Raw genomic sequence first — 68789 nt, forward strand, 5'->3', positions numbered from 1 at the left:
CCTATGGGATTGAGCCTGTAACCAGGTATGCACCCTAACAGGGAATTAACTTGGTGACCTCTTGATTCATAGGTCAACACCCAATCACTGAGCGACACCAGCAGGGCTCTTTGCATTTTTCTTTATCATTCCCTGTATATGTGTGTATACTATATAGTTAGGGTGGGGTAAAAATAAGTTTACAGTTGTGAGTACATAAAACACAGTTCATTCTTGTATTATTTATTAACTAGAGGGGGTGGTCCCTCAGCCCCACCTGCACCCTCCGCTATCCAGGACCCTTGATGTCTCACTCATGTGTTGGATTTGGAGAGTATTTTGTATTTCTATTATTATATCCAGCACAATCTCGAGAAAATATCAGAATGAATGAAGGCAACCCTCTGGAACAAAAAAAAAAAAACAACACAAAAAACAGAATGATTAAAAACAGAACAAGGTGCCTCGTTAGTGCAGTACGTAGCGCGTCAGTCTCATAAAAACAGAACAATTGCTTCACATGTGCATTGAACTTACATTGAATTTGGACTTCACTGTGCATAGAATATAAGGCTACTCTTTTGTTTGATTCTCTCAACAATAAACAAGTCTCTTAAGATGTTAAAATTATTAAGTTTTGATATTAAAACAGAATGAAATAATGCTCTTCAATGGCTAAATTAATAACAATGAATAAGCAAACACCCATAGCAATAAGAGAAAGAACTTTACATACATGACTTATTCTCAAATGCATTATGCTAAGTGAAGAAAGTCAGACTTACAGGTTATATACTGCACGACTCCATTCATGTGACATTCTGGAAAAGGGAAAAGAATGTGGCGATGGAGCACAGGTGCGTGGTTGACAGGTTTAGGGTAAGGAAGGGGTTGGCTACAAAGGGATAGCACGAGGGAATTGGGGAGGGTGGTGGTGATTGAAGTTTTCTGTCTGTATCAATTATGGCGGTGGACATGGGCCTTGATCCATTTGTCAATGCTCGTAGGCCTGCATATCAAAAGTCGAATTTATTTTTGAAATAAATGTTTTTCTGAAAACTTAGAATGGTATCTAATCCTTCAGGCGTGGTATCTAATCCTTCAGGCGTGGTATCTAATCCTTCAGGCGTGCAGGAGTACTTCTCTACCCTCCCTCCCATCCACTCCCACTCAACCCTGGAGAGTGGCATGAACTTGAAAAGCAAAAGAAAATGCTCAGATATCTCTACATTTTGACTATGTATATTTTTTCATAGTGTGTGCAGGAACCTCAGGACACCCCTGCCCAGATATGATGACTCTACTGTGCAAACAATATGTGTCAAGACCTTTTCTCTGTCCTAAAGCTTCACTGAATAGTTCTAGTCCTTTTAACCAAGGAAGTTCTAATATGAGAATGGGTTAAAAAAAAAAGTCTAAAATATTAAGTTAAAGGTAGGGAAGACCTATGACTCTGTAATTGCTACAATAATTAAATATTATTGCCAAAGTTTAATGAGGAACATTGCTTTTTCTTTCCAGGAGGTAAAGTGTTTGCAAGATTCCTCAGCCTGTGGCCTGGTTGTTTATTCTTACACCATATATTTGCTCCAGATTAAGAAAAAAAATAAAGCAATTATGCCTTAATTAGCTTGCATAATTTGTGAAGAAAGAGCAGCAGAGAGATTCTCTTGCTTATTTTGTATGATGAGTGCAAATAAGATTAGCAAGAGTAGAATTGAAAAGTAAAGTTTTAATGGAATGGCACCAAATGTTCATTGCTCTTTAAGTATTTTCATTCTAGAATATCTAAATATGAGTTGGGTCATCAACAGAGCTTTGCTGAAGACCCTGGTAATAACCAAGTTAGCATCTGCTACTAAAATGCTAATCACGAAGTATGTAGGAAAGAACTTGGCCTTGCCCAATGAGAGGACTGGCTATTGGCGTCTACTTCTGGAAGGTAATCTATGCCATAGTTAAGAGGTATCTTTTATGGTGGGGCCTAGTCACACTACATTTTAGGGCGGGGCCAATCACAATCATGTGACTTCAAGTGGGTGCTTTGGGTCAAGCTGAATCAGTCAACCTGGAGACATTTCACCCACATGGGCAACCAATCAATCAACCCGTCAGTCATGCCTACGTAGTGAAGCCCTCTCAGGCCACGGAGGTTCAGGTGAGCTTTCTTTACTGGCAATAACCTGTGCATAGTATCATACGCTGATGCTGGGAGGGCAGCATGTCCCCACTCAACAGGAGAGTGAGGACAGTGGAGTGTTCACATTTGGAACCCTCCCAGACTCTGCTCTTCCTTTGGCTGATGTTAGTCTGTGTGCTTTCCCTGCAATGCATCATAGGCATGCATATAAGGGAGGGTGGTTTGAGGAGCCCCTGAACTTGCAATTAGTCTAGACTTAAGTGGTCTTGTAGAGGACTGTGACTATGCGTTCAAACTTTGCAGCTAATATCAGGTACTAAATTAACAATCTCATCCCCAAATTCACTCTTTTGAAAAGTCCTTGCTCATGTCCTAGAGCAGTGTTTTTCAACCTTTTTTGGGCAAAGGCACACTTGTTTCATGAAAAAAATCACGAGGCACACCACCATTAAAAAATGTTAAAAAATTTAACTCTGTGCCTATATTGACTATATATAAAGTAATTCTCTTGAATAGGAATCAAATAAACACAAAGAAAGTATTTTATAATTACTTTATTATGAAATATTAAGTAAACAAAATAGTGAAAAATTATAAAATTCTTGTCTTGTCTGCACCTACGGCACACCAGGCAACATCTCGCGGCACACTAGTGTGCCGCGGAACAGCGGTTGAAAAACGCTGTCCTAGAGGCATATGAAAACATGCTCAAAGTCACTAATCATCTGAGAGATGCAAATTAAAAGGACAATGCATTCCATCACACCCCTGTCAGAATGACTATCATCAACAGATCAACAAATGGCAAGGATGAGAAGGAAAAAGGAACTCTTGTGCACTGCTGATAGGAATGCAGACTGGTGCAGCCACTGAGGAGAACAGTATGGAGTTTCCTCAAAAAATTGAAAATGGGATTCCCATTTGACCCAGTAATCCCACTTCTGGGAATATATCCCAGGAAATCAGAAACCCCAATCAGAAAGGATATATGCACCGCTATGTTCATAGCAGCACAATTTACAATAGCTAAGATTTGGAAACAGCCTAAGTGCCCATCACCAGATGAGTGGATTAGAAAACGGTGGTTTGGCTCTATGGATAGAGCCTGTGGACTGAAGGGTCCTAGGTTCGATTCCTGTCAAGGGCATGTACCTTGGTGTACTCTTGCTGTGGCTCTCTCTGTCGGAGCAGTGACTATCCAGTCAGCAAAATTCAGGATAGCCCCCCAAGAGCAGGTTCCAATCCCCATGGAAATCACCAGGTTTGTGGAAAGGGGTTGCTACCATTTATGAAAGATGTTGCCATGTGCCACTCCTGTTTAAGAACTGCACGAAAGCCATGGGCACCACCCCAAGAGCAGGGCATATCATTGCAAAATGTGGCCAACAATGGCAAGCTGGCAGACTTCTTGACTTCAGGGGTCCAGGAGCCTCTGATGGGGAGTCCTGCCCTGGAGTAGTGGTCTTAGTGGTCTCAAAACTACTTAAATAATTAGCCCTTTCAAACACAGAAGATGTTTCCCAAACCTAGGGATACTTACTAATCTATAATGAAAGTGTAATATGCTAATTAGACTAGACAGCCGAATGACCTGGACATCCTTCCGTTCGACCTTGTGGACGAAGCCGGGGCTGTGAGGGCCGAGCCCCTTGCACAAATTTCATGCATTGGGCCTCTAGTAAATTATATACATGGACTACTCTCCTAATGCATTACGTGCTTAATAAAACACTCAAAAATTAAAATCTATAAAGGACGAGATGAAAACAAACATTAAAAGGTAAAACATTCCCCTCCCCCCCCAAAAAAAAATGCTCACACACATGCCCTAGATGCACACACCCCACTTTGAAGCTTTTCCCCAGGGTCTGGGTCCAGTGGCCTCTCTCTGCCAGACTTCTCACCGAGTCAAGTTCATGAATGGTTAAACAAAGAAATGGAAAAGAGGAAAATGGAGAGAGATGGAAAAGCGGCAAGTCCTATAGTAGAAAGAAAAATGCTAACACCCCACCCCCACCTCCCTAGATAAAAATAACTCCCAACATTGTGTGGCTGGGAAGCTGCACCTGTCCCACCTCCAAGGAAAAATGAATACCCTAGTGGCAAGTTCTCAGTAGAAGAGCCCCCTGCAAGAGCTTTGACCATTCACACATAAAAGAACCAGATTTCCAAAAAAGAACCACTCTGCCTTTATGAACCATGGCAGATTATAAACCACACCGCACGTTATCAACCAAGCTGCGCTGTGTCACAGACCTGAGTGCGGAAGAGCTTTGAAAAGTTGCAAGTTCTAGAAACAGAAGACCTCGCCATTCAAATCCCTCTCTTCCTCAGCTCGAGAAGTCGGTTAGCCCGGCTGGTTCTTAGAGCCCTCAGCCCTTAAATGGGAATATAACATGTGCATGTTACATGGCCTATTTGTAGATTAAAACTCAAACCTGGCATTGATGGAGGCAAAGGTGTTCTGCAAATTATAAAACGCTTTGTAAATGACAGGAAATAAACACCTTTGTCCTCGGGCCATAAAAACAAAAGCCAAATTCACAAAGCAACTTACATGTGCCCCTCCAGAAAAATCCGTGTGTAACTTCCAATTTTAAACTCCTCTGCTCCAGTTCCCAGCGCCTCAGCCATTCCCAGCTAACCCTGTTGTAAGTGGCCTATGTACATGCCCCCCTTCCCCCCTCGTGGACCTGGCAGAGGCCATGCAAGTGTACGTTGTCTAGGCGACACATCTGCATCGGCAGGGCAAGGGAACAATGGCTGACCTGTGGGGGCCTGGAGGCCATGGCCTCACGGGGCCTGGAGCGGCCTGCACCTGACTCCATGGAGAAGCCTTCAGGCCTTCTGTTCACTAGAAATACCCCCAGAATGGCCGAGCAACCATCTCAGTAGCCCATCCAAGAAGTGTCACCGGATAAATTCCGAGAGCTTTGGGACTCTACACCCCAGTCTGAATCCCCTTGCGTCCGGGAAGCCCAGGCCCGAGGTGTCCTTCCCAGATGAAGTCATTGAAGATGACTTACACAAACATCTTTAAAGCTTCAAAGTTTATTGCTGTACATTTCCGCATAGCATTTACTATGGAAATACTAATAGTGCAAATATTTATTTTGGACTTGGTAGCATTTGAGAGATCACAAAGCTTTTTAATCTTTTGTAATCATTTATGACGATCTAGGTTAGCCAACTTATTTTTAGAATTCAAAACAAGTGATGTTCTATTCAAAGGGAGTACATAATGCTTTTTAAATCTCCGTTCTAGAACAAAGGAAGCCTCCAGGGGCACGCCTTTCCTTGATGGCATACACATCTCGCAATATTTTTCCAACTGCAAGACTCTTCGTTCATTCACAAACCCAATCAACAAGCATTTACCGACAAACTGTTAGCTGCTAGGCTCTGGGGACATTAGGATGAAAAGATGCAACCTCTGCTTTCACAGTGCTTACAATCTCCAAGTAGAAACAGACATGCAAAAAAATGTATAATACAAAACAGTAAAGCGCTCCCCTGGAGGTATTTACAAAGTGCTGTGGGAACTTGGAAGAGGGGGAAAGTCAGGGACAGCTTCACCGAGGAGGTAGCCACTGAGCTGAGACGGGACTAATGGTCGGGAACTAGCCATGCGTGCAGGCAGGCAGACAGAATGACAGGTGCCAAGACACAGAGGCCGCAGGGGACCTTGGAAGGGGCAGGCTATGCAGTGATTCTTGAGCTGAAGATGCGATGGAGAGAGGGCAGGAGGAGCGAGGCCAATGGGCGGGACTCAGATCATGTAGAGCCTGTGGACCAGTCTTCCATTTATTCAGGAAAGGCCATCGGTGAGAGCTGTGTGCCAGGCCGGGCTAAGCTACGCGCTGGGGTTAGAACAGGAACAAGACGGCACAGCCTTGCTCTCGTGGAGCTTACATTCTAGCAGAGAGACAGGTAAGAAGCCAACAAATGAACCAAACCCAGATTTAGAAGACTTCATCGAAGGAAGTACACAGAGTGCCGAGGCAAAAAATAAGCATTTGAGGGTTGGGGTGTTGGGAGGATAAGAGTCATCTTGGAAGTGACAAAAATGACACCCAAGGGATCACACTAACGTGCTGGCAGAGGAGCACTCCCTGAGCACCAGCGCTGTGCCCAACGCCCACTAACAGGACCCTCAGCACGGCTCTGAGGTAGGAGTTATTCCTGGGCCATCGATGAGGAGCATGCTCAAATTCAGTCCCTTGACCAGTCACACCCATGGCAAACCAGGGTTCAAGCACAGGTTCTCTTTAACTCCATGTGCTCACTCTGACAAATTATTCTGAACTATACCTCCAGGTATAGGGAGGGACTTTGAGATGGGAAATGATAGTCACATTTGCTTTCGGGACCATTTCTGATGGCTCTATGGAGGAGAAAAAGGAAGGGTGGGGAGGGAAGTGGGCAGGTAAAAAATAAAATGAAGTTTTTTAAAGGAATGCACTGAAAGCCCAGAGGAGAGGAGAGGTTGCATGAAGGCAGTGGCCGCGAGGATGGAGACGCAAACGTGCGGCAGCTTTCTGGGCTCTGCCTCGGCAACTGGACCAGATGATGTGCCTTTTCGTGAGGGAGGGAATGCAAGGCCATGACAGGTTTGTGAGGATGAGACAAGAAGTTTGATTTCGGTTGTGTCATCCTGTGGGGATACTGGACTAAGGAGCTGGGCCCCAGTGGGACAGCATGCAATGGCTTTCACACCTGCTCTCCACCTGAGCAAAGTCTATAGGAACGAGAAAGTTCTGTACGTGTGTACATTGCAGTGCTGCTTTTACAAAAGCTGTTTTTGAAAACACGTACATCTTGGTCAGACTGCTTTGTAAAAAGAGCATACGATCACCAAGATCAAAGTGCCCAAGACTGATTGCAACGAAGAACCATGGGCATAGGAAAGGCTAAAAAAGCCTCCAGGTGTCCTTCTAACTATTCTGACCAGTTCCTAAAAGGAAATCACCGTGAACATCACACTGACCCCATGGGGAGTGTCGGCCAGGGCAGCCCCTTTGCCAAGTCTCCCCAGCGTTTGCCGGTGTCCCTGCTCATCCACTAGCAGGGCTGCTCCAGGACCTTGGGGCCGCTGGCCCAGGGACCAATGCTAAATGCAAATCAGGAATTCCAAGAAAAGCTGCTGATGTAATCTGGCATGAGGTCCAGAGAAACAGCAGCCCAAACCTAGCCAGTGTGTACTATGGACTATTTTCCCTTCCCTTTCCTTCCTCGGGGACTGAAGGTCATGGCAGCAACTGGACAAGTGACACTTACACGGAAGTGGTCACATCCTTGACACATCATTTCTGGGTCTAATTTTAAAAGAACTCAGAGCTAAGGAGTACAGAAACCCATCCTATAGAATGGCATTATTTTTACTCTATTTCTCCAAATGTGCTTATGTTTGCTTATAACCATGGCCTCCTTTCCTTAGCATCAGACTAAACTTAATTGTTTTGATTTGTAAAATTCAATAACAAATGCTGATTTTAATAATTAGATATCAAGGAATTTAAGTGGCAATGAAGTGACACTTTTGAGTCTGAACAGGAAGAAAAAACCTGTTAATACTCAGGAGGCCGGGTATTGACCAGCAGAGTATTGCAATCTGGTTCATGAAGCAATCCTGCCTAGAAAGCTGCCTCTCTCTTGGCCAAGGGTCTGACCTGCACTCGTTCACTGGTGGACACTGGGAAATGCAAAATGATCTAGAAAAACAACAAAAGCAGGCTTCCAGGAACACTGAAGGGCACTTGCGTACCGGATTCCTGCCCACGAGAAGAAAATGACTTCTCACAGGATTAACAATGTACTAGTCCGAGGCGAGGGGAAAGAACACATGCTAGCTGACGGCTTAGGATTCTGGTGAAAACACACTCCTCATTACCTGTTGCAGATGTGTTACCTCCTCCCTCCCAGCTCCATTTCCCACCTGAGGCCCAGGGGTCACGGCTGAATGGACACCGGGAAGGCCCAGGACAGGCAGGGTGTGTTCTTTAACAGAAAGAATCCCAATCGGTCTGTGAATATAATCATTTATTTGTCTTTACAGTGATGATGGAAGAATGTACAGATGTCCTCTTTCAATAAAGTATAAAAATCTGCTTATATACAGTGAAGTCACAATAATCTTGAATTGGGAAATTTATTTGGTACTCATTCATATTCAAACTGGGGCAGACAGATAGTTCTCATAAGTGCTACATTTCCAGTAGATTGCACCTGGCATCCAAAGCTCAGCTTCTTCCTGCTTGATATTACAAAAGACTAATTTTAAGTCCTAAGACTCAAAATAAACATCATTTTTTTGAATAATAGATATATACATCAAAAATACATCTAAAAAGGCATTGGTTAGTGCTATTAGAAAGCTTTATGTGCTCGGGTACATTTGTTTTTTTCTTACAGGCAAAACCCAGTGGAAACGTTTTGGTTCAATTCTAGGAATTTGCTCTTGGGGGACGTCAGCCAAAAGTTACCTGGAAGGAAAACAAAAAGCACATCAGTCCGTCAATGATTTCGCAGATGCGGTCAGCAAAACTTAGGAGAGTAATGAGAGGCTAAATTTCCCTTAGCACCACATTTTTAAAGCCTTGATTAGCATTTAGTTGTGACGTGTTGTACATAATAAGTGCTCAACACGTCCCCTCATCTTTCAGGCCCAAAGAAAGGTCACTTCCTCAGGGAGGCCTGTGACCCTCACGTTATATTAGCCCTCCGCCAGCAGCTCTCACAGGACCTTTGTTTTCCTATGAAGCACCTAACACAGCTGGTGATCGCAGTTATGTGAGCGTTCGTGTGCGATGGCTGCATGTAGGCTCTGTGAACACGGGAACTGTGAGGCTGCGTCCCTCCCTGCGTCCCCAGGACCTGGTACTGAATACAAGGGTGACCGCAGGACAAGGTCACATCCCCAGACTGAAGGGTTCAACGCCAACTTCAGGGCCACAACTGTGGGACTCACTCTGCTAGTTCCCTCCCGCCTGCCCCTCTTTTTCTCCCCCTCCTCAGTGCTGGCTTCAAATGACACAAATAATCAGCTCTGAGTTGTGGAAGGTCACCCAAGGCCTGTGGAATAAAGCAGAAAGTTGTTGGAAGCAAGAGGCCACAGAAACAGAAACCGGTTTGGCCCAGTGGTAGAGCATCGGTCTGCGGACTGAAAGGTCCAGGGTTCGATTCCGGTGAAGGGCATGTACATCAGTTGTGGGCACATCCCCAGTAGGGGGTGTGCAAGAGGCAGCTGGTCGATGTTTCTCTCTCATTGACGTTTCTAGCTCTCTATTTCTCTCCCTTCCTCTCTGTAAGAAATCGATAAAATATATATTTTTAAAAATAATATAATAAATTAAAAAAAGAGGCCACAGGAGCACACGGAGACCTGACTGTAATCATTTAAAAAGAACATACACCCAATGGAACAAAGTCCATCAAACTATCATGTGAGATGAGGATGGGATCAAATCTGCACTTTTCAAGGCGAGGTGAAATGTCCTCATTCTCCCTGCATCGAATCTATGCTAAACAACATCTAGAAAAAGGGCAATATTTTGCCTACGCTGCAGCCATAATTTTAAAGGGGAGACAAAGGACCCCAGAAAGCTATGTGTGGCGATGACAGCCTCCTCCACCTCCTGTGGCCATGTCTCCCTCCCTGCAGAGTCCTGTTCTCGTTTCTAAGGGGCCTTGCAAGCTTCTCCCGTCATTACTGAGGAGGCGAGGCCCCAGCCAGCACCGCAGGGCTGTGCCTGCCCCCCACGATGAGAAGGAATGAGAGCTCTGCCAGGTGAAGGTGGAGCTTTTCATTCCCGGCTGCAGCGGCGGCGACAAAGGAAAGCAAGAGAACATCCCAAGTGCCAAGTCTCCCTCTCTCCCAGCGTCAGCACCTGACCGCATCCTTACGCTTCATCTCCACTGTCCATTTCAATGTCCATCTCTTCGGTATCAGCAGCTCGGGACAAGATGTCTGCCATCAGGGCTTCCTCCAATTTCTTCCGCACCTGTTGTACTCGCTCTTCCTGTTTCCTTTCGAACAACCGAATCAAAAGACACGCGTCAGTGGGCAAGCAATGGAAATAGGGAGCTGCTACTTAAGTTCATCTCTACTTCAGAATCATGAATGTTCCGGGAAAACACTGCAAAAGTGGCTTCTGTACTATAGAGACGGTGAGCAGACAGAGGACTCTGTTTCAATGACCTTTGCTCCCACTTTCAGAATTTCCAATACGTGAAGATTGAAGTTATTCCTATAAAGGGTAATTATAAATATCTCAGAAGCAGGGCTAGGATAGGAAGTAACATGCAAACTACAGAAGAACTACTTGTGTGATGAAGTGCTGAGCAAGTGGAAGGGGGGAGGGGGAGCTGCATTGGTTTGGCACTGTGGCTGTGAGGGAGGTGAAGGCAGCTGTCTACACCAAGGATAGAAATGAAAAGAGCCTTCAACTGCGACAAGCTGAGTGGGTCTAGAACAGTGGTCGGCAAACTCATTAGTCAACAGAGCCAAATATCAACAGTACAACGATTAAAATTTCTTTTGAGACCCGAAAACCAACTTCTGCACATGGGCCACGAAGTTTCAATCGCACTGCACGTGAGCGCCCGCATTTTGTGGAAGAGCCACCCTCAAGGGGCCGAAGAGCCACATGTGGCTTGAGAGCCGCAGTTTGCCAACCACTGGTCTAGAACATGCCACAAGTCTCTGTGCCTTGGCGACTGTGGCCCTCCAAAGTGAGTTAATAACACAAGCCATAAAAATAGGGGGGGGAGGGGTTCTGAGCCATTAGGTGGAACACAAAACACTGAAAGAAAGGCTATTGAATGGATTTTATCTCAAAAAGCAGAAAATTGAGAGTAGCTTCCTGACAGGCAATAGAGGGATTCCTAAAACAGTTCAAGCAAGCAAAGCGGTGTCACATCCAGGCCACGTGGGGAGGCAAGGCTGAAGAAACACAGGAGGAGAGAGAAAGCGGTACATTAGAGCGTTAGAAAACACAGGTGGGAGGGTGAGCCTGACTAGAAACCAGAACCTGTGGCCTCCTGAGACCAGAGGAAAGCTGGTGAGGACGGATGTTGAGTGAGAGGAGAAGCCCACTGCCAAGAGGTGCAACAAGGAATACTGAGATTCAAGAAAGGACAGGACAGGACAGGAAAAGAAGAAAAAGAAAAGGAAAAGAACAGAAAAAGAAGGCTCCCATCAGTAATGGAGGAAGCAAACGCAGTACTGCGCACACCTGGGAAGTGTTCCGGAAGACAACGAGACTCCCTGATGTTCATCCTTGGGTGCCCAACCAGCTACCCATTCCAGCCCACGTCTCTCTGTCTCATGAGACTACCTCAAGGTAGTAAAGTTAACAGATGCCGTGTAGCCACAAAAACCTTATGTCATCTTTCTTAAACTCTGAAAACAGCACAAAGCATTGGAAGGTATAGAGCTACACTTTCTACATGAATTTCCAAAGAGAGGGGGCTGTCACTGAGTGAGTCAGAGCTGCCCAGCCTGTCAGACATTCATGGAGGGCAGCCGGTCAAAAGGAGCAGTTTCTTTCTTCTATAGTCAGTCCTGCCGCAGGCTCAGTGACTCGAGGTCTATGACAAATGACATGGATCTCACTGGCAGTCTCTCACTCCTAATAACAGAATATGGGAATGTGCTCGGCTGCCCCCAAGTAATCCCATTAGGAAGACAAAGAAAGCGGGGTGAATGGTGCTGCTGCTGGAGAAGTCTATCTTAGACTCTAATATTCGCCATGGTTCTCTTTCCCCTGAGAATTACATCCCACATTTAATGAAAGCTGAAGTTAAAGCATTTGCCCACTGGGGTAGGGAGAATTCTAACACAGTCCCCAAGATGCCCCTGTCCCATCCTTGTGTAATTCCCTTCCTTTAGGGACAAGCAGACCTTGTGAGTAGGATGGGATACACCACCATGATTATTTTACTAACCATGACCTTGGATTAATCCAAAGAGGTTATGGTACAGGGTCAGGCCTAATAAGAAGAGCTCTGCAAGGTGCTGGCCCTTCCTGAAAGAAGGTGGAGGGAACACGGAGAAACCAGGGGACAAGACGCTGCCATCAGCCTCCAACTGCTGAGAACCCACCCCCCCGCCCCCCCACCCCACCCCACAGTCTACAAGAGAACAGGGGCCTCAGTCCTACAACTAAAGGAAATGAATTCTGAAACAACCATGAGGGCTTGAAAGGGGACTCGAACCTCCAGAAGGAAATGCAGTCCCGCACACACTTAGATTTCAGCCTTGTGAGACCCAGGCAGAGAATCCAGCCGTGCCTGGCCCAGACTCCCGACCTACAGAACATGAGCTATAAATAGGCACTGTTTTAAGCTGCTAAGTTTATTATTTGTTACTTGGTATAAGAAACAAATATACCTGTGGATGAAAATATTATCAAGGATGCTGCAAAACTATACACTTAATGTTGAGATCTTTAACAGAATGTTTAATATAAACAGAATATTGTCTGCACAATTGGAGATAGGGCAACAATTCCAATTGCGGTAATTTATTTTGAATCTATACTAATTCAACAAGAAACATTTGGTTAATAATCTCTGTTATGACAATTAAATCAAATGGGCAATTTGTCAGACAAGTTTGCCTTAGAAGGCAATCATGCCGATTTGGCTCTGAGATGTTTCCTTCACTATCAAAAGATCTGGTGTTGAAGCCATCAGCATTCCCAGGGGATTGCTCAGACAGCCTAAGTCAACACTCATAACTAACTGCTGAAATCCTGCCGATTCTCATTCCAAGACAGAAAACAACTTGCCTCCTAACTAATTTCCTTCCTTAAGGGTAAGAATAACCCAAAAAGCAAGTTGATGCCTCTCCTTGGTTTTACATTTTGTTTTCCTTAAAAAACAACAGATCATCAAATCTATGTGAGCAAGGCATCTGAATGATACATCTCTGAACCGCTCTACAGCTCTGTAAACCCAGAAAAGTGTAAACCCAATTATAGACCTGGCTAGCCTCATGATTTAAAAAACCCTCTCATGACAACTTTTAGGGATTTAGAAAAAAAAATACAGATGTAAAACATATTTGAAAATTATACGATTCCAAAGTGCCACCTGCTGGTTTTGTCTAGAAATACTCCTCAGTAAAGCTTTCTCATGTACATCCAGAAGATGGAAACAGGGAGCCACATCCCACTGTCCTATTTAGACAGAAACACAGTGTTCCACACTATCATTACAAAGGAATGGCACCAAAGTTCACAAGTCCCTTATCAGAGTGTCTGTGAGGTCTGCAATATTTTGCTTCTCCTGAACAATCGTTTGCTTATACTTTCTGGGCATTATCAACTAAAGTTGTATGCTTTCCTTTCACTATTAGCTACTAGAAACCTAAGTCCCAGCCCAGCCTCAGAAAAAAGTAAAAGACGTTAATAGATGCAGCTTGTACCCTCTGTTCCACTGCTTTACCCTTTGTGTCACCTTTCACATTTGCTTCTCATTGGACTTTAGAGTGAGTGTGTGTGTGTGTGTGTGTGTGTGTGTGTCTCTCTCTCTCTTTCTCTCTCTCTCTCTGGAGCCACCTTAAATCTTTCTTTAAAACAAGCTGAAGTAGTGATAAGTAAATCTCTAAATTGAAATAAACATAATCAAGATAAGCAAATTAACTTTGAAAACACAAGGAGCATGGCTATATTCTGCTTTGAAGAGAGACTGCTTTGCAGACAAAACAATGCAGGAAGGAATCACAAAAGGCAAAACCAGTGAAAGGAAGAACCCCATACTACAAAAGACACTAGAGAAAGGATGGGCAGAGAGGGCAATGACCTGTCCTTTGGACATGATTGCAATGACACCCTTATCCACACCCTTCTACTCCTTTCACGCATGTTTCAAATGTCCTGCATCAACTCCCATTGGTTTCGCAAAAGCTCTATAAATATACACACATACTAGTAACTTTCTGATTGACTCATCACTTACCAGATGTAAAAAACAAGGTTTTGAAGTCAAACTGCCTTACCTAATGTCTTCGTCTGTGACAATGAAAGCTTTGCAGAGGGGTTGAGATGTGTTGAGCCAAACAGCGGGGTTCTTTTCCACAGCAGGGGAGACTTGCCCTGTGATTGGAGCAGAGCTTGTGTGCAAAGCACTGGCAACAGCAGATAAAAGGGTCTCGTCATTACTACCTGGACCAACTCCTGCAATCAGAAAAATGGACTTGTTAAGGGAAATTTCTACATGTGCTTGGCAAAGCTATATCACCTAAAACAACCACTATTTTTATATTCATTTGGGATTAGATAGATAGATAGATAGATAGATATAGATATAGATAGATAGATAGATAGATAGATATAATTTTTTTTTGGGGGGGGGGGTCAAATACTAAGCTGATATAAGCCAAAGCAGCAAAGGATTAGATAATATCTACTTAATAGTTATTATACACCAATGAATTAAATAGTAATAAAATAGCTGAGCAATTCAATAAAACTTTAACATAATTTTAAAATACATTTTCCAAAATTTTTCCTCAACTTTTTAAAAGTTGGCTACATTTCCTCAAGCAAGGTCAATTATTATAATGATCTAAGTCCCTTCTGAAGACATATTATACTCAAATATCTCCCTTAATATTTTCCTAAATTATTCCTGGAATAGCTTTCTCTTGTAGCTTTTATCATTAATTTCCAGCAATGTCTTGACATTTACATTTCTTGTTTGAAGATTTCAAAGGAGAAGCCAATGCAAGCATGCTGTGCCTATAGCTCTACCAGATTTTTTAAAAATACTTTACAAAATATCCAAGTTCATAGATTTACCTTCTAATTGCACAGTTTGACTACTTTTAGGAGACTGGCTCCTATTGCCACATTCAGATGCATTGCTTAAAGTCAAAAATTTGTTAAAGCTACAATTCTCAAGAGTAGATAGGAATGAGACAATATTCTAACCAAAGAATTTGAGTATTTTTAAGCAATCCCCAATACATGAAGATTTAGAAGCTGGAGTTCTCGTACTTGGAAAAGGATCTTCTCTGGAACTGGGAAGCAACATGATATGGCAGGCACCTAGCAGCTGAGCCTCCACCCGACCCCACCCTACGTGCTGCTGCTGCTGCAGGAACTGAGGTGCAGGGTTCCCACCGCTGAGCGTGCAGCAGCAGTTTGTGGAGGGAGAGGCAGGGGGAGAGCTGGTGGCTCTTCCTTCCATAACAGAAAGAAAGAGCAGGTGCTGGGCGGGGCCAGATGCTGCTCTGAGCAGGAAGCCTGGGAAAGTCTGCCACTCAGCCCTGACCGGTTTGGCTCAGTGGATGGAGCATCAGCCTATAAACTGAAGGGTCCTGGGTTCAATTCTGGTCAGGGGCATGTGCCTTGGTTGCGGACGCATCCCCAGTGGGGGATGTGCAGGGGGTGGCTGATTGGTGTTTCTAACCCTCTGTCCCTCTCCCTTCCTCTCTGTGAAAAATCAATACTGCCACTCAGAGCATTTGGTTCCAGAAGCAGCACATGAGTTCACTTATATGAGAAACCTAACTGAAAGCCCACATTCTTACACAGAAAAAGTGTCTTAGGTAATGCGCTGCCCTGAGCATCCCTGCAAAATATAAGCGCTTCATGTACATTTCCCCCTAGGTTTCCATGAGGTCCCTCAGCCAGCAGAGCACACCATCCCTCCACCCTCTGACTCTGCAGCCCGCAGAGCCGCACACCGTGGGCACGCCAGGGAGCTGCGGCAATACCTTGAAGGCCTTTGGGTAGCTCCATGGTTTTTATAATCTGTTCTGTTACATCTGATGCACTAAGTCCTTGTAGCCTCTTCTCCCAGAAAAGCTGTAAAGCAAAACGTCACTGTTAACAGACACGTTCTCGGGCAGAAGGGAGCGCGTCGATGCTGCTGAGTAACGAAAATGAAATCATTTCCGTCGTTTCCTCCTTTCCCCGCATTTTTCTTTACAAAAAGCTACATGGTATTCCAAACAGAAAGTACTTCAACACATTATAATTCTTTCAAATGGTGTTACTCACCGAAAGTTGTTTTTATTATTTTATGTAACCGGTAATAGTACTATAGATTGTCACATTATATACTAAAAATATCTCTTTAAGGAATCTTCCAAAGAACGTAACTTAGATTTTTAAAGAGTCACTTGGTGTGAAAGTGTGATGTTATATTTTATCAGGGGAAAGAAAACACATTACATTACGCAATACCGCTTGGTCCAGGGTCAGCAGGGAAAGGAGTTCTTCACTCAAGTTTAGCCCTTCGGCATATTTTAAGGTGGGGGAGGGGGGGTGAAAGATCTTTTTTTATGGAAACTGCTCTGGATGTCAGTGAGCACACTAGAGGCTCTTCATACCAAGGGGCTACTGAGTAGCCAATTGCTTATCCAAACTCTAAATGGACCAGGACAGTTCTGCTATTTGATTTCATATCCCTTCTATCCTTCATTCTCTCTCCTAGTTAGCTACCACTTCTCACTACTGTCTTTGACCCATTCAGCATGCATGTACTGAGCTTAAACTCTGTGCAGTGCTTGCCCTGTGGATGCAAGAGCAGACAGCATAGTATCTTTGTCCTCAAGCCTTCATCTTTCTCTAGTCTGTTTCATATATACCACTGCCAAAAAAAAAAAAAAAAAGATAAAAAAATTCCTTCGGACTCCGTATCTGTCTTTAATCTTGGATCCCTGAGGCCTGTCACATAGGGGGTACTGAGAAAATGTTTGTGTGGATGACTAAATATGGGAGTTGCTGGACTTAGAATGAGGATCTTGAGAAATATTCAAACCAAAGCTGAAACCCCAGCTCTCGATGTAGGACCTTGCCCAAGTTCTATAGCTTTAAAAGGCTCAATTTCCTCTTCTGCAAACTATGGCAGCAGTAACTATCACATAAGACTATTGTGGGGATTAAACAAGCCAATACATGTAAAGCACTTGTTACAGAGCAAAGACCAGGCTTTACATTTACTTCTGGGCTTCTCATTCTGACTTCCAAATATAAAAAAGTATCAGATAATATTGTCCCCACCATCTCCCCAGAAAAATGCCAAGAGCCAGTACAATAACTGTATATAGCAGAACTAGAGGCCCAATGCATGAAATGGGTGCAAGGGGCTTGGCCCTCGCAGCCCCAGCTTCGTCAGAAGGTCTTCCAGAAGGACATCCGGAAGGTCGTTTGGCTGTTTGGTCTAATTAGCATATTAGCTCTTTATTATATAGGATAGTAATATGTTGTATTACAACCACCTCACTGCTAGCACCAAGAGTACCTACAATAGAATGTTTCACTGCCCTCTGAATGCTTCTGGTGTGTAGTAAGATCTCCTTATATCTCTACACATTACATCATCAGCTGAATATGTGGTCAACATATGTGAGGACACAAACACATTAATCATCCTGGGTGAAAGATAGTTAGGTGAAGGTTATAAATGATGAATGTGATCGATGTCCCAAGAAACCCTGCCTGCTTTCTATTTTCTCTCCATGGGGAGTATCATTAACTACAGAAAAGCTTTGAGTATCATTAACTACAGAAAAAGACACTGGAAACAAAGCCAGTTAATTTCTAATGAAAACATATTCAGAGGAATCAGTGAATATAAGATTAGTAAATACTTTTATAGTGAATTTTCTATAGGCATAATTTAATTTGCAAAAATAATCAACACTACCAAAAAAACAAAGTATGGGAAGTATGTACAGATATGATTAATAATATTTTACATCTAAAAATTCCAATTCTAAATGATCAAAAGTTACATTTTTACATTCCATAATTTTTAATTCTTAATTTTTAAATTTCTACTAATTCAAAGGGAAACGATGAGAAACCCGGCTTGCGGTGGCGGTAAGGACGGTGCAGCGTGGAAGGAGACCACTGTGCCGATCAGCAGTGAGATGCTGTGACTTAATCTCCTTCTGTGAATTTCTTAAAAGGCAGGCAGGCAACGGGGTAGGGTTCTGACGGGAACTAAATACAAAGGACACGTCCCTTCACTCCTCATTGAAAGAACCAAGGATTTCCAGCCCTCCTGCCACTCCTCATTGGGCGGACTGGGGACAGATCACAGCCCAGGCTCCCGCCGGCTGAGCAGTCCGGGTCAAGGAGGAGAGAAACCCCGGGAAAGAGGAAACCACGACGGGAAGACTACACTAAAGCCTAGAAAAGGAGCTGAAGTTTGTTATTTATGGTCCAGTGAATAACATGGAGAGCTTTTAATCAAGATGTCCTGAAGCTGTAATTTTCTTGTTATTTTTACCCATCTATTGCCACATTGTGATGATAGTAAAGCCTTTGGAAAAACCTCTAAAGGACTCTGAGGATATTTCAAGAACAGAAGGTAGAAGAGAATTAGGGAACACAAACTACATTTCTGTTTTGCAGCCACGCAAGAGGGGAAAGAGACTCGAACCAGCAGCCATGGTCTAGAGCAGAGGTTCTCACCCTTCGCGTGGCTGGCATGTGGGGCTGGGAAAGTTCGTGTGGATGGTTAGCAGCAGCACTGGCCTACACCCACTAGATACCAGTAGCAGCACCCCGTTTGTGACTATCAAAAACGTCCCTAGACATGGCCAAGTGGCCCTGGTACATGGGGAGGGTGGGGATGTGGGGACAAAAATCAGGTCTGGTTGAGAACCACTGGTCCAGGGGAGGAGGACAGGAGACGGGAGGTCTGCAATGGCAGGGCCGGGTCTCCCCGCTGACACACAAGGCAGAGCCCGCCACTGACATGCCATCACTGCAGCCACTCCTCTGTCCACTTTCAAGAGTCTCTGGCTAACTCCTCCTTCCTGGGCCTTTCAAGAACCACCCTAAGTGTCTTGGAGCTAGGTGCTTCTCTGTCACTGCCAGACAAGTAGGGGGTAAGACAAAGCAGAAGTGGGAGAAACATTTCTTACCTCAGGAATTGAAATTTAATGACTTCCTGATAGGAAAATAGATATACACAGTAATTTTTAAAAATATTTTTATATTGATTTCAAAGGGGAATGGGAGAGGGACAGAGAGACAGAGATAGAAACATCAACGATGAGAAAGAATCACTGATTGGCCACCTTGTGCACACCCCACACTGGGGATCGAGCCCATAACCCGGGCATGTGCCCTGACCAGGAATCGAACCATGATCTCTTGGTTCATAGGTTGATGCTCAACCACTGATCCATGCCAACCAGGCCACAATAATTAGTGTGTTTTTTTTGTTTTTAGGGTGTTTTTTTTTAATATATTTTATTGATTTTTTACAGAGAGGAAGGGAGAAGGATAGAGAGCCAGAAATATCGATGAGAGAGAGACATCCATCAGCTGCCTCCTGCACACCTCCCTGGGGATGTGCCCACAACCAACGTACATGCCCTTGACCGAAATCGAATCTGGGACCCTTCAGTCCACAGGCCGATGCTCTATCCACTGAGCCAAACCAGTTTTGGCCACAATAATTAGTTTTAATAGTTCCATTACACTTTAGAGTCAATGGTTTTTTTGTGGACTGGCCATTTCTAGTATCATTCTTACTGGAAGAGGTACAGTTCCAAACAACTAAAACAGGACATTTTATATACCACCCCGTACACTAGAAAGCACCTATATGAAGAGATTTTAGAAGGACCTTCCTGAGAACATAAGCATGTGCAAATCTGTGACTGAAACAGAGAAAGGCATGGAATGACTTCCGGTGTTCAAGGATAGGTATAGCAACAAAATAGAACTGGTGGATTGATCTTGAACATGTCAATTCTTATTATGTAGCTATCAGTAGGGCCTGGCCAATTCTAAACTAAAAGCCCTGAGAAAAAGTGTCTCAACAAAGTGAGCCACACAAACACTTTCCTTTAGCCCTCATTTATTGCCTTAAAAAGCATCTTCCACACATGATTATAAAGAAACACTGAAATTTCAATAAAACTAGGTAAAGTCCACTAAACTTCCCATATATCTGAATTCCCATCGTTTAAGTACCATAAGCTAAACATCAGCTTCTAAGTCAAGAAGTCTCTAACTGACTCCACAGCAGACTAAAAAAACTAGGAGCTCAAGCCTAAAGCCCCGAGCCTCCTCCCCACCCTCCCTTACCTCAGATTTCCTCTGAACCATTTTAGCATAACTTTCTTACCTACCTCCTGGCTCCGAGGAGTGAGCATTCCACTACCTTCCTAAGACTACAAAACTTGAGTCTGGGTCAGAGCTTCTCCTGCCTCCTGCGGATCTTATCTCATCAACTTTTCTTCTCACCTTTTCCTTCCCCCTTTCCTCTCCTGGGCTTCTTCCCCTGAAGTGACAGGTATACTCATCCTCTGACATCCTGAAAACTGTCCTTATTCATACTACTTCTCCCTCAAACCACCTCTGCCTTCCTCCTTCCACTAGAAGAGAAACTGTCTTATTTCCTCACGTTCCATTCATCTTTTTCCTTCAAACCTGGACTCCACTCCTACTACTGTTAACACTGGCCTGCTCAGGGTCACAGTAACCTTCTAATTACCAAATCCAACTCCTGATCAATTCAAGCCCACTTTGCCCCACTTCACCATTGCAATCGAGGGCTGTCAGAAGACTCTGAAAGCTGCCTTTTCTGATGGTTCTCTCTCTGTTTTGTATTTCCTAACATTAAAAGTTAAAGCTTCTAACAGTAATTGTCAAAGAAATAAGACTATTAGCATTTTTTCTAACGGAAACAAATACTTAAAATGCCTTAAGATGGGATATACCTATTAAAGTGTGTGAAGACAAAAGTGTTAATACTTTGTAAAATAGAAGCAATGTTAACTTTCAAACCTCGCCATTTTAAGAATTTTCATTGGCACAATCTTCATGTCAAGAGCATGATGCCAGACACACAACTGGCGCTCGCATCTTGCCTGATGAAGCTGTAGCCAAGCGAAGGGCGTACAGGGTAACGGAAAGAACACTAGCTCGGGAGCTTTATTCCTGACTCAACCATGAAACAGACGTGCTGCCTTAGGTACGTCACTTGACTTCTTTGTATCTTCACCAGCAAAACAGAAATATTGGTAACTGCCTTAATCTATCTCAGAAGGTTATCAAAATAGTGGGGGGGGGGGGGGGGGGGGGGGGATGAGAGAATTCTTGAAAAATATATTCTATTGAATTGCTCAGGATACTTTCTAATGTTAAATACAATGAACATCTTACTCACTTTCCTAAGGCTTTTGCTAAATCTAATCGAAGAACAAAGGACCCTGTCATATATATTTGTAGATTAATGCAAAACCCAGAAAATGTCACTTCATAGGCAGCTAAATACACAAGATGCTGGGGTGGGGCTGTGCAGAGGGACAGCGTTTCCTGCCCAGAAGGAATTCGCTGTCCACGTACACTCTGCTCTTCTCCAAATCAACCCCATGCGATGTGGGAGCTGTCTAATTTTGGTCAGCAAGACCCAACTTAACTTAAATACCATGGCCAGCAAACATCAAAAGATAAACATGAACTAGCCCCTTATTTTGTGAGAGTGCCTAGGAAGAAAGGGCTAGACAATGACAAGAAAATGATATTTAAATCAAGGAAAAACTTGATTCATGTGGTTGTGCAAACTACAGTGAGATCTCTTGTTAAGGCAACAGATAACATTTAAGGCTAAAGAGGAGGGAAGAATGAAACATGCACAAAAGAGCTGAGGAAGGTGGGGGAGCGGTTGCCATCTGCTCTGCTGCCTAAATCCTCACGCGATCTACCTAACTCACAGAGTGGGCCCATAACGCCCATCAAACACCTCCACAGGTACCATTACCCTCAGATGATCCTGGAGTAAGAGTGTTCATTCGTGATGCCTGCAAGTTTTTCATGTGTTGCTCCCAAAGGAAAGTTTTCATAGTAATTTTCTCATTAATACATAATCAGTCTACACAGGGACTCAGGCATGCTCCTTCATTTCACTTGTTTGTCATATTTCCTCTTGGAATTATTTGTTCAATGTGTTTTTTCATCATTACATTGAAAGTTTTAGGACAGGATGTGTGTCTGTCCAGTGTGTATTCTGCTCTTCTCTAAATCAACTCCATGCGATGTGGGAGCTATCTAATTTTGGTCAGCAAGACCCAACTTAACTTAAACACCATGGCCAGCAAACATCAAAAGACAAACATATTATACAACACCTATAAATATAGCCAGCCATACATGCTGGTGAATATGTAATGATTTCAAACCCACTCATCAGCAGGAACTATGATCTGCAGCAGAGAGAGCTTTCATTATCTTTACTGTTTATCAGAAGAGATGGCCTTTAGAAAAGCTTTCTTGAAACTAACTTCAATCATGTGAGTTAACTCCTAATTTTTTAAGTGGGATATCAATAGATACTACTTCTTTTTTAATAATGATAAATCAAGAAATAGAAGCATGTATTCACTATGTAAAATATGACATTAAACAACCACTAGAAATAAAATCAGCTTACAAATCCCCAAAATTATCAGAAGTATGGACTTAAATGGAAAACCCATATTACAGAACAAAAATGGAAATACCTAAAAAATAACAATAAAATGTTAGAAACAGTAGATAAACACAATAGAATCGTGACCAAACATGTTCATACTATCAATAAATGTAATGGAAAACTCACCAATAAAAGAAAGACTGTCAGATCAGATGGGAGGAAAATAAACTCTATGTTTTATGCAAGAAACATAATCTAAAAGTAAAGGGGCTCATCCTATATAATAAAAGGCTAATATGCAAATCGACCAAACAGCGGAATGACCTGTAGCTATGATGTGCACTGACCACCAGGGAACAGACACTCCATGCAGGAGCTGCCTCCTGGGGATCAGTGTACTCCCACAGGGGGAGTGCCGCTCAGCCAGAAGCCAGGCTGTGGCTGATGAGTGCAACGGTGGTGGCAGGAGCCTCTCCCACCTCCACAGCAGCACAGAACCCCTTGGGAGATGTCTGACAGCCAGCTTAGGGAGCAAGCAGTCAGACATCGCCCAAAGGGTCCCGGACTGTGAAAGAGCACAGGCCAGGCTGAGGGACCACCCCCACCCCAGTGCACGAATGTTGTGCACCAGGCCTCTAGTAAAGTTGAAAATAAAAAAAGCAAAGAAATAACAAGTAAATACAGACATTAAGGGGGGGGGGGAAAAAGGTACTAATATTATTATAAGACTAGAGGCCCAGTGCACAAAATTCATGCACAAGTAGGGTCCCTAGCAGCTGCCAGCTGCTGGCTGCCAGCCAGGGTCTTCCTCCGTTCCACGCCGCCCCCTGGTGGTCAGTGCACATCATAGTGAGCGATCGAACTCCAGGTCAGTCAAACCCCGGAGGGGACACTTTGCATATTCAGCTTTTAGATAGATAGATAGATAGATAGATAGATAGATAGATAGATAGATAGATAGATTACTTCAAGGCAATAAGTATCAAATAAGGCAAGGCATAACCCATTATAACTGACTAACTTCTACATAATAAATGTCATCTTAACAAATTTGATGACAAAACTGGAGTTTAAATTTCTATGGGGAAAAGTAAATGTATAGACTGAGTGCAAATCTTGTTAAGAAAGCTTAATTTTGCAAATCTGAACTGAAAAAAATTTTAGCACAAATGCTTTAGTCTGTCCAACTTCACAACTACTCAAATAAATGCAAATTTAAAATGAAACTACCAAAAAAAAAAAAAAAAAGTATTATAATAGTGCCACAGAAGGAAAGCTGAAACCGAATGAACATGATTTTTCAATAGTTTTAATTTAGATACAACCACATTATAATGTCTCAAAAATGATTCATAGTCAACTAATTATATCTTTGGGAATTTAGCCAAGGAAACACTGTACAACACAGGAAGGAACTTATTCGTATATATAAGGATACTCATTACAATACTTCCTATAATAGTAAAAAATTGGAAATAATATGGAAATGTTTAAGTAAATCATGTTAGCACAATATACAGTTGTTAGAATAATGCATGCAAATTATAAAAAGCATGGATAAAATTTATATAATGTAATGTAAGTAAAAATTTTTAAAGTATGCATATTTTTATATTTTCAAAAGAAGCATTAAAATACTGAAAGACTACAAAATGCTAAAATTCTATTGTAATTATATTATAAAAAAAAGAATTATGAATATTTTTCTTTTATTTATCTATTCCAAATTTCTTTCTCTTAAAGTAAAGCAAATAATATTTTAGAACTTTTTGTAAAGAATTGATATTTAAGGAAACTCTTGACAACATTCTCAGCTCCCACTACTTCCCATGAAAACCCTGATCTCTAACCATCTTGTCTCCTCCTCCCTTGCCCATTCCCATATAACAGCTTTCAGAACACTACTTTTCCTAACTGGAATGTCCTCTCCCTCCCATATGCTTTTCTAAATACCACTCAAACTGTACAGTTCAGCATATTCCCACATCTTTTCTGAAGATTTCTCCAAACCTCCTAGTTATATTAACCTCACCCTTCTTGAACACCTATAGCACTGTCTATACTATTTATCTGACCCTTTCTACATGGCATCTTCCCAACATCACCCAGATGGGAGCAAGCAGTCAGACAAAGCAGAGTTATGCTTTTAGTGGTAATAGAACATGGTATCTGTTCCTCTGCACCCTATGTTCACTGCAACATTAATCACAAAAGCTAAGAAATGGAAATAACTTACGTGTGCATCAACAAATGGATACAGAAAATGTGAGCTACACACACACACAATTATTATCAGCCATTTTTTTAAAAAGGGAAGGAAACCTTGCCATTTGCAACAACATGGATAAACCTTGAGGGTATTATAATGAGTGAAATAAGTCAGAACTGTATGATCTCACTTATACGTGGAATCTAAAAAAAAGCCAAGCTCATAGAAACAGAGAGTATACTGGTGATTGTCAAGGGTTAGGGGGTGAGGGAAGTGGGGAGATGTTGGCCAAAAGGTACAACTTTCAGTTATAAGATGAATACATTCCAGATAACTAATGTACAGCATGGTGACTACAGTGATCAAAACTGTATTGTGTACTTGAAAGTTGCTGAGAGAGATCTTCAACGTTATCATCACCACCACACTCCAAAAAAATAGTAATTAGCCAAGCCAATGTGGCTCAGTGGTTGAGCATCAATTTCTGAACCAGGAGGTCACAGTTCAATTCTCAGTCAGAGCACATGCCCCTATTGCAGGCTCGAGTCCCAGTAGGGGACATGCAGGAGGCGGCTGATCAATGATTCTCTCTCATCCCTGATGTTTCTCTCTCTACTTCTCCCTTCCTCTCTGAAATCAATAAAAATATATTTTTAAATGGTAATTATGAGAGGTGATGAATGTGTTAACTAATGTTACTGTAGTAATAATTTTGCAAAGGATATGTGTAACAAATCATCATGTTGTACACCTTAAACTTACACAATGTTATATGTCAATTATATCTCAATAAAGCTGGGGGCGGGAGGGGGGAAATCATCCTAAAAGAGGCAGACTTCTGGAAAGTAGTAAAGAAAAGTTTCACATCCTTTGAAAGAAAAATTAGCAAACAAAATTTAAAAATCTAGGATCAAATGGAAGATTTAAATCTACTTCACTGATTTAAATATTTACTTTTTGATAAAAAAGTGAATATTCTGTAAGAAATGTAATTAATATTCAAAGGCTATCAAAAACACCCAAAGCTATCAGTACCCTAGAGTCTAATAATTAAAAGGAAGAATGGGTTAAAGATGAAATTTCTTTGATTTGAGGATAAAAGAGAATAATAGCATGAGACCAAAAAGTATCAAAGATGACAGCATCAAAGAAATAAGGAAGAAACAGAAATGTGAGTTTTTCAGACAGTGAAAGAAGAAAACTAGGAAAGACACCTTTAACAGCAAAATCACAATTCAGATAGATTTAAAAGAATTTGGCATGTTTTACATATTGAGCCAAATAAGGACATCTCAATGACCTTTCTATTTGGAATAATAGTCTTATAGCTAATAGAGTTCCCTCCAGATTTCTTTTTACACTAACGAAAAAACGAGCACTCATTAAATATGATGATAGTGTATATATAAAACCATCTGGCTAGCTATCCTACCATAACCAGGTTTTACAAATACCATCTCTACCTTATATTTTAACTGTAGGCAAAAATTTCTGCTGGATTCTGTTTAACGCACATTTGGTTACATACCCTAATTTGTACTTTTAAAGCTAAAGCCATTTCCAGGACTCAATGCATTAGAAATTAATAATTTATATATTTTACAGACTTCAAATTAGACTGCCAGATCTAGGCATAGGATGTCTGTTACATAAGACAGAATTATTCATTTCTATGATTGCATCACATATAAATTAGTACTTCAAACCTATTCAAGGTAGAGCCTCAATTAGGACACAAAAATCTAATTCTAATTCTAGGTCTGAAAATTCATCACTTTAAAATTATGACTATCTTATTAAGAAAACATGATATGGTTAAAGAATAAAAACATTTATATCTACAGAAACCTCATTGTCTAATTTAGTTACTCTATGACCAAAAAAACTTCTCCAAGTGGAATATTTGGTAATTTATCTAGTTCAATGAAGCTATTCAAAGGTAGCAAAATTGGAAGAATCACTTTTACCTATGTATTTTTTACTATCTCCTCAATAACATGATTAGCAGTTATCTGCCATATGTATGTTAAAACACAATTAAAATCAACAGTTTTCCTTTACTAAAAAAACTTGAGTCTAAACTGGAATAGTCAGAATTACAAACCATAATTTTTAAAACATTAACACAAAAGTTGTCACTCTACTATTTTGTCATATTTGCACAATGCACAATCCAACATTTTGAAATCCCATTCGTGAAACAATAGTTAAATATTATCCCAATTCTTACTTGAAGATAAAGAAGGGAAAAGACAACTAATGTCTTAATCAAAATTATCCTGCCAAAATTGTCAGGTGACATGAGAATAAAGTGAAAAAATAGTCCAAACTCTTAGAAAAGTTACCTCCTAAATAATTTTAACCCTTCCTATAAGGTAGATAAACCCTCAAAAGATCTGGGTTAAGCCAAAACCGGTTTGGCTCAGTGGAAAGAGCACCGGCCTGTGGACTGAAAGGTCCCAGGTTCAATTCCGGTCAAGGGCATGTACCTTGGTTGTGGGCACATCCCCAGTAGGGGGTGTGCAAGAAGCAGCTGATCGATGATTCTCTCTCATCGATGTTTCTAACTCTCTATCCCTCTCTCCTCCTCTCTGTAAAAAAACAATAAAATATATTAAAAAAAAGATCTGGGTTAAAATGACATGCTTTTTCAGGGGGGTGGGAGGGGGGTTTGGGAGGTAGGATTCAGCTTTTTTTTTTTTTAACATTCTTTTCATTTGAGAATAATCTCATAAACTTTAATAAAAGAAGGAAAACTTGAAACTACTCAATACACCAAAGAATAAAGAACAACTGATCTGGTTAATTCAACTTCAAAAATCTAGGTCACCAATATCTCTATAGCCAGATGAACACTCAGCAAATGCATTTACTAGTTTTTTAAATCTGATGAACTCAGGTGCAGAAAACCACTTACTGTTAAAATGACCATAATTTGTTACTCAGTTCGTCTTTAACAAAAATATTTGCATTTGTAGATTATACTGAGGATGATTTGGCAAAGAAAAGATGAGAATAAAACCTACTAAATACAATCTGTCCTCAATAAGACAATGCAGATTTCCAACATGGGACTAATATTTTAGTTATTCCACTTTTGGGCTTTTTGAAGCAAACTGTCTTAGCCAATTACATACTTTCAAATTTTTCAACAAAAATCTTTACAAGAAAACGATTTTAATATCACCAAAAAAAACTAAAGGACAAGATGTTCAAGACTCTGGAGAGCATGTAAGAAAGAACACGAGCACAGGGAATGGCTTTACAAGGTGGGCGAAGTGCAGAATGGCCGAGTTCCTTCCCTGTGGTGATGAACACACTAACCCTGCCAGTCTGGTGGCTACCTCTGGGCACAGCAGTAAAACAGAGGGGAAAGCCTGGTACAAAAAGCTGAGCGGCTCAGAGAAAACCTACGTGGTGACAAGAGCCTACAGGCACATGCAGGTACGCATCTTTGATATTGGATGTGATACACTTACATGGCCCCTGTGGAATCTCTTGGGGACCAACAGTAAAGCAAGTTTAGAACTTCAAATCTTGAGACATCTATAGCAAGATGCTGATCCAATGTGGCTCCACATATCTTCTGTTTTCCTGGCTCACCTGAAGAGGAAAAAACACTACAGAGGATGTGGGAACTGAATTTCTTTATGTCGTTTCTCCTAGAGCAACTGTCTGAATGTTCTGGCCCAATCCTTTCTCAAGCCTGGAGATGAGACACTTGAGGGGCTAGCGAAAAACAAAATTCAAGTGGAAAAGTGGAGCGAGACTCTAAAAGGGGAATATGAGAGCACAAGATAATCGTGTAGGTCAATCTGGGTTCCTCCTAAGTGCGAGGAGGCAGAGAAAGGAGAGGGAAAAATGCACAGAAGTTTCTCCCTCCATGTCCTCACCCTAATTGCTACTAAAAATTCACAAAGTACCTGAATGTTTTTTTTACCACCATTAGGGAATGAATAAGCAAGGTGACTTGGAAAGCTTAAGCATTTAGTGAAGACCCTCCCCTGGCTATGCGCCTTATTAAGCAGCAGGGAGGCCCTTCAGATAACATTTTTTCCTGAGAAAAGATGCTGGTGGGATACAGCTTGCGGCAATAAAGAGAGAGACTAATACATCCAATTTATACAAAAGTGGAAGTCACAGGACAATTCACCATATTGACAAAGTTTGTTTTTCAAAAGGGGAGGGATAGCTTTCATGTAATAAGAAGTCAGAACAAAAAGTAGTTTCCAAATAAAAGATTTTTAGACTAAACAACACAAACTGCATCCTTCATCCCCTTAGGAAATACTATCCCTAGAAAGATAATCTTTAAAAAACTAAGTTTAGCAGAATCAAGTCTGATGTACATTACCACACAAAAGCATAAAAATGTAGTCTATAATATTAATTTAGATTCATTTGAAATTAACTGAATTTTTTTTCTTGGAACATTGTACCTAAATATTGAATTATTCATTCTTCTCCAGCATTCCTGTAATCGCCTAGGACATAAAACAATTTTCTTTCCAAATATACTCCAATTTAACCAGAATTTACTTAAACTATATCTGGTAAAAAATACCAGAGTTTTCTGAAAACTGAAATTGGAGAAATAATTAGATCCTTACCTGACGTGGTTGTTCGTTCATTCGTTGTGGGTCTGATTTCACTTTATTATTAGGATGATTGGTGACTTTGGTTACTGGTTGTTTGAAAATTGATGCTGTTTGTCTAATTGGCAATGTTGTATTTAAGTCTGGTTTACCCTGTGGATATAAGCATGTTTTCATTAAAAAATGTTATACATAAATATAATTACATACGTAAATTCTTATTAATCCAATATCCACTACTTTAAATTAGATTATTCCAAACTTTTCAAAATCAATATTTTAAATACTCTAACATATATTTTTAGTACTCTTATATAAAAGACACACAAGGTGGGGCAAAAGTAGCTTTACAGTTGTTCATATGGAAAATGCTGCAATAAATACAAGAATAAACTTCATGTTTCCTGTACTCACAACTATAAACCTACTTTTGCTCCACCCTATATTTTTTTCATAATAAAAACTTTATGCTTTTAAATGTAAAAAAAATTCTCTCTAGAAAATTCATAATTAATTTGATTATGTTTGAAGTTGGGTTATACAAAAGGAGTGCTTTCAGAACAATAACCAGGACGGTGGTCATTTCCACATTCTGAGAATGGAAAATGATGGCATACTTGGCCATTAAAACACAAACAACCTCGTCAGCTTTTAGGAGGCCAGCCCCTCATAAAGCCACATAAATTAACCTTCCCCTTTTACAGAAAGAGAATGAGAAATGGAAGTTCTAATTCTAGCAAACAGGACTCCATTTAGAAAAATGTGTTCTAGCGAAGTCCAAATGAGGCCCAGAATTGCCATTAAGTTCATTTGCAATACTTTAACAAGGGGTGGAGGGGTGGGCTGGCCAGGGAAGGTGAGAAAAAAAAACAAAATGTGATAATGGCAAAAAATATAAAAAGTCATATATATCTAAATAATACACATCTGCTATTTTTTAATATAGAAATATACTTGATAAATGATTGGAGAGTCAATGAACTCTTTCTTCACATTAGTGATCCATGTAAAAATTATCATCTCAACTTTCAAACTCCAAAATAGTGTTTCTCAACTTGAGCTTTTGTCAGAACCACCCAGGGGGTTTACTGAAACACAGATCACTAGGACTCACTCCCTGAGATTCAATGCAGTAGGTCTGAGGTGGGCCTGGGAATTGGCATGTCTACTAAAAGACTGCAAACTGGTAGCAGACAAATCGAGTTTAACCCACAGTCGTGTGCTGCTGTTGTGGGTCTTTGATAAATTAAGCTGACAATTACAAATCTGGAGAACACATGAAATCCAGAACTCAAGCTTCTCTTAAAAACTCAAAGATCTAGAAAAACTGGACTTGATTTAGCCACTAGTAAGAAGCCATGATTGACTAGCGATGGCTGCCCACTTGAGGTATCAAGGGTCCTTGCAGAATTTCTCAACAACTCCCTTTGTGTTACTGAGCCCTGTGGGGATGGAGTTTGTGACCTCTGCTTAAATGATTCTAGAAAAACAAGCATCACAATAAATTAATCTGACAATTGCTACAGTATTATTTGGACCATTATATGAGAGTCTCCACCTCCCTCCCCGCACCTGACCCCTCACACACACACTCCTCTGTATGTACTGGGCATGCTTGTTATTCCTTTCTCTCGCTCATTTCTTCCCAGTGCATGTGCTTACCTTTATGAGCTATATTCATCTTAAATAACTCTTAACAATATTATACTCAGGTATTTAGCTCATTTATCTTTATGAATTAAAAAAAACAAAACAGCCGAAAAACCAGTTTGGCTCAGTGGATAGAGCGTCAGTCTGCAGACTGGAAGGTCCCAGGTTCGATTCCGGTCAAGGGCATGTACCTTGGCTGCAGGCACATCCCCGGTAGAGGGTGTGCAGGAGGCAGCTGGTCGATGTTTCTCTCTCATAGATGTTTCTAGCTCTCTATCCCTCTCCCTTCCTCTCTGTGGAAAATCAATAAAATATATATTTTTAAAAAAAACACTTTTATTTAGAAGTGTACAAACCTAGCCAATAGGCTCCAAAATAACCACTTACTATGTTATTTTTAAAAAAGTGTGAAACCCGGAAATGTGTATTTTTAAAAGCTCTCCTGGTAATTGTGTGATACCACAGGTTTGGACACCTCTGATTCATGACAGCATCCTGAGCCCTTAGTGAAGCCACCTGATCTATAATATAAAGTAATCGATATTCAATCCTAAAGAAGCTCCACACCTAAATGCTCCTGGAGAATTTTTCCTGTCACTAATTAGTTATAATTAGTATATGTCACTAACCAATACCTTTGGTTTTGTTATTGTTCTTTCATAAAAAAATACAGTCTGCTCACATTAGAACAAAGATGGCATCAGTAGACACAGAAGTATTCCTCAACTGTATGAGCAAACAAGGTCAAGCCTGTAGGATTCTCATTGTTACAAAGGATGACTGGAGGCAGCAAAGACGACCCCAAACTATGAATTCTGAATCCAGACTGGAAGGAAGCCTGCAATGTAAAACTACTGGTGCTACAATAGTAAGATTGATTTTTTTAAATTAACTCATGTTTTTTATTCAATAAGTAAAAATTAGAAAAGCTGGCTAAAAATATTCAAAATATACAATTAACTTCTATTGCCTAACATTGAGACGACAATTCATTCCCAGTGGCGTTACTCAAGAGTGTGCCGTTACTTTCCTCTTGATCTTTAGTTTTGTTTTTCTCCTTCTAATTGGCCTTCAAAGCTCTGAAGACAGAAAGAATTTTTTACTAATTAATTTTGTATTCCAAAACAGTATCGTGTAATCTGGAAAGCTGGACTAACTGGTTTTCCCAGAAACCGTCACAAAATCAGTACATTTTATTAGCACTCTCCCCTCAGGACTGCCAGAGTCACTTTTAATTCATGCCCAGTTGTGTGCCTGAATTTTGAGAACTACCTGCTATAAATTCAGGAGCTATAAAACAAACACTTGTGTGTGTGTGTGTGTGTGTGTGTGTGTGCTCGCGCGAGCAAGCGCGCACATGTGCACACAGCTTTTTAATTCTCATCTGAGGATTTTTTTTTTTCCCCACTGATTTTTAGAGAGTGGAAGGGGGAGAGAGGGAGAGAGAGACTGATGTGAGAGAAACACATCTATTGGTTGCCTCCCCCAGGGAACCAGTCAGGCCACAAATCAAACTTGCAATCCAAGTACGCACCCTTGACCCGGGGGGGATGAGGAGTGGGGTGCACCCTAACCACTGAGAAACATGTCCAGGGCAACACTTTTTTTTATGGGACAGAGATTAAAACTATTCATACATATATTTGAAATCCTCCCTTTCGATATAAAAAGTTCCTTAAATTACAAAATTAAATTGGCAAAATCATATTTTAATGTTAGAACTAAAAAATTCTAACCTATAATAAATTTTCTGAGTATACTGACTAACCCTCTAATCAAAGTTTAATGTATTTTACAATAATGTGCATATTAGACTGGAAGTACTAAAAAAAAACTCAAAAAATTTTGAGGGTTTATACTATTGCCCTAGGTGCCAAGAATATAACTTTTTTAAATCTTTCACTTCATCTCTTTCCAAGAAATATCTTGAGATGGTTCTTTTATGCTCAGAAAGAACAAATATGAAGACATTAATTTTTTTAAATAGAAAATCAAGGACAAGGAGTAAAATTTCCTTTTGAAAAGGTTAATAGCAATTGACACTAGAGCTGAGCATCAAATAGGGACGTGTGTTTTCTGGGGCCTGGGTGAAAGAGTTTAAATTACATAGATATCATGGTTAGGAACGAGGAAATATAAGAATTAATGAAGAAAACAAAAGCTATACTAATATTAAATCAAGAAAAAAATTAAAGGCACTTGACATCACAACAAATATTAAGTAGATTTCAAATGCTTTTTCTTTTCTCAATGACCTTCCATAAAGACCAAAAAAAAGAACATTTAAAGGACAACACAGTGAAGGTGATTCTGAAAGGGACCAAACCAGCATGCAGCCTTTCAGTTCCTAGATTAAGGCTAGAAAACAGGGTAACCAAAGAGATGGGTGACAAGTGCATGTCATAGAGCATTTCATAGAGGTTTTCAAACATTGTTTTGCATTCCTAATCCCTAAAACTGTTTTGAAAATATATATACCACCTACAAGTTGACATCAAGAATATTTCATATTTTAATGGAAAATGGTTTCAAAGGATCCACTTTCTAAAGTATTTAAACACTGACACTTTAATAAACTGTTACATCACTTTAAAATCCCACCATTAACCCACTTATATGTGAACAAGCTGAACTTATATATTTTATTTCCCTCCTTTTTCTCTTTGAATAATTCCATTCCCAGTGTTTTTCCTACTTTAAATTTGAAAACCTTTAACTGATCATTTATCTCATGAAATTATTCCTTTTAACTTTTCTGTAACCATAGAGCTCTTAATGATAAAAATAAATAAATCTATTCTGGTTTATTACAATTAGTTGTATATTACTGACCAAAAATGATGATTTACATTTTAACAAATAATTATTAAGCATAAGAGATGAAAAATCAAATAAATATATTAAGAAGTTATTTTAAAATAACTCCATGAGACCAGAATAAACTGGTGAATATAATAGAATCAAAGGCAAAGAAAGGGAATGGATTGATAATTATGAGGGGGAAAGGGGTGTGGGGGTGAAGAAAGAGACTGGATTAAAATCGTATAACCTATGGATGAGGACAATTGCGGGGGGGGGGGGGGGGGTAGGTAAGGGCAGAGGGTATGGCAGGAACCTGGTGGAAAGGAGCTATGGGGGATGAGGGGGAAGGAGAAACAAATGTAATAATCTGAGCAATAAAGATTTGATAAATAAATAAATAAATAAATAAAATAAAAATGGAATTATTCAAAGAGAAAAAGGAAGGAAATAAAATAAAAACTTCATGGCCTTGAATATTATTAATGACTAAAATGGGTCAAGAGTTAGTGTCAATTCTATTTATATTCTTTTTTTAATTCACCACTAAGAATCCTTGTTCACATAAATGAGTAAATAGAATGACTTTTCTCCTGTCACTTAATTCTTTTGAACTTCTTTTGAACAGAACAAAATGTGTACCATCAAAAATTGTAATAATCGACCTCTAAGTCCTCTGGTAAATGTTGTTGCAAAGAATGGTGCGAGCAGAAAGACTTTACTGTTGTCAAGTCATTCATTTTTCCATACCAACACCAATATTTCACATTGTCCCCCACTGGAGACAATTTGGTACCTCGGTAGAGTTTCGAACAAGTGAGAAGTGTGCATGTGCCCTTCAGTAGAACTGAAGGTGGACTATGAAAGGGAACTGGGCAAAAAGGACCCTGTAGCTCTCTCGGGTTCCTTCCCAGATCAACTGGACATGCTAGTACATATGAGAAAGTTCAGGGCACGGAAACAAATAGAAACCCATCCATGTGGTGATAGCAGGGAAAGCTTTCACACAGCATAGCTGGACAGCAGGGGCTTAACCTGTATGTTCTAAATACCACACTTGTCAGCCTGTCTTTACATAAAGCTGCTGTGTCACAGTTCCAAATTGTGTATATTCTATCTACATATTTTATCTTTAAGATTCATGCAAATTTTGTACTTTTTTAAAAATTAGCCATGTTGGCCGAAACTGGTTTGGCTCAGTGGATAGAGCGTCAGCCTGCGGACTGGATGGTCCCCAGTTCGATTCCGGCCAAGGGCATGTACCTTGGTTGCAGGCACATCCCCAGTGGGGGTGTGCAGGAGGCAGCTGACCGATGATTCTCTCTCATCGATGTTTCTAACTATCACTCTCTCTTCCTCTCTGTGAAAAATCAATAAAATAAAATAAAAAATTAGCCATGTTTGTTTTTATGTAAAAATGTTGCTCTCCCTACCCAAAATGTTGTAATGAAACTAAACCTTCCAAGGATCATTTTAATTCTCTGGCTCTGCATATACTACATGCCCTCAAGAGATAGTCATGCCACAATCTGAGATATAGACTATTTTCCTAAGGTCACTTTCCTCATCTGTAAATGGGGATTAACAGCACCTACCTGTAAGATTCTCATAAAAATCAAATGAGGTAACACATGTATCATGCTGTTGCTGCTAAGGCAGCTTTCATTCAGTCAGTCACTGAACAAATACAGAGTGCCTACTCTGTCAGACACTCACTGCATGTGGGGTCTACAGTCATTAACCAGTTAACTGTCACAATATTTTGAATTTAATTTAAAAAGGTCTGCAGCTCGCATCTACAGATTCTTATGGCATACAAATGGTTAACAAAACATCAAAATCCCTGCCTTAGAACTTACATTCTAGGGATAGGAGGAAGCCAACAATTAGCAAAGTAGGTTTATCATTTATAGTCACATTGGACATAAATTCTGCATAAGCAGCAATTTCTACCACTGCCCCAAATGTCTCAAGCCAAAATTGTAGCAGGCATCAGTCCTTTCTCCACTCACCAGGTACTTATATGCACTAATTCCCTTGAGTCCCACACCTTCCCATGCTCCTGCTATAGCACTAATTCGAGACATCTCTTTCCTAAACATCAGCCCAAAGTGCTTTCTCTACTTCGTTTCACCTTTCCCTAATCTGTTCTCCATATTGCACCCATTCTATAAAATCCAATACCCACCAATGCCCACCATCGCAGCAGCTCACATGTTTCTCAAACTACAGATACTGTCCTCATGATATAGGAACTCTCTACAAGAATATCTTTTTATTGTAGTATTTTGTTGAAGATCATCAAAACAAGCACCTGTTAGGTTGTTTGGTTGACTACCTAGGACACAGCCATACAGAATTCAAAGCTGTGTGAATTATCATCACAATTGCATATTGCCATTGTTTGAGAAATGAATGACAGACTTATACAATTAATTCCATTCAAGAGAATATGATGCTCTTTATTTCAAAATATATCAAATTGGTGTGAATAAAGAAATGTAGGGAAAGAAATGAGTCTTTCCAAGGTATTAGAACTGACAAGCCCAGGTAAAAAATAACTTATTCCATACCATACAAATATTGTAAGAAATGTGTAAAATACATCATATGTTATATTAATGTTACTGAGTTTTAATTTTATTAGTTTGTAGCTTTAGTTTATAAACATTTGATGTTCTTAAAAGCCAGAAACACATGAAATCAAGTTTAGTGTTTACACATCTGAAACATTAAATAAAAGGAATATCTAGCAACAAAACCAAGCTTCTTAAACACATCTTGCACTAAGAATCACTATACTCTTCTTTATCCAATCCTAACATTCTCCAATTAAATTTTTAAAGAAACAGAACATCTTTTTAAGAAACAAACTTCTTAAAATGTTGAGACTATCTCCGAAACCTTGTAACATCTCCTCTTTGAAAATCGAGAGCTTGCATAAATGCCTAAATGATATGTAGCTTTCAGAACAAAGTTTCTGTTTTCCTTATGTACCTACTGAGGATCAGAACTGTGTTGTCCAATATAGTAGCCACTAGAAATATGTGGCTATTTAAACTTTAATTAAATAAAATCAAAAGTCCAATCAGTCACACTAGTCACATTTCAAACATGCAATAGCCACATGTGGCAGGTGGGTACAACATTCCCATCAGCACAAAAACTACTTTGGCAGAACGTTGCTCTGTAACTTCCCCCTTCAAGCAAGCTCTGAGAAAGCCGCTCAAGACTTCAAATGGCAACTTGATGTTAATGACTTCTAAGTCTTGTCTGATCTTTTTCCCTTAAACTAACAGAATATCTTCAGAAACCAATTACAATGAAAGGCATTTCCAAAAAAAATGTATAGTATATTAATTTATTCAATAAACATTTATGACCACTATGACCTCTGGAATGAGGTAGCTATTCAGTCAAATAAACATGAAGCAAACATGTATTAAGTACCTACCGTGTGCTAGGTTTTGGGCGACACATACAGAAACAACCAAAAGCAGACATGGTCCCTGCCCTCATGGAGCTCACAGTGTACTGAAGCGGACAAACCACCACAAACACAACAGCAAGCACCAGGGAGCACAATGAAGAAGGGGCTGTTCTGCTTGGAGAGCGCAGGGCAGGCTTCAGAGGCGAGACAATGGAGCTGGGCCACGATGAGGATGAGGATGAGGAGGAGCTGGCCAGGTGGAGGGGGAGGGGGGCGCATTCCAAGCAGAGGACACAGCACATGAGCAAGCAGAATCTTGAAAGCACATGCCACGGTGCAGGAGGAGCAGTCAGCGCGCTAGAGTGCAAAGGAGCACACAAACTAAAGAGACGAATTAGGTTCGGTTTTTAGTGCATCATAACGATCAGGAAGTTATCTTCACATTTCACTTAGTGTAACTTAACCATGATTCTGGTAACAACAAGGCAGTTTGAAAGCGGTCCAATCATTCGTAAACATTTGAGCCCCTTCAATAGATACCAGCACTGTGGTTAGAGTTTTAGAGGCTGGTTTAGTATATTTAAGAAGCAAAATAAACCTAGAATAAAGGTTTCTTTAAGCTGAACTCACACAGCTTTGCCTATACACTTCTCAAGGTCCCAACTTTTACTAGCATGAGCTCCCTCTACTCCTCTCACTACCTCATATCTTAACACCTTCTTACCTATCAACCCAAAGTATATAACAGCATGTCAGCCTCCCCTCCCCTCCTGCCTCTCTAACAAGGTACCTGCCAAGGTCTCATGGGAACCTGTGCAAGGAACCTGTTCAAGGAACATGTGCAAGGTAACCATAGATGAGGAAACTCTGCAATCTAATCTCCCTGACAGTTTTTGGAATTAAACTACTGTAAACCAACTAGGAAGCTGATTTCTGAATTAAGAGATATGAAACTCAGACCCCATACCTTTCAGAAGTAAAAGAGGAGGAGGAAAACCGCCTGGGGCAGACTTTCCTACACTGGCGACCAGGCAGCACTGCTTACTGGGTAGCTCAGTGCTTGGGAAGGTGCAATGGGGGCGGAAAGGAACTAACATGTGTCAAATACTTGGGGAGATGTTCTCATATAAATTCCTCTTCACCCCTCACAATGCTAAGGGATCGACTCTGACCAGACGGAGAAGGCTGAGGCCATCACAGGGAAGGAAGGTGCCCATGTCTGTGTGAGCGCCAGTGGCAGCGCCAGGGCATCCATCCAGGGGCCTGCCCCGTAGCCCCTCCCCTCTGCTGCACCACCCTGGGGCTCCCAGGTGCATGCAGGGCTCCGTCAGTCACATGCCGAGGAAAAAAGCGCTTCCTTTCCCCTCACATTTCCAGTCAGTGTGAGACAATGGTGGTGGCAACACACATACACATCTACCTATGTAATTTACAGCAAGAAATTTTGAGGAAAAAATGGTTATAACATTTGTTGCCCTTGGGAGGGGTGGGGTTAAAGGTGCTTTTGTAAAGATACTGGGTGCATTAATACAACTAAGTAAGCATTATAATTCAAATCCTACTTATTTGAATTCCTATACTACTAACCATCAACTAAACCATTCAATAAAAATAAGAGCTAATAGGGAAAATTTGTAATCACTGTATAAGGATGAGAACATTCCTAAAAGCCATTATCCTCAAGTCAAAATAAAAACTCCCCTTTCTCAAACAGTAATCCTGAAAATGAATAGGGAACTAACTATACACTATATGGTAAGAATACATGCCACATTAAAGTGCTGCCTCTTCTGGGACAACAGGAACTATTTTAAGGGGGGAGAAGGAGAAAGAGGGACAATTAACATCGACAGAGAAATACTTTGTAAATAGTCCCAACGGTGAAAAGTATGATGTGTACGGACCTAGAGAGACACTGAAATGTGTTTTCAACTGTGTACAATTTACGTAGGCTCCTCCTCCAAAGGACTGAACTACCAGGACATTAATCAGGTTATAATCAAAATGCTTAGCAGGAGGAGAAAAAAACAAAAAACTGGACAATCAAAATCTCAGTGTTATATTTAAAATTTTTTAGAGAGCTCTTGAAATAGAATACAGATGTCATAAGTAAGTTAACCAACCTTATTCTGATTGAGAGGATCATTCCGCAGTCTCTGTTTGTTCTTCTGTAATTTACTAGGCATCATCTTTCCAGTTCTGAAGTCAAAACTGCTGAGGTCAACAGTATTTCCCAGGTACCTTGCCAACTGAGGTTTGCTTCTGAACTTCTTACCACTTGGACTAGAAGAAAGGTAATGTTAATTGTACAAAATAGAGCAAAATTTACCCTACCCTCTACATCAAACTTTGTTCATACTGTCCTTCTGGTCCCAACTGTTACTACCTCACAACTGAACATGTTAAATGTGAAAATGCTTTAGGAACTCAGTAACTTCGCTATAAAAAGAGATCATGTGCCATCTAATGTAACACTTCACTAGGTCCACCATCTGTAGTAGCAGGTGTTACTACAGGTCACCCCTATGGTCACTCGCTCAGCAACCACTGACAGAATCTCAACACCATCGCATACACAGCACAACATGTACCCTGCAACTGTCTTCAATCTCAAACTGTTTTCCAAACTGACTTTTGAAATGCTACTTTTTTATAAATACTAAACACAATGTTAGCAGTAATCAGAAAGAACTTCAGAACAAACTCTTCTGAAATCAACACCCTTGTTAAAAACACACATACACAGCCGCAGCCGGTTTGGCTCAGTGGATAGAGCATCGGCCTGCGGACGATCCTCTAGGTTTGATTCTGGCCAGGGCCCAGGTTGGGGCTGGTGCAGGAGGCAACCAATTGATGTGTTTTTCTCACATTGATGTTTCTCTGTCTTTCCCTCTCTCTTCCACTCTCCCTAAAAATCAATGGAAAGGCAAGGATTAACAAACAAACAAACAAAAAAAGAAACACCCCCCCCACACACACACACACACAAAACTTGGAATTACCAATTTGAACTCATTTACAATAAAAAAAATTAATTTTTACAATATTTAATGCTCCCTAAAGTAACTGAAAGGAAAACATCTGCCAATGTGTTTATACAATGCTGACATTAGTTTTGTTAGCCAAAGCCCTACTGTAAAGAAGGACTCTCTGTGCCTCTCCCCCTCCCTTCCACTCTCTCTAAAAACCAATGGAAAAAATATCCCGGAGGGAGGATATATAAAAAAAAGAAATATTGTCAAAGCTGGAGAATCACAAAAGAACTAGAATTACAGAGAAGGCCAAACTGATATGTTCTAAAAAATGTTTTCCCTTTGTAGCATTGCCCCAAAGTCTTATCTATTGTAAATTTTATGACCAAATGTGCTAGAATAAACTATTATAATCAGTGGGACAAATAATAAACAAAGGGAACTGTGAGAATTCTACAATACCTCTCATCGAAGACAACATGTTATATTTAGAATTTAACCTCGTACAAACTGACTACTACAAAAGAAAAACAATTCAACAGCAAGTCAAAAGAGAAAAGGCTGGGAAACTAAGCAATAAAATATTTCCCTGGAAAAGCAAAACTTCTCTCCGGGTCAAGTCTAAACCAACACACCCCTCTTTGTCATAAACTCTGGTATTCTGCGGCCACCAACTTCAAGACAACGGAAGATCAGATCAACATTCTTTTTCCACAATCTCATGACGTAAGCATTCCTGAAACACAATTCAGAGTATAGAATTTTGCCTGCAGTGAAGATAACAACCAGAAGTAACAGAATAGAACAAAGCAGACAAGAACACAGCAGAGGAAAGAATGTTAAGATTATGTATAAGCAAGCCTCAACTCCCATTCTAACCCAGATTTCAAAATATGCTCAGTGTCATAAAATAAAATAGCCTGTAACCCTCAATGTTGTCCAAAACTTGAGTCATCTCTGCCCACCACAAACTTCCAACCTCATCTTCTGGTCCTGCCCTCAGTTGCAGCATCACTGCCCACCTGGCACGTCATCCTTAAGCTAGAGGTAATCACAATGCCCCATCCCTCAGCCACGCATCCAGTGCCAACCTCTAAATGTTCAGACTCCTCAATGCTGACGACACAGCTGCACCTCCTTAATAACACATCAAAACCCTTCAATCTAAGATGTTTTTCCTAGACCTTTCCCACCAGCCCTGGATACCTACATTCCAAACTCAAAGTCATGAAAATAGGCATATCTTTCCAGATGAAAGGATGAGCATAAGTAATGCTTGTCATAAAACTACCGTGTTTCCCCGAAAATAAGACATCCTCCAAAAATAAGACCTACTTACAGGTTTCCTTTTGAGTGAAATATAAGGCATCCCCTGAAAATAAGCCCCCCCTCCCCCCCTTAGACTCTGTCTCAGAATGCTATTGCTAAACATGAGAGATTTGGTCCACTGATTCTGAAAGAAATGGAGTCACAAGAAATTCACCAGGAAATTCAGGTATTGGATTGTTATGATGATGTTCCAGAAGATGATGACATGATTGTCATTGAATAAATGAGTAAATTCTTGATACTGTAGGATTCAGTTTGTCTGGTTTGTGTTGACAACTACTGTACTACCGTACCGTATACAGGTAATAAATTTCCTTTATTTTCATTTAACAATAAATGTGTACCGTATTCTTCTTCATGGAAAAATAAGACATCCCCTGAAAATAAGACCTAGCTCATCTTTGGGAGCAAAAATTAATATAAGACACTGTCATATTTTCGGGGAAACAGGGTATTAAATCCTCCAAGCCCAACTATAATGTCACCTCCTCTTAATGATATTTGTAATTCTCCAATCCTAATTAAAAATAATTCTGCTATCCTTGCCATCATTCTTCTTTATAACAATTCCTATATATTCTCTTGATGAGTCAAACAACCAGAAATTACAATGCCACCTTTTAAAATCCTCAAACACAATTTATATAGGCTTGTACAAAACAAAGTAACTTCCTGAAAGCAAAAAACTTGTATCAGTTGAACAGTAAAAAATATGGTTTTCATTTGCAGATACACTGAAATGGCCAATTCTATACTTATTTAAAAGTTATATTGCATGGAATTTTAAAAAATTAAACTGGAAAATGTTTTCATGATTAATGTATTCCACTACATGAGAAATGAAATATTAAAGACCCAAATTAATTTGAAAATTTGATAAAGAGTTCTCTGCTACTATGTCACGTATATAACTACAACTGAATAATTAAGTTAAAATAGCAATATCTACACTAATAAAAAAGAGAAACATGCAAATTGACCATACCTCCGCTACACCCACAAGCCATGCCCATAGGCCAAACAGGAGCAGTATGCAAATTAACCTAACCAAGATGGCTGTGGCCACACAGCAAGCAGGAGGCTTGGGTTTCCTTGGCAGTGGAGGAAGCCAAACTTCCTGATCAGCCCTGGCCTCCACTCAAGGCTACAAAGTTTCAATTATAGAAGATAAATAAATCCCAACAAAAATGGCGGCAGCCACAGAACTGAAGCAAGCAGGAGACTTGGGTTGTCCCCCATAATGGAGGAAGCCGAGCTTCCTGACTGGCCCTGGCCTCCACTCAAGGCTACAAAGTTTCAATCATAGAAGATAAATAAATCCCAGATACCAGGGCCTCCACTTAGGTCGCTGGGGGGCAAGGCCAGCCTGCAAACCACCACAAGCCCCTTACCCAGGCCACCCCATGCCCCAAGGTAACACCCACCCCATTCTGGGACACTCTTCAGGGCAAACCAGCCGGCCCCCACCCATGCACCAGCCTCTATACTATCTAATAAGAGTAATATGCAAATTGACCACCACTCCAACACACAAGATGGCTGCCACCATGTGGACACAAGATGGCCATCAGGGAAGGGCAATTTGGAGGAACCAGGCCTGCAAGGGGGGGCAATTGTGGGTGATCAGGCCAGCAGGGGAGGGCAGTTAGGGGTGACTAGGCCAGCAGAAGAGGGAAGTTGGGGATGACCGGGCCTGCAGGAAAGGGCATTGGGGTGGGGGGGGGGGGGGTCCAGGCCTGTAGGGGAGAGCAATTGGGGGGACCAGACCTGCAGGGAGGGCAGTTGGGGGGGACCAGGCCTGCAGGGGAGGGCAGTTAGGGGCAAGCAGGCTGGAAGGGGAGCAGTCTGGTAGAGAGTGGTTAGGGGGTTATCAGGCTGACAGGCAGAAGTAATTAGGGGCAATCAAGAAGGTAGGCAGGTGAGCAGTTGGGAGCCAGTAGACCTGGACTATGAGAGGGATGCCTGAAACGAGCAGTGGGACATCCCTTGAGAGGTCCCAGATTGGAAAGGGTGCAGGCTGGGCTGAGGGACACACACCCTCCCCTTGCAGGAATTTTGTGCACTGGGCCTCTAGTAGTCCTTATAATTAGATATACCACTTACTGGTAAAAAAAGATTTTGATAGTCTGGCTGTGTGACTCAGAAGTTGATCATCAATCTATGAATCAAGATTCACAGTTTGATTCCCAGTGGGGGCACGTACTCAGGTTGTAGGCTTGATCCCCAGAAAGGGGCATGAAGGAAGCAGCCCATCAATGATTCTCTTTCATCATTGATGTTTCTATCTCTCTCTCCCTCTCCCTTCCTCTCTGAAGTCAACAAAAATATTTTTTAAAGATTTTGATAAATTATTTAATATACCTCAGAAGCGGGGGAAAAACTCTAAAAAAATAAAATGACAATTTTCAATCAGATATCTCTCTAATAAGATCTCATTAATGCAATAAAAAGCTGAGTTCCAGAGTGGATTTTCTTTTCACAGACTAATGTTCTAAATTACGAAAATGTTAAGGTAGCAACTTCTACCAAATAAATAAGCACTGTTATTCTTAGGATATGGCTTAGAGACAACTAGAATGTCATTTCTTAAAGAAGCAATTGACTTAATTTCACAAACTAACCCTGCAATAAGTAGTTCCTTATGTAACAGGTAAAATGCCAGTTACCTGCTATGTAGTAGTATCTACACACAAGAGCCTCACTATAACATGCCTCTACAGAACAAAACTCTGATCAGAGATCTCCCTGTTTTAGGTACTTCTCTCCCAAATTAAGGAAATCTAAATACTTAAGAACGCAATTAAGCATCCAGTTGCTGGGAGAAGCCAATCCACCCTCTCCAGGAGCACCTCCGCTGGGCGTGGCCTGAGCCCGCCCCTGTCCTGTCCCAGTACCTGCACTGGCTCCTGCAAGGGCGAGGGATGCAAATGCACCACCTGCAAGAAAAGCTGCTGCTCTGCTGCCCCGGCAGAGTGCTAGAGATGTGCCAAGGACTCTGTGCAAAGGTGGAGAGGGCACAGCTGAGGCTCAGAAGTGCAGCTGCTTTGCCAGTGAGACGAGGACCTGCCCTGTGAAACGCGTGTAAACGCTGCTGGGGGCCAGTGGCACCGCTCCCTGTAGGAAGGTGTGGCTTTGTACCCTCCACCACAATAAATCTATTATATGACTGATTAATGGCATTAAAAAAAAAAAAAAGAAAGAAAGAAAGAAAGAAAGAAAACTTCAGTTAAGAGGCTATACTCATGAAAAGTCTATGATCTAGGTTAGCAATTTAGTATGGCTTCAAATAGTTCCTATGTTTAGTGATTTTAAAAATCAAACATAAGTATGCATTGTAAGAAAGAACATACTCTACAGATAAACTAAGTGAGTAAGGAAGGAAAATGGTAGAAATCACAGTTTTAACATTAGCATATCAAAAGAAAGTAGAAATATCAACTAGTATTCAGTCAGATCTAATCCATCCCCAATCCCTGCCCCATCCTAAATATGGACTTCTCTGAAGCATCAATATTGCATTGCTACAGGTACCGTACTGTCATACACACTATTGCTATTGCCTTCAGAACCGTGGTATAAGGCATTTGCTTCTCTGTAACTGCTATCGCTTGTGTCTAGTACTTTAAGTTAGCTTGGCTGTCCCAGTGGATTTTAAGACGAGGGACCTTCTTCTGCAGAAAGTGGAGCCAATCATAGAAAAGAAGAGGCCTCAAGAGAATAGTTAAGCAGGAATTCTGCCCATCACACATAGACCATCTGCACAGTAGCAACATGACCCTGGAAGTGGCTGAGACAGTAAATGCTAGGTGAACAAACAAAAAATGATATGTCATTTAAGTTCTGGTCACACCCAGAGTGACAAAATTATCACAGGTCTGCATTCTAAGATGGCTGCTGTGGGTCCCAGTCTCAAGCACACAAGGACTTGATGTAACTAAGAGCATCAAAGTGTAACTTAGAGAAATTACTTTTTTTTTTTTTAACTCGAATAGACTAGGGAACGATATTAGTCATTTTCAGTTTTCTCTGTCCAGAGTGACTACTTCTAATCCCAGTAATGAAACACTAATATTTTCACTTTCGGCCACAAAGAACATTCCCTACCAACTAGCCCATAGATACGCCAATCCTGAACCAACTTGTGATCTCACCTTTAACTTCTACCCACTAAGTACCCTGAAGAAAATAATCTAGTGAAAATCAATGAGTTGTATTTTTCCAGTTCATATAAGAACATTTCAGCACTTGAACTATGTCTTTGCTTGTTTTCATTTTGACTAAACTATTTATTTTTTTTTTTTTTTTTTTTTTTTTTTTTTTTTTTTTTTTTTTTTTTTTTAAAATATATTTTATTGATTTTATACAGAGAGGAAGGGAGAGAGATAGAGAGTTAGAAACATCAATGAGAGAGAGTCATCGATCAGCTGCCTCCTGCACACCCCCTACTGGGGATATGCCCGCAACCAAGGTACATGCCCTTGACCGGAATCGAACCCGGGTCCCTTCAGTCCCCAAGCCGACGCTCTATCCATTGAGCCAAACCGGTTTCGGCTTGACTAAACTATTTAAAGCACTTCTTAAACCAAACTCTATCTTAGAGGTTTCTAAATATAGAGTAAAAGAAAAAAAAAATTATTTGGCATGTGGCTTTTAAATTAAAAAAAAAACAAAAAAACACTAATGAGATACCAGTAATACTTAAATAATGGTCACCATACTTTAATGGTATTCACATTGTCACCCTATAAATTCACCTGTAATCATAATTATCTTTAATTATCTGGGCTAGACAACTCTACCATGCTGTGAAAGTCAGGACATACAAATTGCACTTACGAGGGCCCACTGTTGGCATGTGGAAATGCACTCTGAAAACACTCCTCGAGTAGAACAGAACACATTTTTGCATGTTACTTTGATATGAATAATCATATTTATGAGACCAGAGGTCTGAGCAAAACAAATAGATCTTCAAAAGAATTTATAACGGATGAACTATGAGAGAGAGCAATAATCTGATGGAATAGGATGAAATGGACGATGAGTGGCAAGAAGCACTGTGGATGGCAGGTGGCTATCTCTGAGACTAAAGATAAAAGAGCATGCTCAGAGATGCCCTACTCTCCAACAGTATCAGGGAGCACTTAGTGGGGAATAAAAATCTCCACACTGAAAATGCTGTAAGCTGCACGGGAGCCCTAACCGGTTTGGCTCAGTGGATAGAGTGTCGGCCTGCGGACTGAAAGGTCCCAGGTTGGATTCCGGTCAAGGGCATGTACCTTGGTTGCAGAGACATCTCCAGTAGGAGGTGTGCAGGAGGCAGCTGACGGACGTTTCTAACTCTCTATCCCTCATCCTTCCTCTCTGTAAAAAATCAATAAAAAAAAATTTTTTTTTTTAAGCAGTACTGGAAAAGTTTGAGAATAAGGATATATCAATTTTCTATCTTTTTCTGCCTCCTAAAATGTTAAAGCTTACCTATTACAAGAATAAGTATTGAGCTGAGACCAGTTTGGCTCAGTGGATATAGAGCGCGGTCTGAGGACTGAGGGGTCCCAGGTTCAATTCCGGTCAAGGGCATGTACGTTGGCTGCGGGCACATCCCTGGTGGGGTGTGCAGGAGGCAACTGGTCGATGTTTCTCTCTCATCGACGTTTCTAGCTCTCTAACCCTCTCCCTTCCTCTCTGTGGAAAATCAATAAAATATATTAAAAAAAAAAAAAAAAAAAAGAATAAGTATTGAAAGAAAAAGATTTCTCTAACACTAAATAGCAATTGTCTCCAGAAATCAAATTTTAGCTAAAACTAAACATCTGGAATTAAAGTTACCTTTTTGGACTTAGGTACTGTGATATTGCAATTTATAGGAACTATAATGGTTATTTCACAAGCATGTGGCCTTCATCCTTCCCTGATTCACAGCTCCCAAATCCCTTGAATTTCCTAAGTGATAAAAGCAGCAATGGTGTCTCTTGCTTTGTTGAGGTGACTTCCGGATCCCACTCAAGCATGGTGCCTGGCTGGCAACAGGAGCAACCATGTGGTTAGAGAAAAGGTCGGCAAACACACTAGTCAACAGAGCAGCAAACTGCAGCTCTCAAGCCGCAATTTGCTGACCACTGGGTTAGAGAATAGGAACTTTCTGTCCTACCTCTTGACATCAGGAGGGGAGAGAGACTACAGGTTGAATCAATGGCCAATGACAGTCTGACTAGGTAATGAGCCTTCCGAAACACTCAGAAGGACAGCTCTTCAGCCCTCCTGGTTGGGGCATCAGGAAGCTTCCACATGCCCCAAGCCCCAGGACAGAACTCTTTCCTTCAGGACCTCCCCTGTGTATCTTCTCATCTGGTTACTGATTTGTATCCTTTAATAACCTTTATAGTAAGTCAGTGATCTAATGAATGAACTGGTTTGCCTCAGTTCTGTGAACATTCTAGCGAATTAATAGAGGAGGTTGTGGGAACCTTTGATGTATAAATGGTCAGAAGTTCAGGTAACAACCTGAGTTTGTGCCTGGCATCTGAAGTGGAGGGCAGCTTTGTGGGACTGAGCCCCTAACCTGCGGGATCCATCCCCAGGTACACAGTGTCAGAATTGAGTTGAATTCTTGAACACCCTGCTGGGGTCTGAAACTTGCTTGTTGGTGTGGGGAAGCTGCCACATGCACATACAGTATTTTTCGGACCATAAGACGCACTTTTTTCCCCCCAGAAGTGGGGGGGAAAAGTCCCTGCGTCTTATGGTCCAAATATAGCCTACACATATACTTTAAAAAAAAAAGTTTTTTTTACTTGCCCGGCTCTGTGTGGTCTCTGTGTGCTTGCCCGGCTCTAAAATGGTTCTAAATGCTGCTGTTTACTTTACAGGGTTGATTACATGTGTTTATGACTGTGATGTTGGGTTTTAATGCACATAAAATATTTTAGGACACTATTTGTTTCAGAATCTTTTTTTCTTCATTTCCCTTCTCTAAAAACTGGTGCGTCTTATGGTCCGGAGCGTCTTATGGTCCGAAAAATACGGTACTTAGGCCTGGGAACCCTTTTCAGATACAAAACATATAATCAGAAAACTACCAAGCCATTTAATTTAAAGGATACCACTGCTTTAAAGGTACATGACATACATGCATCCACAGGTCAGCTCTCTACTCCCTCAACCTTTAAATGCAGATCTTGCCTAAAATGAACCATCCTAAGCCCTCCTTTATACCATAGTTTGTCCCTGGTAGCTTTTATCTACTCTTATCTTACTTATTATCCTCCATCTCTAACCAGTTAGTATATCCAATTCCTCCATAATCACCTTTGAATCCATCCTTCCTTTCCACTACCACTACCTAAGTTATTTATCACTAGAGGCCTGGTGCACAAAATTCATACACTGGGGCAGGGGGAGAGGGGGTGGAAACACTGTGTCCCTCAGCCCTGCCTGTAATTTCTCACAATCCCGGACGCCTAAGCCAGCAGGCAGACATCCCTCTCACACTCTGGGGCTCTCTCAGTCTGGGATCCCTCACTCCTTACAGCCTGCCTGCAACGGATATAGGAGAGGCTCCCACCACCACCACCACCACCACCACCACCACTACACTCACCAGCCGTGAGCCTGGCTTCTGGCTGGGCGGCGCTCCACCTGTGGGAGCACACTGACCACTAGAGGGCAGTTCCTGCATTGAGAGTCTGCCCCTGGTGGTCAGTGCATATCATAGCAACTGGTTTTTCCATGGATGGATCGCCATCTGGTCAATTTGCATATTGGGGTTTTATTATTATTTATCATGGTCTAAATCACCATGGTAGGCTGATTTTCTATTTGCTAAGTCTCCTTGCATTCTAAATTCTCTAGATTGCACTTCCTAAAACACCACTATGATCTATCAGATTAAGCCCACAATGGACTTCAACTCATTAGCAAAAGGGAGCCAAATATCATAGCCCTGCATTTGAGATCCTTTTCCGTCTAGCCTTCTCCTAACCTTTCAACCCTACTTTCCACGCCTCTTACCCTGTGACCTCTTCTCCAATCACATTGGTTTATTCCCTCTATCCTGAACAGGCTGATGGTTTCCCTCTTCAGCCCTTTGTGAACCATGCATTTGACCTGGTCTCTAATGCATGACTTTACCCCAAAACCCCAGAGACCAGAAATACCAATCCACCTGTTCCTCTTCCATAAGCCTTATCAAAACTATACAGCTTATTCTCTGTATCAGGCAAATAATTATGAATTGCCTATTGGCATCTCTTATATCCTAGTTTCAAAATACTGAGTTCAAAGTATATGATTTCAAAAAATCATATAATGAGTATGATTATAAAACATCCACAAGTTTAAATCTTATCTTCACAAATAGCATACTGAAGTCATTATGAATGAAATGATGTCAAATTTTCTTCAAAATAATGAAGACTGAGTCAGAAGTAGAAGACTGAGATATGGATGAAATACGATGGGCAACTGTTATACTGGGTACTTGGTAGTTTCTAACGTGATTCCCTCTTTTACATATATGTTTGAAATTCCCTATAATGTTTAAAATATAAATATTAACGTATGAAAGCTGGATATTTCCTCTGAAAACTGGAAAGTTCTTTTTAAAATTATGAAGAGTTTGGGCAAGTAATTTGAGCATTAAATAATTTCTTTAGCCCTGGCCTGTTAGCTCGGTTGTTTGGAGCATTGACCCCTTATACCAAGATCAGGACACATGCAAGAATCAACCAATGACTGCAGGGATGGGTAGAGCAACAAGTCAATGTCTGTCTGTCTGTCTGTCTGTCTGTCTCTCTCTCTCTCTCTCTCTCTCTCTCTCTCTCTCTCTCTTTCCTTTCTCAAATCAATAATTTTTTTTAAACAGAATTTCTTTAGCAGTAAAGGGGGGAGAATTTTTTAAGTATCAATAAGGAAAAAACTGTTTACAACTTGGGTACTAATAAAATATAAGAGCATTCCATTTTTTCCTTTAACATAAATGTTTAAGGAATCACCATACAATTTTAAACAGTGCTAAAAGACCTTAGAATTCTACCCATCTTGACCACTGCCTTAAGGCACTTACTTTCTTTTCTTTTCTTTTTTATAATCTTCCTTGTTCTGAAGTACACTCACTTTCTGAACAAAGAGAAAACAAAAACAAAAACACTGGTTGTTTTGGTTAAACAACCAAAACAAGAGAATGGACACTGGTGTGGAAAAGTCAGAAGTTAAATTGTCTGGGAATGATTTCAAAATAAAATGGGGGGGGGGGAGAGATAATTGATGAAACAAGATTGGACGGAAGTTGTTCATTCATGTGCTCAACTGGTTGATGAGCACATAGGGGATTCATTACACTTTCCCATCTACTTTTCAGCACAGAGGGATTCATTACACTTGCCCATCTACATGTGCTTCTGCATACGTTTGAACTTTTCCATCATAAAAAATAGATAGCTAAATATACCCCCAAAACAGACTACATATTCAAAAAAAGGGGGCTAGAGGCTTCCAAGATAGCTTTTTTAAAGAAATGCATGCCTCATTGCACACATGTTAAAAAGAATATTAAGGACATGCATCCTTGCCTTCATCTATGGATTCTTCCACCATAAAAAGAATAGGGGAAAAATGTCAAAATACATTATTCAAAAATCTTTGAGAGGCCGAAAACCAGTTTAGCTCAGTGGAAAAGCATCGGCCTGCGGACTGAAAGGTCCCAGGTTTGATTTCAATCAAGGACATGTACCTTAGTTGTGGGCACATCCCCAGTGGGGGTGTGCAAGAGGCAGCTGACCGATGATTCTCTCTCATCGATGTTTCCGATTCTCTATCCCTCTCTCTTCCTCTCTGTAAAAAAATCAATAAAATATATTTTTTTTAAATCTTTGAGAGGATAATGTTCTTCTTCCTCACATTTGTAAATCACTCACAATTGTTCCTGACAAATGTTAAGTGATCAATTTTAAATTACATTTGGTATTACTTATATTCATATACAGCTTATGTAATCAAGTTCCCAAACAAATTAGTTTGAATTTAAATTATAAGACAAAATCATAAGATCTACAGATATTATTCAAATTTCATTCTATTCCATGCTTTTATTTTTCTTCCTTGGGAATTTTATTGTTTTGAAGTTCTGATGAAATTAATTAATACTTCATTTTACAACTTGCCTAGCCACATCTTAGTGGAAGTGGCAAACAGCAATAAAAGATCAATAAACAAGAGCTGAAAAGCGTATGAATATTCCTAGTCAAACAATAAATTCATGAAATGAGAGTTGATGATTTATTTCTAATTCATCAGGCAAGTCAGAGGACATCTCAAACTCGGGATAAAAGGTTATGAATTTTCTATTAGTCCCTCTATAAAATCTTTTTTAAGAAAGTATCACTTCCTGCCAAAACCAGTTTCACTCAGTGGATAGAGCGTCAGCCTGCGGACTGAAAGGTCCCAGGTTCAATTCCGGTCAAGAGCATATACCTTGCTTGCTGGCACATCCCTATTGGGGGGTGTGCAGGAGGCAGCTAATCGATGTTTCTCTCTCATTGATGTTTCTAACATTCTATCCCTCTTTCTTCCTCTCTGTAAAAAATCAATAAAATATATATTTTTTAAAAAGTATCACTTCCCTTGCAAATCACCTGTTTCTATTCCATTAATTAAAACCAAATTATGACTGTCTCACAAATGGAATGCTTAAAGCAATTTGAAAGTATCATCTGTCAATTTTGTTGGAGATATTTTTAGAGCGTGTCAGTTCCCTTTAAGCTCCGTATTTCCGCTGCAGCAGGTATTGTGGTGGAAGTCATGGCAGGTAAGACTCTGCATGACAGATTCTAAAAATCAGATGTAGGACAGATGGCAATGTCACACCCTAACAAAAATTTCTCCAGCACGTGACTAAAAGACATAATGGTACTGCTAAGAGAGAGTTACGAGAGCACGATTTCCACCAGACTTATGTCTTGTATTTATGGGCCCAGGCTAAACAGGCAAAATCAAGAAAGAAAGGAAAAAAACTAAAACAAGTCAAACTTCCAATTATGCAATACATGCTTAATATTGCATTTCTTTCCTTTTTCCAACTAAAAGGCTTTTGGTCTGCAAGGTCTATTTCAACTGTATCTCAACTCTGAAAGAAGCATGCGTTTTTGCAGGAACCATATAAACCTTTCTCAAGATGCTACATTTAGCCTGCGAGTTACAACTGATTTCACCTAATTTCAGTGAACGCTTTAAAATGAAGACATAGCTTGCTCCTTAGGAAATGTGTTGCCTATATGAACATCTGAGAAATAACAGGGTTAACCTAATTAAATATTTGAAAAGGGGGCGAGGAGAGAAAAACAAACAAAAATGATCACTTCTATTACCCACCATGAAACTGCTCTAATTAATGGTAATTTTCCCCCTCCAATATTACACAGCTAGGAGACCATCTTTTGGTCCAACGGCTTCACTGCCAAATAGGATTTAAAATTTACCCTTTGTCAACTTTAAGATGCAAGTATCATAATAATACATAATTACATTATTTGAGTAGTATGCCGAGCGGATTATGCACGAGATGTTGCAATATTTGAGAAGATGAGTAAGGAGCTCTATTGGAGGCTGCAGAACAGGGTGGGTAAGAGTTCTGGGGTTAAACCACCTGCATCAGGATTCCAGCTCTGCCCTAAGCAGCAGTTCAACCTCGAGCAGACTCCTTCACTCCCCTATGCTCACTCCCCATATGTAAAGGGGAGATAAGTGTACTATGCTTCACAGGGCTATAAGGATCTAATAAGATAATAATGAAAAGCACTTAGCAAAATAATACTAATAGCTGGCAAAGTTATGAGAGCTGTGACACTGCATACTCATAAAATTAAGGTATATAAGACCCTACACTATACACTGTATATCAGTGGTTGGCAAACTGGGGCTCAAGAGCCACATGCGGCTCTTTGGCCTCTTGAGTGTGGCTCTTCTACAAAATATCGCATACCCTAATTAAGTTAATAACAATGTAGTTTAAGTTTAAAACATTTGGCTCTCAAGAGAAATTTCAATCTTTGTACTGTTGATATTTGGTTCTGTTTGCCCACCACTGCTATACACTATATACTAAATCCTATATACTACACTATATAGTCAGTAAAATTTGTGAGAAAAAGCCACAGATTCTATGAAAATGAGTATGAGAATAATACAGGGGACATCAGGTTTAACCACACAGATGATCCAAAATATATATTTTTTTGGAAGGACTGTTTATTGAAAGTCGGACATTTTAATATTTAAGAACTGTGGCTAGAAAAAATTTGTACTAAACTAAATATCCACCAGTAGGTTGCATGATTACCTTGTATCCATTAGGGAATATTACCCAGTTGATTAAAAAGAGTAACATTTTGCATAAGTGGACTTGAAATCATGTAGGTGAGGCGTTGTTGAATAAAAATACGTAAAATTGTAGACCAACAATAAAAATAAAATAAAAAAAGAACTGTGGCAATGGGTCTCTCCCTGATTTATTCTGCTAGGTTTTTTTCCAACAAAGACTATCTGAGTTGTTTTTTTAAGACAAAAAAAGGGGGTAAGGGGAATGCTGAACTTTGAAATTCTCAATGATTCAGAAATCATATTCTTAAAGCACCATACTAGCCTTCGGTAACAAACGAAATTTTGTTTTACAACTTTTACTCTACAATTTTTATTTTTCTATTTTATTAGATTTTAGAGTGACAGGGAGAGAAGAAGGGGTGGAAGAGGGGAGAAGGGGAGAGAGGGAGAGAGAGAGGGAGGGAGGGAGGGAGGGAGGGAGGGAGGGAGAAAGAGAGAGAAAGAGAGAGAGAGAGAGAGAGAGTTATTTATGCATTCACTGGTTGCTTTTTCTATGTGCCCTGGCTGGTCACTGAACCTTCAACCTTGCATCCCGAGATGATGCTCTAACCAAATGAGCTACCTCGCCAGGACGTTACTATACATTTTTTCAAGTCTATTTACGTATGTTCAGCCCATAAATCTTGAATTACTGAATCGTTTTTTCTTAATTGGTCCTTAAACATATCTAAAGCTTCAAGAGCTCCAAGTATTGATTTTAACGTTGTGGAACTGAATCCTTAGAACACAGGCAGAGGTACAACCAAAGCCACTTTACAAAGGGAGAAACAAGCTCCCGCACTGGGAAGTGCACGTGACAAACGCAGGCTGTGCCTCTGGGAAGAGCAGTTAGAACACCAGCTCCAGACCTCTCATTTCCCTAGGCTCCTCTTTCATCATCTCATGACTGTATAGGCCTCAATTACATGTGTCCAAGTCTTCTCTCCAGATCAAGACGAAATCTTTAGTCTCTCTTCATGCACCTGGCTCCCTCTGATTGTTTTATTTTTTGTTTTGTTTTAATTGTTCTCTCTATCCACTGTCTTTTCTTTTGAGAGAAGTGATCAGGTGTGACTACATAATAATTTTGATAAGAGTCAAAATGTTTACTATTCTGTTTCCAATATCCAACCAGATGATATATTATGGCAGCAGCTATAACAGTTGCCCATGCCTCCCAGGTGTTTAGCCCAGGTAGAAGCAAAAGTCAAGAGTCCTGGCCAGTGTGGTTAGTGTTGGCCGAGCAACAAAGGGTCTCGGGTTCTATTCCCAGTAAAAATGATTGTTCAAATCTTGAGTTCATATAATGGCCTCGAACTTTTTCAGAAACTATACCAGTGGATCCAACATTTTATCAAACCACACCCTTTTTAAAAACAAACTTTGGATGATAATATATGAACTGCCACTATACTATCAGTAGTCCTGACAGAAGGCATAATTATACTGCTTAACTGGCAACCGGAGGCACACCTTCCTCTTAGAACTTGGCAGTCTCAGGAAACCAAAACACCATTCTACCAAAATGTGAGGCTTTCTTGATGAGCTTAAACCCAATTAATAAGTGTTAAGACACACCCTGCGTTCACAGACACCGATTTCTCTAAGTCTCCCCAGGGGCAGGCTAATTGAGGAGTTAGCATTATTAGAATCAGTGTGAACTACGTGGTGCAGGTGTTCACATTGCCGACGGGAGAGTTAACGCTTAACCACCTATTAACGATACGGTGGGTGTTTTGAGCTACTGGTTTTTAACGGGTCTCGCATATACAGAGATGGTAATATGCAAAGCGGTGACTCTGCGGACTGAAAAATAATGTGTTCACCTTTGCTACAAGTAGGTGACCTTCAACATTCATCACTGAAAGTGGAAGTCAGTATCACACACCACATGTGTCCTCATACCTCAGAAGGAAACGAAGACTGGGTCTTACAACCCGGCCTAGGAACTAACACTGTAGGCAGTGAACAGCCAACACTCCTTCCAGCCCTGGACCGAGAACATGTGGCACAAAATGTGCAATGTGTCCTTTAATTTTGCATGAACAAGTAAAAAGCATATTATGTTGTATTGTCTCATAAAAAGAACAACTATCACTATACTGGTTTGTGATTTTCTTCGATGAATGTCTGAAAAGTTGTTTTAAATTATATCTGTTTTCTACCATAAAGCATCTGCTGAGTTTGTATAAAAAGAGTAAACATCAAAAATGTATACACATCGTCAGACCAAATGGCTCAGTGGTTGAGAATCGACCTATGAACCAGGAGGTCACAGTTGGATTCCCAGTCAGGGCACATGCCTGGGTTTCGGGCTCAATCCCCTGTCGCAGCATGCAGGAGGCAGCCAATTAATAATTCTCTTTCATCATTGATGTTTCTCTCTCTCTCTCCCTTCCTCTCTCAAATCAATTAAAAAAAATTTTTATTTACAACACGTTCAAAATATATTGAGACCACAAATGAGAACACAGCAATCTACCTTTCTGAAATAATTTTTCTAACTACTTCAAGAAAAATAATTTTTAAAAAATTGCCATAACCAAAAGTTAGTTTGAACAAATACGTCATCTCAAAGCCAAACAAACCATATCCCAGGAGAAACATCCCAGAGTTTAATATAATATCCTCTACTAGGATAGACTAGTCTCCTATCCCTCAAGTTCACGAAAAGAAGGCTTTGCATACCACCTGCTTAGGAAAACAGAAGGAGCTGCTAATGAAAGAATATGCACAAGGGAACAATGTGAATATCCCTACAAGAAACAAATGAGCCAAACTGGTTTGGCTCAATGGATAGAGCGTCGGCCTGCGGACTGAAGGGTCCCAGGTTCGATTCCGGTCAAGGGCATGTACATTGGTGGCGGGCACATCCCCAGTAGGGGGTGTGCAAGAGGCAGCTGATGGATGATTCTCTTTTACCGATGTTTCTAACTCTCTATCCCTCTCTCTTCCTCTCTGTAAAAAATCAAAAAAAGAAACAAATGAACTTGAGAGGAGTAAGAATCTGTTCCACAATAACTTTCTTAGTATTATTCAAATACATTTAATATTTAATGATGTGAAAATACAAAACAAGATAACCATCTCTGTATGTTTAAGGTTTTCATTCTATCTCTTACGATATCAAGAAAGGTGGTCTCAGATAAACTGACAAAAACAGTTCCAATAAAACACCACTTTCATTTTTTTACTTGAAGAGATAAATTTACTGAAGCTACTCATCCATATACTTCAGCAACTATCAGAAATAACTTATTTACATATTATAGCAGTAGTGATCACATTCTTGCGTATGCATGTAAGTGTATATTTGTTAACCTCTTAAATCTAAGAGTATTTGCAATACACATACACATACACTTTAATATATTTCCCCAGGGGTAATACATTAACCAACTCGAGGTCAGAAAGAATGGAAATCCTTCAAAATATTATCCGAACGGCCAAATGGCTGACAATAACACCCAAATATTTCCTGGAAAATGACCCAATCAGCCCACAGACACAGCCTGCAAGCCACTGAACAGAACACGCTCCTATTTTGTTCTGTAAATGGGAAGGTTCGTAAGAAATGTTAGTAAATCTGTTGATAAGAAAATTCCACTGGAAATCAACAGCCACAGGCCTCTTCCTGATCTTACTGGGCCATCCAAACTAATGACATGACAGCAGGGGCGGCATGGCCAGGGGCTGCAAGGCCGCATCAAGCTGAAAACCTTCATCCCTGGGACCAGGGGTTCTCAACCGTGGCACCGGGGTCACGTGGGGCCAGATCATCCTGTCCCCTGGGGGCAGATCCTGTGGACTGTAGACTATTCAGCAGCATCCTTGGCCTCGATGCTGCCCCTTCCAAGGGGTGACTATCAACCATGTCCCCGGACACTGACAAGTGCCCCCTCTCCCCCCGGGGGACTAATTTGGGTCCAGGAGTCTAACTGCTCATTCCAGCGCTTAGTGTCCAAAGGGGGGCACGTTCCACAACACCCGCCGGAGCGGCCGGGCGCTTCCTGGGACACCTTCCTGGAGCCCACCACCGAACCCAAGCCTCGTCCCTCCCTCGTCATTCCTGCACATGTGCGTGATTCAACACTCCTGCGAGGATGAGTCTGCGACGGGCTGGGAAGGGAGCCAACAGTGACTGGCTTTTACGGTTTCGATGAATTACACCTCCTTTTTAACCCTTCGGTGGCCGGTCATCGCCGCCAGAGCAGCCCGGGCTTCGCCAACGACTGCCTCCAGCCCCTCCAAGCTCAGACGTCTCAGCAGCCACACACCGCGCCTGTCACCGCGCCGGCCTCGCCCCGCACCCACGGGCTCCGGCACCTCCTACTGGACACCCCAGCTCTCAGCTGGACTGCCCGCGCCCAGGGCAGCGCTTGACCCTTGACCCCGGCCTGACCCCGCCAGCATCAACCCCCACCCCGCCCCCCGCCCCCCTCTCACCCCACCCCCAGGGCGGTACCTGAAGTAGTAGACATCGCTCTTGCCGGCACTGAGCCCAGATTTTCGGATCACTTCCTCCTTCTTCCATCCGGGGGGGAGGGCCGGGCAGTCCATCCTCTTCCCGCTCTCCGTGGCCCGGGGTCCCCTGGGCCCCGGTCCCGCGCTCCCCGACGGGAAAGGGACCGGCTCCCGCCGGGGGGCGCCGCCGCCACCGCTGCCGCCGCCGCAGACGCCGTCGCCGCCAAGGCCGCTGCCGCCACTCGGGGGACGGCCGCGGCCCCGTCCCCGGCCACGGCCCCGTCCCCGTCCCCGGCCACGGCCCCGGCCACGGCCACAGACGCCGCCGCCCCGGCCCGCCTGCTTCCACCGCCCCCGGCCACGGCCGCCGCCCCGAGCGACTTCCCTGCGCACGCCGCTCACCGGGGACGGGGCGAGCGCGCTGCCCTGGCCCCCCTGCTCTATGGCGGAGTCGCCGCCAGCGCCGCTGCCGCCCGCCGCGCTCTCCCCCTCCTCCTGCTCCGGGCAGCAGCGGCCTCCCCCCGGGTGCGCGCGCATCCAGCCCCCTCCCCAGCCGGCGCTGCGCTTCTTCCGTAACCGAGCCCTTGGAATCCCGGAGACCCGCCCCGCCCGCAGAGCGGCGCGCGGGGGACGCGCGCAAGCATCATAGAGCGGACGCGCGCAGAGCGGCCCTCCCGCCCGGGGCGTGGCCCCGGCCACCGCCCCTTAGGTCCTCCAAGCGCTCTGGGCGGCCATCTTGTCTCCGCCCCCTGGAGGGCACGCCCCCGCGTCGCTCGCTCCGCCCCCGGCCTCGCCCTTCCGGCGCTGGCCCCGCCCCGCGCGCGGATCCCGGAAGGCGGGTCGGCCCCCGGAGTCCCGGTGGAGGTGGATGTCAGAGGTGCTGCGGAGGCTGGGTGCTCCAAAGAAGGCTGACCTCCCCCGCTGGGCGATTTCACCCGCGCTTGCTTTCCAATGACTGAACCACAAACAAGATATATCTCATATTTCATATTCACTAATTCGATTATTCATTTAACAGGATGACAGATGCCCTTTCTTATCTTTGCATCAAAGCTTGCCAGCGAGCTCTGGTTGAAGGAGTGAGTCAGTGTCCCTTTAGTTATCACTATCCTGCAAAGTCTAACTGATGGTCCTCCTGGAACTTTGTAAGGCTGAATGCATGTAGGAAGATGATAACTTGGGACATGAACTCCAGTTGTTCATGGTTTAACTCAAAGCTCTCCTTAAAAAGACCAGAATCCCTGAATCCATCTAGGATTTACCAAATTTCAGGATCTTTTCTTAATTTGGACTTCCTCGATTAATGGCCTTTGGCAAATATCAGTGGCCTTTGACTTGGTAAACACTCCCTTGTGTTGAAAGCTAGCCCATTGTCACAAACTTTTAGGAATCTGTGTGGAATTCATTTGGATCTGCCCACCCAAGCAATAAGTGATTTTAATGAATAATGCCAAGTTGGTTAGAAACTGATCCAGCCCAGCCAGCCTGGCTCAGTGGTTGAGCATCTACCTATGAACCAAGGGATCACCATTGATTCCCCGTCAAGGCACATGCCCAGGTTGCTGGTTCCAACCCCAATATGGGGCGTGCTGGAGGCAGCCAATCAATGAATCTCTCTCATTCGTGTTTCTATCTCCCTCTTCCTTCCTCTCTGAAATCAATAAAAATATTTTTTTAAAGATATTGATTTAAATTTTAGAGAAGCACAATTTTCTACTTGTCTAGCATTTATAGAAATGTGCTATCGAAATCCAAGATGATATATTATGAAGTGTTTGGAAGACTGAAACATGTAAAATACATTTTATCAGATAAGTAATAAATTATTAATATTTTCAGTTTTTGTACACATGGAACCTAAAATTTAAGGGCCAAGTTTAATGTATAGGAAAAAAATTGATCAATACAAAATAATGAAAAAAAATTATTTGATTTGCCTTTGCAATACGTGCAAACACTAACTTATCCACACCAACGTGTCTGTCTTCTTTGATGTCCATAACTTGAAATACACTTTAGGAAATCTATCTAAAAATGTCTCTGCCAAAGTGTTGAAAAGTCAAGTTTTCTCAGGAGAGAGGTCAGTTGTGGAGACATGCATCTAGAAGTCACCTTGTGAAAGTGACAGTTGGAAAGAGAAAAAAAAGAAAGAAGAAAAGAAAAAAGAACCAATAACTGAATCTTAGGAAACACCTACATTAAGGCTCAGGTGAAGGAGTAAAAGTCTGAGAAATATGAGATCAAAGTTTAGATGGCAAACCCTCTGTAAGAGAAAGGGCTTTGATTATCACGCCTGATTAAAATTAAAGGGTAAACATAAGCAAAAATCTCGGTAGAAATGGTCATTGAGGCAATAGATGGGAAAAGATATACTTTTAGAAATGTTGACGTTTCCAAGCTATGTCTACTAAGGGTATATAGATCAAGTGATACAGTGAGTATAAAAGTATGTTTAAATAAATAAGTCACTGAAGGTAATTACTTTGACTCCTACTACCAGATTCCATTTGCTAAATCCTCGTAGATCTAGTTCAGTGTTCCCTCTGTTAAGAAAAATCTCATTTAGACATTTCGAAAGTTTTTTAGGTCACACTTGAATTTTTTCTGCTATGATACCATAAAGCAACATAGCAAAAGGAAGAAACAAACAAAACACCACTAATTTATTCTCTCAATTTAAAAAAAAAAAAAAAAAAAAAAAAAAAAAAAAAAAAAAACCTGGCCGAAACCAGTTTGGCTCAATGGATAGAGCTTCGGCTTGGGGACTGAGGGGACCCGGGTTCGATTCCGGTCAAGGGCATGTACCTTGGTTGCGGGCACATCCCTGGTGGAGGGTGTGCAAGAGGCAGCTGATCGGTGACTCTCTCTCATCAATGTTTCTAGCTCTCTATCTGTCTCCCTTCCTCTCTGTACAAAATCAATAAAATATATATTTTTTTAAAAAACTGACTAAATTCAGGAACTAGACTGAGAGCCTAAAGGTACTGTGAACAGAGAGATACTAACCTGAGATACTAACTCCCTTTTGGTTTCCCTTAAAATCCTGGACAAATAATAAACTGTGGGAATTCTGGAGAACTGCATTTCATATATCACTCCTCCAAGAAGAATAGCAACACTGTTTTTCTCAGTACAGTGGTGACAACATTGTTCAATTTTCTCTCTCTTGCAGGGGAAAAGGTCTCGCTGGCCTCGCCTTATGGAAAAAGTGAAGACAGCAAGAGGGAATTACGTTTGAAATCTGGTCCATTAAACAAACAATAGAGACTTAACCACCTCTGCTCTCTGCCTCCCGGGGGTAAAGCAGGTGCTGAAACACCAGCTGTCACCCCGGAAGACTCTTGTTTTTCACAATATTTTTCTTTGTATTGTTTACCAAGTAAATTTGAGGCTACGCCACGAAAGAAAAAGTGGTTTTCAAGAAAGAAAGAAAAAAAGTGTTCGTTTGGATTTTTATGGAGAAAAATAAAACAAATTCGGGAACTGTTGGGAGAGAATGGCTGGTTTTGAGATCTGTTATATGTGTGTCAAATATATCCAGGGATTTTTGAGTGGGATAAAATACTGAAAACTTGAGATTTTTGAGTGTGATAAAATTTACTAAATAAAAAGAAGGATTTAGACGTTGGGAAAACTTACCCTTTTCAAACAGGGAGGTGGGAATGTTTGAAGGCATTACGCAGGAATAAGGGCACGGCCAAAAAACGCTCCTCGCTCCCATGAGCAGGTTTGATGATTCACAAAGTTGGCCCAGCTGCTGCTCACCTCATTCCCAGCTAAAACCCAGCGCTGCTGCGGTGGCCTGCCAGGAGGCCAAATGACACTTATACCTGCCGTTTAAATTAGGATTTTTTTTTTTAATTGCCTTTCACTTGGAGGGACTACAGAGAACCATACACGGCACAGTTCAAACTGAGCAGAGTTAATTACTCGAAAGGCAAGAGGAAACAAGGACAGGCGCATTTCAAACCAAAAGGAAATTATTTCAAAAGACAGGGTCTGATACTTTTTTTTTTTTTTTTTTTTTTTTTTCCTGCTGGTTGTTACATTAGCCATGGGCAAGTGGCTGGTACTATGAAGTATTTAGGATTAAAACATGGGGCGGTGCTTCTTTGATTTAACTTCCTAAAATAGAAAGCACAATTCTACCAGTAGAAAGAAAACCATCTTTAGGTTTCAAGGCCCTTAGCTACCATGTAACAGGCTAAACGGTGGTTTGACACCTTAGCTGTGCCTGCAAAGCACCAGAAGTCTAGGATACAGGATCCCTGAGAAGAAATAAGGGCTGACCATGGCTGCTGCTGGCAGGAGGAGGAGGAGGAGCTGTAGCTGAGTAACTCAGAAAATTATCTCACCAGGACACCTCCTGCGGTGAGTGGCTTTCCCAGTGTCACATCCCAATGTCTCAGTTGAGAGCTTGCCTGCTTAACTATTTTCAAGCTTGCTCCTACTGTCTCTGGTTTCTTCACCTGTGCGCTTGCTGCCTCCTCCAAGTGGAGAAACTCCTTTGTTCCCACCTTCACCCCCAGCCGCACCCAGCACCTTTCTTTGGCTAATTCCTACTTTGCCCTTAGGTCTCCCCTCTATATGACCTTTTCCAAGGAGCCTTCCCGGACCTCTCCCAGCCCCTGCACTCCTGCTCCCTCCTCGGTTGTCAATTATGTTATAAATGAACTTTTAATTTATTGGAGGCCATTTTAAGTTGGCTTAACTCATATTTGCATGGAGCTTGGGATGTTATTACTGCCTCCCTCGGATTCTCACTATGCGATTTTGAATGACTCTTCATATTGTTTTCTTTAGCTTACCTGAGTTTTCTGATCTGAAGTTGCTTTCAGCTACATCTCTGAGCTTAAAGAATTCTTAACACTGAATGATAGCCCTAAAGCGTTCACAGTGCTTATCTGCTTGGAAATAAAGCATCTGCATTCATTTTCTCGTACTGTCACAAATGTGTCATATAAAAAGAACACAAGTTACCACAAATGTAGCATGTAAAAAGAACACACATTCGTTATCACACAGTTGCCATGGGGAGCAGCTTAACTGGGTCCTCTGCTCTTGGCGAATTCAAGCGCTGCCGGAGGCCAGGGTCTGTGGGAGGCTCGGGTCTTCTTCCAAGCTCAGGCGGTTGTTAGCAGTATTCCGTCCCTGTAGCTGCAGAACTTAGGTTGGCCGATTTATTTAAGACCCACAGAAGAGTCTCTGGCTTCTGCTTCTGATCTCTAGACCCTCTTTTAAAGGATGCATCTGGTTAAGTCAGGCCCACCAAGGATAATCCCCATTTTGGTGAATTCAAAGCTAACTGATCAGGGACATTAAATTGCATCTACAAAACCCCTTCATCTTTATCCGGATTAGATACCTGAACTTGTATTATTGTTTCACTGGCTATTGAATTTGTTACATGGTTCTGACTCAGCTTTTTCTCTATTCAGTTTTCATTTAGAGTTTCACATGTCTGAACACATAAAATTATATAAGTAAAAACACAAACATGTATGCACTATTGTGAAATATCAGGAGAGGCTCAAGTATGTCTGTGTCCTGTGTGCTTACCATGGAGTAAAAGCTGTTCAATAACAAGTGAACGCACAGCAGATTAAGTTGTGATATGTTTATATTAAATAATTTTAACACTTATTGACTATTTTTGGTGCTTCTTGCCTGCCTTTTTTGGTAAGAAATGAAAGCAGTTCTTTTATATTAATGATTCCTCAAGCTTTTGGGTCAGTTTAATTGAAGAGTATATTCAGTTTACAATGGGCACTGACTTTAAAATATATACCTCCCTAATCGATTTGGCTCAGTGGATAGAGCGTCGGCCTGTGGATTGAAGAGGCCCAGGTTCGATTCCGGTCAAAGGTATATTCCTTGGTTGTAGGCACATACCCAGTAGCAAGTGTGTAGGAGGCAGCTGATCAATGTTTCTCTCTCATATATGTTTATGTTTCTAATTCTCTATCCATCTCCTTTCGTCTCTGTAAAAAAAAATCAATAAAGTATATTTTAAAAATAAAATAAAATATATACCAATTGAAATTGCTTATTTTTATGAATGTAGAATTTCTGAAAATTCTGCAAACCAAACAAGATATAAAAATGGATACTGAGGTTGATATATCAGCAAGCATCGTCCACAAAACCTATATCGCAAGTCTGTGGTTACTATTCTCTAGTTACATTATACTTATTGATAAGAATTAAAAATATAAACTTATAAAATAAATATGTGGTCCTAAATTGGGTTTGTTTTCGTTTTGTTTTTTTATCTGCATTAGGGTGGTGTTGTGAGTGGGATTTTGTGTAATTAAAGAATCTATGACTTTAAGAAGGTTTGAAAGCCACAAAAGAGTTTGAACAAGATAGTATTGGGAGGGCTGGATCTACAGTTGGTAAGTGAACCCAATCAAGTAGCAATTTAACTCCCCTCTCTCTCTAATAGGACTTTTGGAACTGATATATAATTTGAGCATTTGTAGCTCCACCCACTCTGTCGTCACCTCCTCAGCGAAGGGTTCATTGTACCTGATCAAAACTCCATTCCTACTCTCCTTCAAAGACACAATAGCCCGTCTTGTGTCACAGAGTGAGACTCATATCTGAATAAGTAAGCCTCCCACCACCAAGATCTGATGATAGGCATTTGACCATGCAATGTCATTCTTTCAACTGTCAACTGTCATTTTCGTTAACTGTAGGCTGCATAAAACCCACGCTACACTTTCCCAAACATAGAACATTCCTTGGTATATGCCTCCTGAGTGACAAAAATTGCCTCTCCTGGGATGCAGTCAGGAAAGAGCCCAAATCCAAATGTCCTAAAGTGTTAGGTTTCTCAAGCAGTTCTTATTGAGTCTTATTGAGAGTAATAAAAGTGCAACAAACCACACACACCTAGCAACTAGCATTTGCACATCTCACAGTCAAGATAATGATCATTTCCATCAGCCTCAAAAATTCTTTGCCTCTTTGTTATCCCTCCCTGCTTCCACCCCCCTCCTCAGAGCACCAATGATTTACGTTCTGTTATTACAGATTAATTAACATTTCCTGGGACTTTATATAAATGGTATTATCTAGTATGTGCTCTTTTTGTGTCTGGCTTCTTTCACTACTCGTTTTGAGATTCATTCATGCTGTGGTGAACATCAATCATCCATTCTTTGTTATTGCTGAATAGTATTCCACCATGTGGATGTATTTCTTTACCCAGTCATTTTAATGGACATTTGTGTTATTTCCAATTTTTGACTATTACAAATAAAACTGATCAGAGCTTTCACATACAAATCTTTATGTGGGTATATGTTTTCATTCCCCTAGAGTGAATGCCTAGGAATGGAATAACATATGGGCATTATGTTTAACATTTTAAGAAACCGCCACACAGCTTTTCAAAGTCATCCGACCATTTTGTATTCCCATGAACAATGTGTAGTTCCAGTTTCTCTACATCTTCATCTGCTCTTGGTATAGTCGGTCTTTAGAAATTTAGTGTTTATAATGGGTGTGTAGTGTTTTAAGTGACATTTCCCCAATGACTAATGATCTTTTTTTGTGAAGTACCTGTTCAAATTTTTTGCCCATTTTCTTCTCGTGTTGGTCAATGGTTTTTGTTTTTTAATACATTTTTATTATTGAATTCAGAGAAGAAGGGATATATATATATTTGTCTATTTATTTAAATTCTACACAATTGGTGCTTTTAAAAGATTTGACTCTTGGGGTTGTGTTTTCATATCACAGCATCCTGTGGGGAGGATGAAGGGGAGCAGCCTAAGAGAGAGACTCTGTCTAGGAAGACAGTTTGCTGGGACTTGAAAAGCACTGGTGTAGGGACCAGGAAACCTGGTTCTACCAAACAGCTCACTGACTGTGAACAAGTGTTTTAACCTTTCTGGTTTTTAGCTTCCTCATCTGTAAGATGACCCAGTTGGACTGGATAATCTCTTTGACCTCTTTCAACTTTGAATACTTGAAAATATACTGTTCTGAAATACTCAGCTATTTCTTAAAAAGCTCTTTCATGTACACTTTATCATTTTATCCTCAAAAGAATCCCAGGCAAGTCTTTGCAGGATAGAGAGGTTAGGTATCCTTTTAGATGTGGTTGTGGAAAATTAGGTGAATGGCAAAGATAACCTATCTGGTAAATAGCAGAACTGGAACATGAATTCAGATCTTCTCAGCAAATTCCTGAGTAAAACACAAGAGAAAGCAAAACTGTTTGAAATCGCTAATCATATGCATGAATCACATACTTCTACTAGTGATATTTCCCTTAGTTACTCAGACCACTCTGAACTCAAAATAAAAGTCAACAAAGAAATAAACATTAAAAAAAATCAATTAACTATATTAAAAAAAAGAAAGAAACGTAACCAAATGACTAATGCTCTATTGTGATATGAATATAGGGGTAACTATGAGGGATTAAAAGATAACAGCTGACCTCTGCTATGACTCATTTATGGCCACTCCTTACCAGAAATGTAGAGATAAGATACAGGAAACAGCAGGGGGAAAAGCCATGAGGAAGACATGGAATTGGGAAACTCTCACTACTTAGCTAGGAAAAATGAGAGAATCATAGACAAAAAATATTTGAAAATCAATAAATAGGTACTATATTGGAAAGAATTAAGACTAGGAAAAGATATAAACTTGATGGTTAAATTGCAATAAAAAATGCTTATGGCTGCAAAATTATATGCCAAAATGAGTGATAAAATTTAGAAGATACACACCAAAATATTAAAATGTAAAGGGCATAAAGTATGGAACCTACTTAAATAGCTCAGAAAAATAATGTGTGTATATATGTACATGGTAAAATGTTAAAAAAATTAATAGTCTGCAATAAAGTAATTTTTAAAAAATTAATAGTCTGGCTGATATAGCTCAGTGGTTGAGCATCAACCTAACAACCAGGTGATCATGGTCTGATTCTAGTCAGGGCACATGCCTGGATTGCAGGCTTGACTCCCAGTAGGAGGCAGCCAATCAATAATACTCTCTCACCACTGATGCTTCTCTCTCTCTCCATCTCCCTTCCTCTCTGAAATCAATAAAAAAAATATATTTTTAAAAATTGCCGAAACTGGTTTGGCTCAGTGGATAGTGTCAGCCTGCGGACTGGAAGTTCCCAGGTTCAATTACGGTCAGGGGCATGTGCCTTGGTTGCTGTTACATCCCCAGTGGGGAGTGTGCAGGAAGGCAGCTGGTTGATGTTTCTCTCTCATCGATGCTTCTAACTCTCTATCCTTCTCCCTTCCTCTCTGTAAAAAATCAATAAAATATATTTTTTAATTAATTAATCTGGGAATCTAGCTACTATTTTTACAACTTCTCTGTAGGACTAAAATTGTTTCATAATTAAAATTTAATAAAAAAGGGGGGGAGGGCAGTAGGAGCATAGTTACTTAGCAATTAATGTAGCAGGATTCGTAAAAGAGCTGAGAAAGACTTCATATTCTATTTCATAAACAGATTCATAGACCTGCATTATAGTCTCCATTTGTCCTCTAAGTGGCAATGAAATCTTGGACTACTTGGAAATCTGTGGTTTTAGACTAAATTAGTGATTTTAAGACTGTTGTGTGGATTCTGGGAAAGTCTTTCAAGCCCAAAAGAGCAAAGCAAGAACTGCTCTCAGCCTGCCTTCCATCCTGCACCCCTTCAACTGGAGCGGCTTCCGTTTTTTTTTTTTCTTTTTGTGTTTGTTTTGGGGGGGGGGATGTACTGAGTAGTATTTGAAGAAAGGTCCTTACTCCTTCTAAACAATTTTCTTCTCCGAGTCATTGAACTAGATGACCTTTAAAATTTATCTCAAATATGAATTCATGGGTTTCCATTATTTGGTGGAAAACTATGCCATATCAGAGGTTGGCAAAGCAGGATCCATGAGCCAAGTCCATCCTACAGATTGTCTTTGTAGCACCCATGAGTTTAGTATGATTTTTACATTTTTAAATGGTTTGGGGGGGGGGGAATAATTTTTGACCCATAAAAATTACATGAAATTTACATTTCAGTGCCTACTAATATAAAACTTGGTTGGAGCATGGCCACAGCCATGTTTATGTGCTGACGTTGATTGCTTTCACTGAGAACAGCCACCCTGAGGAGTTGTGACAGACACCAAGAGTCCTTATGTCCGAATAGCCTCGATATTTACTGGCCCTTGAAGAAGTTTGCCACCTCTGTGTTATATAAAAATCAGTATAGCCGGAGCCGGTTTGGCTCAGTGGATAAAGCGTCGGCCTGCAGACTGGAAGGTCCCGAGTTCAATTCTGGTCAAGGGCATGTACCTTGGTTGTGGGCACAAACCCGGTGGGGGCTGTGCAGGAGGCAGCTGGTCGATGTTTCTCTCTCATCGATGTTTCTAGCTCTCTATCCCTCTTATTTCCTCTCTGTAAAAAAAAAAAAATCAATAAAATATATTTTTTAAAATAAAAATCAGTATAGATTATAC

The 68789-nt window shown here is 41.0% G+C and overlaps 1 protein-coding gene across 3 annotated transcripts; it reads right to left on the reverse strand.

The window, feature by feature from the left end:
- Nucleotides 1-8143: 8143 nt before the first annotated feature.
- MBD2 (methyl-CpG binding domain protein 2) lies at nucleotides 8144-58989 on the reverse strand. 3 transcript variants are annotated; one of them, XM_036418325.2, is made up of 7 exons: nucleotides 58314-58977; nucleotides 39317-39476; nucleotides 29330-29467; nucleotides 15843-15933; nucleotides 14121-14298; nucleotides 10006-10144; nucleotides 8144-8601 (listed from the first exon to the last, which is right to left on the reverse strand). In XM_036418325.2, exons 1-6 carry the CDS (start codon nucleotides 58847-58849, stop codon nucleotides 10018-10020), a joined length of 1230 nt encoding a protein of 409 aa, XP_036274218.1. In that variant the 5' UTR covers nucleotides 58850-58977; the 3' UTR covers nucleotides 8144-8601; nucleotides 10006-10017. The 3 variants fall into 3 exon arrangements, with proteins under 3 accessions (XP_036274218.1, XP_036274217.1, XP_036274219.1); XM_036418324.2 differs by having other exon boundaries at nucleotides 10022-10144; nucleotides 58314-58970; XM_036418326.2 differs by lacking the exon at nucleotides 29330-29467 and having other exon boundaries at nucleotides 10022-10144; nucleotides 58314-58989.
- Between the last annotated feature and the right edge of the window lie 9800 nt (nucleotides 58990-68789).

The sequence above is a fragment of the Pipistrellus kuhlii genome, unplaced genomic scaffold (assembly GCF_014108245.1).
Source record: "Pipistrellus kuhlii isolate mPipKuh1 unplaced genomic scaffold, mPipKuh1.p scaffold_m20_p_6, whole genome shotgun sequence".
In the NCBI taxonomy this organism is placed as follows: Eukaryota; Metazoa; Chordata; class Mammalia; order Chiroptera; family Vespertilionidae; genus Pipistrellus; species Pipistrellus kuhlii.

Coding starts and splice junctions, on each gene's coding strand:
- MBD2 (XM_036418325.2), bottom strand. CDS start 58,849: ATGCGCGCGCACCCGGGGGGAGGCCGCTGCTGCCCGGAGCAGGAGGAG. Junction 15,934..29,329: donor TGAACGAACAACCACGTCAG/GTAAGGATCTAA, acceptor TTTGCTTTACAG/CTTTTCTGGGAGAAGAGGCT. Junction 10,145..14,120: donor GTCACAGACGAAGACATTAG/GTAAGGCAGTTT, acceptor GTTGTTCGAAAG/GAAACAGGAAGAGCGAGTAC.